Source organism: Oncorhynchus clarkii, chromosome 7 (genome assembly GCF_045791955.1).
Source record: "Oncorhynchus clarkii lewisi isolate Uvic-CL-2024 chromosome 7, UVic_Ocla_1.0, whole genome shotgun sequence".
Taxonomy (NCBI): Eukaryota; Metazoa; Chordata; class Actinopteri; order Salmoniformes; family Salmonidae; genus Oncorhynchus; species Oncorhynchus clarkii.
Window position 1 is genome coordinate 62,993,588 of NC_092153.1, and position 72,089 is coordinate 63,065,676.

The 72,089-nt window shown below is 43.1% G+C and overlaps 1 protein-coding gene and 1 long non-coding RNA gene across 2 annotated transcripts; one reads left to right on the plus strand and one right to left on the minus strand.

The window, feature by feature from the left end:
• Window positions 1-1,083: 1,083 nt before the first annotated feature.
• On the minus strand, window positions 1,084-10,047 carry LOC139413647 (tribbles homolog 2-like). Its single transcript, XM_071161277.1, has 4 exons — window positions 9,245-10,047; window positions 7,754-8,050; window positions 3,002-3,294; window positions 1,084-2,277 (listed from the first exon to the last, which is right to left on the minus strand). Exons 2-4 carry the CDS (start codon window positions 8,048-8,050, stop codon window positions 1,806-1,808), a joined length of 1,062 nt encoding a protein of 353 aa, XP_071017378.1. The 5' UTR covers window positions 9,245-10,047; the 3' UTR covers window positions 1,084-1,805.
• On the plus strand, window positions 9,168-46,406 carry LOC139413648 (uncharacterized). Its single transcript, XR_011634819.1, has 3 exons — window positions 9,168-9,291; window positions 44,794-44,896; window positions 46,325-46,406. It is a non-coding gene; the product is annotated as an uncharacterized lncRNA (long non-coding RNA).
• The last annotated feature ends 25,683 nt before the right edge of the window (window positions 46,407-72,089 follow it).

Below are 72,089 nucleotides of genomic sequence, written 5' to 3' on the forward strand. Positions count from 1 at the left end.
TCACTGAATCACAGCTCACTAAACCTGGATCATCACACGATATGTAATAAATGAGGGTAGCTTAATTCTTTGGTAAAGAAAAGCTTGGTGAACTTCTGATAGGGATATAAGAGAGGGGAGGGGGTCTACAACAAACTGTGGTTATGAAAACAAGGCACTTTAATGGTTGAAACGATCCAGATTTGTCACTCAAATATGTAAACAACAGTACACACAAACAAAGGCACAAAACGTGCTTCAAGTATTCTAGGATTTTGTCAAGTTCAGAGGCATCAGGTATCAATCCTGTCAGATATATACTGAACAAAAATAAAAACGCAACATGTAAAGAAGATCACATGTTTCATGTGCACAATTGGCCCAGCATCGTCCTGGTTTGGCCGGGGTCGGCTGTCATTGTAAATAACAATTTGTTCTTAATTGACTTTCCTAGTTAAATAAAGGTTACAGTTCATGAGCTGAAATAAAAGATCCCAGACATTTTCCATAAGACAAAATGCTTTTCTCAAATCTTGTGCACAAATTTGCTTACATTCCTGTTGGTGAGCATTTCTCCTGTGTGTCATATCAAGAAGCTGATTAAACAGCATGATGATAACACAGGTGCACCTGCTGCTGAGGACAATACAATGTAGTTTTGTCACACAACGCCACAGATGTACAATTTGCATGCTGACTGAAGAAATGTCCAACAGAGCTGTTGCCAGAGATAAAATGTTCATTTCTCTATCATAAGCCGCCTCCAAAGTAATTTTAGAACATTTGGCAGTACGTCTAACCGGCCTCAGAACCGCAGACCTCATGTAACCACGCCAGCCCAGGACCGCCACATCCGGCTTCTTCACCTGCGGAATCGTCTGAGGGGGGAGGGGGTGCTGAGGACTATTTCTGTCTGTAATTAAGCTCTTTTGTGGAGAAAACCTCATTCTGATTGGCTGGGCCTGGCTCCGCAGTGGGCTCCTCCTGCGCCCCTGCCCAGTCATGTGAAATCCATAGATTAGGGACAAATTAAATTATTTCAGTTGACTGATTTCCTTCTATGAACTGTAACTCAGTAAAATCTTTGAAATTGTTGTGTTTCCATTTTTGTTCAGTATACAGCTTCAATTTAGTGTCCCAACAGAGTTGCTCACAATCAAAAATGGGTCAAATTACTGCTTCCAGCAAAAAGGGAATACTGCTAGACAGTCTGCTTCTATATGGGGCAAGGGATCCCGAGGACTGTTTTCACCTGTTATTCCCATTGAGTCAACAAAACAATGTCCATTGGTTAAAGCACAATAGTTGGGTAGCTTTTGAAAAGCGCTTTTCTTGAGGTTACACTGCAGTGTGGAAATAACTGCATTGGACCCTTGACAAGCAGATATACATCTAACTCGAAGGAGGCGTCTGTTACACGTTGCCAGGAGATCCGGTAGTTAGTAGTTACTGCTTTGCGTAACCGCAATGTCACTACCTAAACAAATACATGCTTCATGACACCAAACTATATAATACATTTGGTAACCATTTGGATTAAGGGCCCTGCATAACACGTTCACAACTTCTTCAAAAGCACAACTTCAACATCTATACATGCTAATGTCTAACAACAGATTAACAAAGCTTTGACTGCTTTGATACCAAACTGCAGTTAGACATTAGCATAAGAGGTTTACTTTGGAAATATGTAATGCCATATGACTATGTTATGTTTCTTAAGTGTCAGGAAGGTAGGAAAAAACCCTGCATTACCAGTAGTCCCTCTATGGAGATGATACTGCTCTACTTGCATCACTGGGACAGAGGACATTTTTATTTTTATTCTAGAAACAGCCTGTGTCCTTAGTATCTTCTGTGTAGTTGGGGACCACTTGGTCAGTGCAGTTCCTGGGGTTGAGGTGCATGTTGGGAGGTGTTGTGTTATTTGAACAGTTCAGCCACGGGTGGAGCAGCAATTCTGAGGCCTCCAGTCTCTCCAAGGGTGCTTTACGCAGCATGCAGCACACCAGCGACTTAGCCCGCACCGAGAGCGACTCTGGCACTGTGAAGGTCCCCCGGCGGATCTTACTAAAGAGAGCGGCAGGTTCCACATCCTGGAACGGGTAGCGACCCACCAGCATGGTGTACAGCACCACGCCCAGGCTCCAGACATCAGCAGCCTTCCCTGAGTACGAGTGGTGCGAGTTGAGGATCTCTGGGCCCACGTAGGCCGGGCAGCCGTGCTTGTCCGTAAGAGAGTCGTCGTCCCCGTGGAGCAGACAGGAGTCTTCCAGGTTCTGAAGAACAAGTTTGGTCCTGAAAGGAAGGAAAACCAGAGAGAGAGATAGAGTCATCATCATACCCCCATGGTGCGACATGTTTTCTGCTTTGTGTTATTCATCGATGGTGCACTGGGTCATATGCATAATACACCTTTACATAACTCTGTCTGGAATGACACCTGTGTTTACGGGGTGGGAGAAATATAGCCCTAGTCATATGACATAGCTGTTATGATGGTGTGATAAAGGCATCATGAGGAACTTTAGTGCCATTTTGACAGTTTCTTAACTAAATGGCCTTCTTTAGCAGTGACATAATGCAACTGAACTTAGTCGACATATGTCTGGCTGATGTGCCTCAAGTAAACATTTAGATGACGAATTTGGGCCACGTCTCAGTCACTACTGTAAGTCAATCCAACCTGCAAACAGAACATCCAATGACCATGTTGCTCAGCTAAAATTAGGTTAAGTTAATTAAGTTAAGGGGCAACCAGATTCATTGGTTCCTGAAGAACATAACATCTCATCAGAACACAAAATAATAGCCTATTTTACTCCAATGATAGTAAACAAAGTCAATATAAACAAACACTGTATTTCCTCAAAATATGGTTAAAACTAGAATATTTATATAATATATGGTCAGTCGTTACATTTATTAATCCCTCAGCTTTTTACTGAAGCGGGTGGGGAGGAGTTTTGTTATCGTTTCAACTGCTGATTGCCACTTTAAAAGAAGCGCATAAACTACTAACCTCTGCTGGTCTACGAAGACAAACTTGCGCAGCTTGAGGTCGCGCAGGACCACCCCATGCTCGTGACAGTGTGCCACCGCCACCGCCATCTGGCGGAAGAGAAGCACCGCCTCCTCCTCCTGGAGCCGCTTGCATGTGCGCACGTACGAGTGCATGTCGCCGTAGTTGCGCTGAAAGAAGACAAAGACGCTGTGCTCGCCTGTTATCACCTCAGCGATGCGGCAAATGTTGTCGTGGGGCAGCAGGCGGACGTAGGGGGCGGTGAACTCCTGGTACCGCCTCATAGAGAACACCTGGTAGTGGAGATGGGGTAGAGTTAGGTTAGAGGTCATAGTTCATAAGGTCATGGTCAAATTACAAACTATATGAATGTCTTCTCCTGAGGGTAATGTACCCACTGAGGGTAATGTACCCACTCGAGTGAACTCGTTGTCAAACAAAGTCACACCAAAAATATATGTGCATAGGTCAACCTCACTGTGAGCCAAGGTTTCCCAAACTTTGTCCTGGGGCCCCACCTGGGTGCACGTTTTGGTTTTCGGCAAAAGCCAAAAATGTGCACCCAGGGAGACCCCAGGACCAAGTTTGGGAAACCCTGCTATAAGCCAGTAGTGACAATTAAATGACTTGACTAAGCCAACACAGCATGCTCATTGTGCACGCCACGCCATTACTGGAACCACACACCCCACAAGGAAGGTCTGTTTGTGAGTTTGTTTGTGAGTGCTTTTGGTGACAAGCCGAATTTCTTCAGCCTTCTGAAGTTGAAGAGGAGCTGCTGCGCCTTCTTCACGACCCTGTCTGTGTGGGTGGACCAATTCATTTTGTCTGTGATGTGTACACCGAGGAACTTAAAACTTACTACCCTCTCCACTACTGTCCCGTCGATGTGGATAGGGGGGGCTCCCTCTGCTGTTTCCTGAAGTCCACAATCATCTCCTTTGTTTTGTTGACGTTGAGTGTGAGGTTATTTTCCTGACACCACACTCCGAGGGCCCTCACCTCCTCCCTGTAGGCCGTCTCGTCGTTGTTGGTAATCAAGCCTTCCACTGTAGTGTTGTCCGCAAACTTGATGATTGAGTTGGAGGCGTGCGTGGCCACGCAGTCGTGGGTGAACAGGGAGTACAGGAGAGGGCTCGGAACGCACCCTTGTGGGTTGATGATCAGCGGGGTGGAGATGTTGTTACCTACCCTCACCACCTGGGGGCGGCCAGTACCCAGTTGCACAGGGCGGGGTCGAGACCCAGGGTCTCGAGCTTGATGACGAGTTTGGAGGGTACTATGGTGTTAAATGCTGAGCTGTAGTCGATGAACAGCATTCAGACCCTTTACTGGGTACTTTGTTGAAGCACCTTTGGCAGTGATTGCAGCCTCGAGTATTCTTGGGTATGGCGCTATAAGCTTGGCACACCTGTATTTGGGGAGTTTCTCCCATTCTTCTCTGCAGATACTCTCAAGCTGTCAGATTGGATGGGGAGAGTTTCTGCACAGTTATTTTCAAGTCTCTCCAGAGATCTTTGATAGGGTTCAAGTTCAGGCTCTGGCTGGCCCACTCAAGGACATTCAGAGTCTTGTCCCGAAGCCACTCCTGCCTTGTCTTGGCTGTTTGCTTAGGGTTATTGTATTGTTTGAAGATGAACCCTCGCCCCAGTCTGAGGTCCTGGAGCAGGTTTTCATCAAGGATCTCTCTGTACTTTGCGATGTTCATCTTTGCCTCGATCCTGACTAGTCTCCCAGTCCCTGCCGCTGAAAAACATCCCTACAGCATGATGCTGCCACCACCATGTTTCACTGTAGGGATGTTGCCAGGTTTCCTCCAGATGTGACACTTGGCATTCAGGCCAGAGTTCAATCTTGGTTTTATCAGGCCAGAGAATCGTGCCTCTTGGCAAACTCCAAGAGGGCTGTCATGTGCCTTTTACTGTGGAGTGGCTACCATAAAAGGCCTGATTGGTGGAGTGCTGCAGTGATGGTTGTCCTTCTGGAAGGTTCTCCCATCTCCCATTCCAAAATCATGGCCATTAATGTGGAGTTGGTCCCCCTTTTGCTGCTATAACAGCATCCATTCTTTCCACTAGATGTTGGAACATTGCTGCATGGACTTGCTTCCATTCAGCCACAAGAGCATTAGTGAGGTTGGGCAGTGATGCTGGGTGATTAGGCCTGGCTCGCAGTCAGCATTCCAATTCATCCCAGGGATTCAATAGGGTTGAGGTCAGGGCTCTGTGCAGGCCGGTTAAGTTCTTCCACAAACCATTTCTGTATGGACCTTGCTTTGTGCACTTGGGTGCTGAAACAGGAAAGGGCCTTCCCCAAACTGTTGCCACAAAGTTGGAAGCACAGAATTTAGATGGTCATTGTATGCTGTACTGTTAAGATTTCCCTTCACTGGAGCTAAGGGGCCTTTAACTATGAAAAACAGCCCCAGACCATTATTCCGCCTCCTCCAAACTTTACAGGCAGGTAGTGTTCTCCTGGTATCCATCAAACCCAGATTTCTCCGTCGGACTGCCAGATGGTGAAGCATGATTCATCACTCCAGAGAATGCATTTCCACTACTCCAGAGTCCAATAGCGGTGACCTTTACACCACTCCAGCCGACGCTTGGCATTGCACATGGTGATCTTAGGCCTGTGTGCCGCTGCTTGGCCATGGGAACCTATTTTATGACGCTCCTGACAAACAGTTCTTGTGTTGATGTAGCTTCCAGAGGCAGTTTGGAAAATCGGTATCGAGTGATACAACCAATGACAGACATTATTTATTTAAAAAAAATATTTGACATGCTACATGCTTCAGCACTCCCGTTCTGTGAGCTTGTGTGGTCTTCCACTTTGCGGCTGAGATGTTGTTGCTCCTAGACATGTCTACTTCACAATAACAGCACATACAGTTGACCGGGCAGCTCTAGCAGAGTAGAAATTTGACGAACTGACTTGTTGGAAAGGTGGCATGCTATGACCACGTTGAAAGTCACTGAGCTCTTCAGTAGGGGCCATTCTACTGCCAATGTTTGTCTATGGAGATCGCATGGCTGTGTGATTGATTTTATACACTTGTCAGCAACGGGTGTGGCTGAAATAGCCGAATCCTTTAATTTGAAGGCTTGTCGACAGTGTATACACTGAACAAAAATATATAAATGCAGCAATTTCAATTATTTTACTGAGTTACAGTTCATGTAAGGAAATAAATGAATTAGGTCCTAATCTATGGTTTTCACATGACTGGGCAGGGGCGCAACCATGGGTGGGCCTGGGAGGGCATAGGCTAACCCACTTGGGAGCCAGGCCCACCAACTAGGGAGCCAGGCCCAGTCAATCAGAATTAGTTTTTCCCCACAAAAGGGCTCTATTACAGACAGAAATACTCCTCGGTTTCATCAGCTGTCCGGGTGGCTGGTCTCAGACGATCCCGCAGGTGAAGAAGCCGGATGTGGAGGTCCTGGGCTGGCGTGGTTACACACGGTCTGCGGTTGTGAGGCCGGTTGAACCTACTGCCAAATTCTCCCAAAAGACATGGTGGCGGCTTATGGTAGAGAAATTAACATGAAATTCTCTGCCAACAGCTCTGGTGGACATTCCTGCAGTCAGCATACCTCAAAACTTGAGACATCTGTGGAATTGTATTGTGTGACAAAACTGCACATTTTAGAGTGGCCTTTTATAGTCCACAGTACAAGGTGAACCTGTAATGATCATGCTGTTTAACCAGCTTCTTGATATACCACACCTGTCAGGTGGATGGATTAATGCTCACTAACAGATGTAAACAAATTTGTGCACAACATTTTAGAGAAAGAAGCTTTTTGTGCATATGGAACATTTCTGGGATCTTCAATTCAGCTTATGAAACACTTTATATATTGTGTTTAACTTTTTTGTTCAGAGCACACACACACACACACACACACACACACACACACACACACACACACACACACACACACACACACACACAGTGCAAAACATTAGGAACACCTTCCTAATATATAGTTGCCCTCAAAACAGCATCAATTTGTTGGGGCATGGACTCTACAAGGGATCAAAAGCATTCCACAGGGATGCTGGCCTACAGTTGTGTCAATTGGCTGGATGTCATTTGGGTGGTGAGCCATTCTTTATACACATGGGAAACTGTTGAGCGTGAAAACCCCAGCAGCATTGCCATTCTTGCCTCACTCAAACCTTTGTGTCAGGCACCTACTACCATACCCCGTTCAAAGGCACCCTCTGAATGGCACACATTCACATTCCATATCTCTTTTGTCTCAAGGTTTAAAAATCTTTCTTTAACCTGTCTCCTCCCCTTCAACTACACTGATTGAAGTGGATTTAACAGGTGACATTAGTAAGATATCATATATTTTACCTGGTCAGGCTGTCATGGAAAGAGTTCCTCATGTTTTTTACACTCAGTGTATATTGGGTGTTGGGGGCCCTAGCACAGACCTTGCAGGGGCCCCGTGAAACTGCAGTACACCACTGCACTCCATTTTTGTTATATTTAACCTTTAACTAGGCAAGTCAGTTAACAAATTCTTATTTACAATGACGGCCTACCACAGCCAAACACGGACGATGCTGGACCAATTATGCGCTGCCCTAGGGGACTCCCAATCATGGCCGGATGTGATACAGCCTGGATTCAAACCAGGGACTATAGTGACACCTATGGCACTGAGATGCAGTGCCTTAGACTGTTGCACCACTCGGGAGCCATACTGTGATGGAGCAGGCTATAATACATACCTTGCAGGTGTACTCCTGCTCCGTAACCCTGTGGAAGGCCCTGTAGGTCTCTGTCCCCTCTGTGGGTTCTAGCAGGACGTAGGGCCCAATGCAGGACACACAGTGCTGGTCGGAGTCTGGGCTGTGGATCAGGGGCCTTAGGCAGGGGGCCAGGCCAGGGGACGAGGGTGGAAGGCTCAGCCGAGGACGCTTGCATTTCAGGGCTTCCGTGTCATCCTGAGGGTCGTCCAGCTCCAGCCGCTTCAGCCGCAGGGGACGAGTAGGCGCCGGGGCGGGAGAGGAGATGTTCACACTCATCTGAAAGTCACATAAGTTGTTTTAGTATGTTTCATTGAGCTATGCCTAGGATGTGACTAAACCACAGATTGGATACACTGAAAATGCATGTTACATAAAGACAACATTTCAAATGCATAGTGACAGAACTAGCTAGAAGAACTTGGTGTCTGCAAATCCCCTTTTTAGTGCACACACACACACACACACACACACACACACACACACACACACACACACACACACACACACACACACACACACACACACACACACACACACACACACACACACACACACACACACACACAATGCATCTGTGACAAGGGGAACTTGAATAGCAGACATGTGAATCATATCCACCATTAAACAGTGCCAAATAATAGGTTAAAAGGAGCTTGGATGATGCCATGGAGTCTCGACTGATGAGCAGTGTTGCCTGTAATAGGTTATGCATTACTCAAATTACTGTCTGTCTCTTTCGAAATGTGGCTGTGACTCAGTGAGTCATTCACAGCCACCCAAATAAGATCATGGGCGAACGTCATGAAAGTGACGTCAGGTTTCCATTAGATTGCTCTAATGCCGCGTTCAAAACAAATGGGAACGCGGAAATATCCGACTTACGGGCGTTCAAGACAACTGGGAACTCGAAAAAAATCGACCTCGCGACAGGGAAAATCTTTTGAATATTCACCCAACTCGGAATTCCAAGTCGGAATCTGGGACATCTTTATAGAGCACCGACTTTCTGAAGATCAGAGGTCTTGAGTTGACCTAGTTTTTTCCGAGTTCAGTAGTTTTGAAAGCACCGAATAACGCCAGAGGTTCAGGTAAAAGATGATGATAAATTGCCATTAAAAACACGAGAGGTCACATGGGGGGTCATGTTATTAGTCAAATTAAATATTTGTTGAACCGGGTGAAAAGGGTCAGGCAGTGCGCAATTCCGAGAAACAGTGTGCGCGATGGGGATACAATGTTGCGATAGACATACTCCGGCTGCGAGGAGTGGTAGGTCGTGACTTGTAGGAAGAGTTGCACCATCACTTTCTAAAGTTTAACCTTGTTGTTTCACAACATAGGCCTGCCTACACGTTAAAAATCAATGAATTATCAATGCGAGTCGGGACTACAAGCAACCCCTTCAATTGTAGCCTAATGATAAAAACATGGATACTTTGAGGTTGGGCGAAAAATATGAACAACTGTTACCTTGGCCGTGGAAGACAAAGGGGTCCGCTCTTCAAAACAGAACAATGGTATGGTAACTCCAGCTTCGTGCGTAGTGCTTTGCTTGTCAAGAAACACGATATGTGCAGTAAACTCAGCAAAAACACATGCGGTGTAGAGGAAACCAGAGGTTGGAGAGCTTCAGACAAAAGTTATTCTTCCTTTCTAAAATAAATAGTGTAGGGACTCAAGGGAGTCTTTAACTTAAACAGTTACAAATTAGCTATGTATGCATAATAGTTCAAATTCGTTTTCGTTGGTTCTTGCTCAGGATGTCTGTTCACTTAGCCAAAGCAGAATATGTATGAAAGTCATTGACACATTTAACAGGTTATTTCGCTTTGAAGTGTGGCGGCAACACCGCCTGTGTTGTTGGTACAGATGCTTTTGTCCTTATTCCCGCTGTGTGGCAGCGACTTGTGTATCGAACGTTTTTCCTTGCGATGACAGGTTTTCTAAAACGGAGGTTATTAGAAAACCTTAGAAACTTTTTATAAACAGAGAAAACACAAACCTTTAAAGTTGTTTAAAGGCTCTTGCACAATAATGGAAAAAAAAGAGCATACTCATCCAAAGTATGGAACCTCGTATAATAAATAATTATTGGTCAAAGTGTAGAGTAGGCTACACGTTCCCTTATTTGGTCACTTGCGTAGTAATCCTTTAATGTGTCAATTGAGTCCCTAAAAAGTAGATTTCTAATCAGACGTGCCCCCACCGACTGCCCGTCTGATTGAGAATAGACCAGAGAGCGCAGTGGCTTCAAATATCCTTTCTGTTACAGCAGTGAAGTTGATAATGCGCAACTGAGCATGATTGCAACATCGTAGCTCCACCCCCTGGTTTGACGACATCGGCGGGTGAACCTCGCAATCGTCACTCGGGCAGTTTACATATGGAACAAAATAATCGTACAACAAGGTGTATTGCATGTCATTGGCTATATAGTAATTCTTTGACAAAATCCAAATTTGCTCTGACCACACGTTTTCTAAACAATCGTGTCCACATGCCAGAGTTGGTACATGTCATTTAATTTGTCCAAAAGGACATTGGGAATGTTATTTAATAACAGAAAACATGTCACTATAAACCCAACTATATGTTGGACAGGGTTTGCCACACCCCTCCTATGACTCAATAGCAGTAATGGTATTGCACCATTTCTCACAATGCATGCTCTCTGGATGGCATGCACATGGAATGGGTTATTATATGGGTTATAAAATTTCTGTTTGATGTTGCAACCATGGAGAAGGAGAGAAATGGATTAGAAAATTAGAAGAGCATTATCGTTAGCCACACATTGCAAGTATCAGGAAAAGATTGCCTAACATTGATGACAAAGCTCCAAAAGGATAGAAATTAAGTGGGCAAGGCCTTTTGTTCAGCTATTGACATAACTTCCCCCGTATGCATCACTTACATACACACACAGAGGAGCATTTCACATTATTCATGTCAATGTTCATTAGTTCTGCACAGACAGCTTTTAATGGCCTGAGCTTGTGCTTGAGTTGCACATGTGAAAAATAATTGATCAATGTTCCCTTCAAAGTCATGTCTTTGTGTGACCAAAGAGAGGATGTACTGCTTCAGTATTGGTGTGGAGTCAGATGGTGTGTGTGTTTGTGTGTGTGCGTATGTGTGTAAGTGTGTGTAAGCATGTGGGTGAGGGCAGCTTCCTGTGCCTGTGCCATGGTGATTTCTAGACAGCCCTATGAGTGGGAGTCGGAGATCATTTTTGCCTTAAAATGGAAACATTTCAGCCGCACACACAGTGCTGCATTGCTGCTAGAGACATTGCCTGAGGCTACAGCTGTGAAATTGTCAGTCTTCGCAATGTAACTTGACAGCACTAAATATCCCTAAATATTCTCTGGGAGCATTTCTCCCCCTGCCTGCCTGCTGCCTCAATCTCCCTACACTAACTCTGCCCTCTGAGAGTCACAGTTTGATGTTGAATGAATCACCCTCTGTATCAACACTGACATGGAAGGATTATGAAACACCATCATTTGTGTTGGGAACATAGCAGTCTGTGAATAGTGCAATGATAAACCAACAACTGTCTTAGTCCAATAAATAGCAGTTTGTGAATAGTGCAGTGGCGTGGCCTGATGTTGGAGTCATGTAGACATGGCTGTCTTGGTAACCTATGATACAAAATGTCATGACAACTGGAGGCAATGGGGCTGCTTGTCAAGTGGGTATTCGCTCCAGCCATGTCTTTTCAAGAGATTGCTATCATAACTGATAGGGGGCCACCACTACTGGGTTTGGAGGTCACTTGCTGTCCATCCATGTCAGTCGCATAGGTGAGGGGGCTAGATAGGAATTAGCCTAGTTTACAAAGAGGCTATAGCTTATATGTCTGTGGGTAATTGGATTAGCAGTGCTTCTAGGGGTTTCAGTGGCTCCTTTGGAGTTTGGCCCTTCAACTATCAGACCACAGAGAGCAGTACAGTGAAGTTCCTGGCATTCACAACAGACAGACGCTTCCAGAAATCAGGTCTGTTCCCACTACTGTAATCGTGATTCAGTCAGTGGAAAGAAAAGGGCGAGTTTGGGGTATTTCATCATCACGCAGCTTTTGTGGTGGATGGTTCTCTGTTAGGGAAAACATTGGCAGGACTTCTTAACTGCGGCCAGGAAAATAAATAACAGCAGAGCCAACCATAGTTGGCCTGGCCTCGCTCTGGCACGGCCAGCGCATTGCAGGAGATTACGAAAGCAGAAATTCCATTGTAGCGACAGGTCCTTTTTGCATAAACAAGTTAGACAGTGGTGTTCTTCTTAGGCAGGCAGTACCTGCTGCTCTGACTGTGCTCCTGTTTTCAGGCTACCCAAGGACAGTTGACAAAGCTTCTACTTTAGTTATAGCCCATTTATCTTAAAGACAATTAAATAGATGGACAGACAGATAAAAAAAACAGAAAGAGCCAAAGAAAAAAGAAAAGCCTAATTTAAATGAACAGAACAGTTCAAATAAAGCTTCATACTTTGATTCACTTATTCACTTAACCTGAAGATGCCATCTGGTTTGCTCTTTTATTAATCACGTTAAAGATTTGTCCCTTGAAGTAGGAGCAACAAAGTACCTGTCACCTTCCTCTAGCCTTTCAATGAAGAGGAGATTCAATTAGCTGGGTTCTGTTAATGTGGTGGAACTCACCAGCATTATGAACAGGAATACGACTTTCCCGAATTGGATCCTTTGTTCGCAATTGAACTTATCACAGAGGCTGCTCCAAGACGCCACCACAAGCATTTCGCTACACCCACAATAACATCTGCTAAAATAATGCCACTTTAATAATGTTTACACATCTTACATTACTCATATCATATATGTGGTATTTTATACCATCTATTGCACCTTGCTGATCGGCCATCCATATATTTAAATGTACATATTTTCATTCACCCGTTTAGATTTGTGTATTAGGTAGTTGTTGGGAATTGTTAGATGACCTATTAGATATTACTGCACTGCCGGAACTATAAGCACAAGCATTTCGCTACACTCGCGTTAACATCTGCTAACCATGTGTATGTGACCAATGAAATTTGATTTGCTTTGAGATCTAATCTCAGAAGTCGTAGGTGTCGGGTTACATTATGACTGTCCTTTAAGACTTCTTACTGCTGACTGTGGTACAGTGGAGCAGCTCCACAAAACATAGCAGGGCCGTGGGTGTTTGTATATTGTGTAGGGAGGCACAGTTTGTATATTTCAGTTTGTTTCTAATGGGTCATTAATGTCTAATCAGGAAGGAGGGGCCCTGCCCTTTGAGGAAGCTGTAGATCCCCAAGGCCTTCCCTCATCACCGGTCCCTATTGATTTCTTTATTCTAGCTCAGTGACGAGAGAGTTGTGATTTCAGTCCTTTGTGCCTACTGTATTACCTGCACATTACATTTAATGGCAGTTCAAACCATTTCTAAAGAGTGACACATTCTTAAATGCTGTCGTGTAAACACAGTCTCAAGTCAGAGCCTATACCGTTTTAAATAGATTTCATGAACCTTACACAACCCATCTTTATATATTGTCCCCTAAACAAATCGTCAGAGACATTTGATCGTTTTAAACCTACGCCCTCATGTAGTTTTGGCTAACAGCTGTTCTGGGTATTGACAGAATTGAATGCTTCTGTCTGGTGGGAGCTTAGTGTCTGCTAACACTTGAAGGAAGGAGGAAGGCTTAAGGGCACTGCCACCTCTGGCTAATCCACAATCCATTATATATTGTAGTGTGCTGCTGCCTGTGGAGCTACTAGGTCAGTCACATCAATGTCAAACACCAGTCAGTGCTAGCAACCAGAGCCTCCGCTAACAGCCATCCATTGTATGGACTGTGTTTCACTAGGAATGGTCATGCTTCTCTTGACCAGTTATTTTTGAATAGGTTAACATCTATGCAATGCTAGTGCACACAACCAATACAATAGTAAACCCAATCTCAAGGCCACTTAGAGGTTACCATATTACACAGGATCCTGTCTCAGCTGTGGCCCCGGAAGCGTCCCAGACTTCTAAGACCGTTGCACAGTTGGTGTGCACTCTACTCTGTGGAGCAATCCTCTGAAAGGATCAGGTTGGTTGGCGGTTTGACATGTGGCGTAGTCGGATGCTGTGTGTGTGTGTGTGTGTGTGTGTGTGTGTGTGTGTGTGTGTGTGTGTGCGTGCGTGCGTGCGTGCGTGCGTGCGTGCGTGCGTATGTATGTATGTATGTATATGTATATGTATATAAAGGGAATTTGACCCCTTTATCGACCAGGGCTTCCCAGTGCCTACTGGCCCAGTTGCTTAGATTCTCTCTCCCTCCAGTGTCTTCTGGAATTTACTGCAAATCCTAGAAGCCTGCCTCAACACTCAACATTCTGCCTCTGTGTAGCCTGTGAATGTCAATATGGGGGAAACAGAAGATGGTCAAGGGGAGAAGTTTTCACAGTTTTAACGATTTTAGCTACAGGTGGTGTAGCATAGCTTAACTTAAAGGATTGCGAAAGCACTCCATAGAGTGTGTACTACATAATGAAATATTGAAGAAAAACCCAAGCGAGTTCAACTCAATCACTCACATTGGTAGCATAGCATGACACCCAATTACCTATTACAGGGACTTCCCTATTCCTTCCCCTTATTTGTTTATTTCAGAAGAAATGTGAGGGATTACTTAACTCACAAACAAAGTGGAAAATGCTGAGTTGAGTGGTTCTTGTGAAAGATTTCTCAATAAGAAGTCACATCCCTAACAATGCAATAAATATTCTGAAGTGATGACCATGAAGGAAACTGAAAGTCAGAAAGCTTTGCTTCAGTCTCTCCAAGCTATTGGCAAGTTTCTTGGCTTAGCTGGGTATTTTAGCCTGGTATTTTAGCTGGGTATTTCTTGGTTAATAATGACTAACTTGCTGAGAATGGCACTGGAGGGAATAACGCCTGTTTTACTGGCTTCAGACCAATTGTGGTATTTTGTGTTTTTTTTATTTTGCGCTGAACTTTTTTTGTACATAATATTTATTCCATCTGTGACCGAAAAGAGCTTCTGGACATCAGAACAGCTATCAATAACCTCGATTTGGACGAGGACTTCAACTTCAATGAGTTGGAATTGAATGACATATTGATTATCTCAGACCAGGCCCAAATCCCAACACTCAAAGAAAGAGGAGACGGCCCTATAGATGCCGGCGTGCGGGATGTCTGACGAGACTACGTCAGAGAGTGGATAATCCACCTCTACCCTCCATTCTATTGGCGTACGTGCAATCACTGGAGAATAAACTGGATGAGCTCCGGGATAAGCTCCATTCAAGACTATCCTATCAATGTGTTCTGAAGAACTGTAATGTCCTATGTTTCTCAGAGTCGTGGCTGAACAAGGACCTGGTAAATATAAATCTAGCTGGACAGAGCAGCAGTGTCGGGAAGCTCAGGGGAGGGTGTGTGTGTGTCTCTTTGTTAATCACAGTTGGTGTCTGATCTCTAATATTGAGGAAATCTCGAGGTTCTGCTCGCTTGAGTTAGAATACCTCATGATAAGCTGTAGACCGTTCTATTTATCAAGAGACTTTTCATCTATATTTTTCGTAGCTGTCTATTTTACCACCACAAACTGAGGCTGGTGCTAAGTTTGCAGTCAACGAGCTATATAGGGCCATAAGTAAACAAGAAAATACAGAGGCGACACTCCTGGTGGCCGGTGACTTTAATGCAGGAAAACTGAAATCCATTTAATCAAATTTGTATCAGCATGTCACCTGTGCAACTAGAGGTGAAAAAAACTCTAGATCATCTTTACTCCACACACCGGGATGCATAAAAAGCACTGCCTCGCCCTCCATTTGGCAAATCTGACCATAACTCTATCATCCTGATTCCTGCTTACAAATCTCAAACGAGAAGTACCAGTGACATGCTCAATACCAAAGTGGTCTGATGAAGCGACAACATCCGCTCTGCGCTAAAAGCTTGGACTGCCACTTTTAATGAGCGGAACACTAATCCGGACACTTAGAAATCCCACTACGGCCTCCAACGAACCATCCAACAGGCAAAGCGTCAATACAGGACCAAGATCGAATTCTACTACACCGGCTCTGACGCTCGTTGGATGTGGCAGGGCATGCGCAAACTATCACGGATAACAAAGGGCAACCCAGCCCCAAGCTGTCCAGAGACGCAAGCCTACCAGACAAGCTAAATACCTACTATGCTCATGTCGAGGCTAGCAACACTCAACCATGCATGAGAGCACCAGCTGTTCCAGATGACTGTGTGATCACGCACGCCATAGCCGATGTGAGTAAGACAGGTTAACATTCACAAGGCCGCAAAGCCAGACGGATTAACAGAGTGCATACTCAAAGCATGCTCTGGCAAGGGTTTTTACTATTTTCAACCTCTCCCTGACCCAGTATGTAATACCTACATGTTTCAAGCAGACCACCATAGTCCCTGTGCCCAAGAACACCAAGGTAACCTGTCTAAATGACTATCGCCCTGTAGCACTCACATCTGTAGCCATGAAATGCTTTGAAAGGCTGGTCATGGCTCACATCCCAGACACACTGGACCCACTCCAATTCGCATACCGCCCCAACAGACCCACAGATGACGCAATCTCATTTGCACTTCACACTGCCCTTAGCCACCTGGACAAAAGGAACACCTACGTAAGAATGTTGTTCATTGACTACAACTCAGCGTTCAAAACCATAGTGCCCTCCAAGCTCATCACTAAACTAAAGTCCCTGGGATTAAACCCCTCCCTCTGCAACTGGATCCTGGACATCCTGACGGGCCACCCCTCAGGTGGTGAGGGTAGGCAACAACACATCCGCTATGCTGACCCTCAACATGGGGGGCCCCCTCAGGGTTGGGTGCTTAGTCCCCTCCTGTATTCCCTGTTCACCCATGTCTGTTTGGCCGCACACGGCTCCAACACCATCATTAACGGGGAATTTCATCCTGGCTCTGCCACGGCATATAGTCATTACTATATTAACAACATTGCGTTTTTGTCATAAACATCACAATAATCCAAACCACAAGCTAGAACCAGCATACTTTCGTTTCAATGGTAGAATCTGGACATTTTGACCCTTGTATTGGTCTGCTCATAGTGAACCACAAAGTTCAGCATTCATATCGAATGCTGATACCTCCCGCCCTCTAGGTAGAGGGGGCGTGCCCACAAACTTGAATATTGGCTTTGTTTACTTCGAATGACCGACACACAGTAATCTCAGAACTTCTCAAGGCAATATTTAGTTTGAAAACGTTTGTTTTTCACTGTTTGTCATCATGCTAATTACAAATAAGTGTGAAAATGAGTTTACCATCTACCACTACCATCTTTTACCATCCTAACAGAGATTCATCCCGATTCTGCCAGTGGCTTGTGGCTATAAAGAATGATGCAGTGACCAAAGATTATAAGAGGGATTTTCAGGCTGAACTGATGGGGAATCCATTTCAATGAGAGCTGAGAAGTGATGCGATACCAGCAATTTGTTTCCCTTCACAACAAAATGGAAGATGTAAGTTGATTTTTGTATTATGAAAAAAAAAAAAAAAAGGAAGATATTCAATAAGAGGTAACCTAACATTAGCTAGCTTCCTAGCCTAGCTGGGTAAGTTAGCAAGCTAGCTAACATTACAGTCCTGTATTGAACTCTGAAAGCCATCAGCTAAATCATATAGCTATCTTTTGGTATACACACTGTCAGTTAATTTCGCCTTTGCCATGGTAGTCACTACTAGACTGGTAAACATGTTTGTTTGTTCTATCTTTGACTGACATTACCTAACGTAAACTAGCTAATGTTACCAAATAAAGAATATCTCAATTTGGTAGCCATCTATTCCACCCTTGTCTGGAAAATACTTATTTACGAAAAATATAATTTTCTATAAAGATAACTCACTGTGTGTTGGTAGCAATGATGCATGTGTATAAATCATCTATGGTTGGTTAGTTAGTTCTCATCCATTCTCTGCTGGCTAGCCATCTTTCTGACACTATTTAGCTAACAGCAAGCTGACAATATTGAAATGTCCACGTTAGGTATGCTTAGCTAGCCATTCTAATAGAGGTCAATACAATTAGTGGGGTGGTTAAATGGTGTATCGTTGTGTATTTTGTTGTAGGTGGCACAGAATCTGGTTCCACCAACATGTACTTCCAACCCCTAGCTCTGCACAAACATTTTACAAACTGACGGCTAAAAGCTCAATTTACAGTAAGCAGGGTATAAACATTAATTGGGTAGTGTTTGTGTTATGGGGTTACAGGTGATTGGAGGTAGCCTGAGGACCATAGAGTACCTTCCAGATTATTTAATCAATTTAGTCTACCCCTTTTCTTTTTAAAATCTTTTTGTTTTTGTTGTAAAACCAGGTTATTATGAGTCATTCCACAGTGCCCTGTTGAAAAATATCCCAAAGTTGGGTGATTTTGGGCACACGAGCATGAGGGAGTGGACACACCTTGTGCTTATGGAGCACAACAAGATTGTGGAACAGAAACCATCAAGGGACAATGAAATATATAAAATCAAGACTACAACAGTAATGACACAACCACCTCATTATTCTCTCTGCAGATTCTCAAAACACAATACAAAGACATCTACAATTCCACTGCAAAGGGCTAGTATTGACAAGAATGATTTCTCTAAGTCAGTGAGCTGGGGAGGTTTATGGACAGTACTTTGAGATGGGATTTTTTTTTTTGGTTGTGAAGGGTTGTGCTTAGACAGTAAATGTATTGTTGTGTATGAGAGTGATTGAGATGCCATTTCTCCTCAATCTCCCATTCCTAAAACTGTTCACACCTTCTTTAGCCCCCCAGCTCATTCACTTTGTTGACTGATCTTTCCCCTCATTGTCCCTAAACAATACACCAGCCGGTCCCATTCGGTTAATATCTTTAGCAACAACGGCTTATTGCCCTACGGAACACAAAACGTGTAGAATGCTAAGACCACAACCATGTCTTTTCCACAACATTCGACAGAGTCTAATCCCACTGGCCGTTCACCGCAGACAGGTCAAGCCCATCGCCATAATCACAAAGAGTCTCAGCTTCCCCAGCCCACCACTACCAATGTACCGAAGCCGGATATGGCTGCGTTTACACAAGCAGCCCAATTCTGCATTTTTTTCACAAATTGGTCTTTTGACCAATCAGATGAGTTCTGAAAAAGATCTGATGTGATTAAGCAATTAGTGCAAAAAATATCAGAATTGGGCTGCCTTTGTAAACGCAGATTATTATTAGAATCAAGTGTGCTAGATTAGAGTTCGAGTGAATCTACAGGATGGTAGCTCTCCAGGAACAGGTTTGAAATGTCCAAATTCACAGGAGATATTTATATAAGCTGTACAGAGCTCTGTAGCATCAAACAGTGTCTGAGTATGTTTCAGGTGTAGAGACACACAAGTGCAGAAAACTGTAGATTGTTACACCAGATAATGTGATTTACCCAAAGACTTTTGTCTATTTCAATTCTTCTCTCATTGCTGCATGTCACGATGACAGAGACCTGTCTCGATCAATTAATGAGAAGACTTGAAATAGACACTATGGCGGCGCACATATTGTTGGATTGCTTTATAGACCAAAACAAAATATGTATTTTAATAACGGAGCATTTTCTAAATTCAAACTGATCCCGTGCAACTGGACACAGACATTTAATGAGACTCCTGTTTCCCAGACGAAGACGGCATTGCTAAGGTTGGTTGAAAATTCTCTGTGCTACACTAAACAGTACCTATCCTGTAACTCCCAGTAATGGATACCAAAAATCTTTGGTTAAATCACATTATTTGGTATAACAATCTGTAGCTAAGAGAATTGGTGATCAGCAGATGATACTAGAGGTGTTCATGATGAAATTACCATTCCAAAGAAACATACAGTAAGTTCAGGGAATTCTTGTAAAGCTGTGGGAGGAGTGTTGTCATGATCAAACTGCCATTCAGCTCCTCATGAGTCATCTGCTTGAAATCTTGCAAAATGTCTAATCCCTCGAGAGGGATATAATTCATGGGATACAGCTCTGCTACAATGGCACACGCAGGTCAAAGGAATTCTGTTTCTGTATCCACTCCAGAAAGAAGCCCAGGCACTACACAGTATTCTCTGTAAGACAAAAAACTAAAATAATTATACACTGTTGTACAGTTTGAACAACTGTTGAACCGTGCCAGCATAACATAAACATTAGGGTTGACTAGTTGAACATGCATACATGTGCACAGGAACAGAGATTACATTTACAACAATATCTGGCCTAAAAGAAAGAAATATGGCATAATTCCCAACCTTTGCACAGAGACTAGGTAGTTAGGTAGACAGTATCTACCTACAGTCATGTCTATCAGGCATGCTTAGGCAAATATGTTTTATAGTAAAACCAGCTTCAGTTTTAGAGATTTACAACAGTAAATTGTTGTATTATTGTTTCTCCTCACTGTTTGGTAGTAAACTTAGCTAGCTAGCTTGCTGGATATGCAATACTTGTTATTTACATCTGTTTGGAATCCTATCTTGCGTCTTGCCTATAATTTTGTGAGATTGAAATACATCCAAGTTAGGGTGACCAGACATCCCCATTTTCCGGGGACAGTCCCCGTTTTTGGTGGCCTGTCTCCGGCTGGAACTGTCCCCCGGGAAATGTCCCCTTTTTTAACTGTGCGTTAAAAACAGACCGCAAAGTGAAATAATATTTTACGTGGCAAGAAAGACCGGGCTGCAGAGCCTAACAGTTGACGTCTCAATCGCGTTGTGCTTGTTTTGGCCAACAGAGGGGGCTGCTCGCTATAGCAGCTTCATTTACTCTTCTTCTTCTACTAACTACTTGCTCGCACTATTTTTAGAGAAAACTGCTGTGGAAAACTCAGCCAGAAGCTAGCAAGTGTCAAGTGAATCCACAACCTCACCACAAACATCTTTTCAAGCCAGGTAAGTTGCAATTGTTTGAGATCCTAGCTAGTGATGTTATAATGTCTCCATTTATTATATAGATGATTTGCTCTATAAGGATTTAAATAGGTTATGCTAGATAACGTTAGCTATGTAGACTAAGTTAGCTAGCTAGCTTAGCTAGCTACTGTCATGGTAGCTAGGTAAAAAAAATGCTAATGTTAACATGCAGTGGAACATGCACCTGTGGAACGGTCATTAAGACATTAACAGCTTACAGTTGTTAACAGTAGGCAAATAAGGTCACAGTTATGAAAACTTAGGACACTAAAGAGACCTTTCTACTGACTCTGAAAAACACCAAAAGAAAGATGTCCAGGTTCCCTACTCATCTGCGTGAACTTGCCTTAGGCATGCTGCAAAGAGACATGATGACTGCAGATGTGTTCGCCTTAGCAATCTCACTAGAATAAAGACCTCCTCCATTCTTGCCATTATTGAAAGAGATCGTGATACCTCACATATCAAAATAGGGATACTTAATGTTAGATCCCTCACTTCAAAGGCAGTTATAGTCAATTAACTAATCACTGATCATAATCTTGATGTGATTGGTCTGACTGAAACATGGCTTAAAGCCTGATGAATTTACTGTGTTAAATGAGGCCTCACTTCCTGGTTACACTAGTGACAATATCCCCCTTGCATCCCGTAAATGGCGGAGATGTTGCTAACATTTACGATAGCAAATTTCAATTTACAAAACCCCCCCGATGTTTTCGTCTTTTGAGCTTCAAGTCGTGAAATCTATGCAGCCTTTAATATTCACATGGAAAAGTCCACAGACCCACTCCAAAAGGCATTCGGAGCCATCATCGACTCAATGGGTTTTGTCCAACATATCTCTGGACCTACTCACTGCCACAGTCATACTCTGGACCTAGTTTTGTCCCATGGAATAAATGTTGTGGATCTTAATGTTTTTCCTCATAACCCTGGACTACCGGACCACCATTTTATTACGTTTGCAATCGCAACAAATAATCTGCTCAGACCCCAACCAAGGAGCATCAAACGTTGTGCTATAAATTCTCAGACAACCCAAAGATTCCTTGATGCCCTTCCAGACTCCCTCTGCCTACCCAAGGAAGTCAGAGGACAAAAATCAGTTAACCACCTAAATGAGGAACTCAATTTAACCTTGCGCAATACCCAGATGTAGTTGCACCCCTAAAAACTAAAAACATTTGTGATAAGAAACTAGCTCCCTGGTATACAGAAAATACCCAAGCTCTGAAGCAAGCTTCCAGAAAATTGGAAAGGAAATGACACCACACCAAACTGGAAGTCTTCCGACTAGCTTGGAAGGAAAGTATCGAAGAGCCCTCACTGCTGCTCGATCATCCTATTTTTCCAACTTAATTGAGGAAAATAAGAACAATCCGAAATGTACAGTGCCTTGCGAAAGTATTCGGCCCCCTTGAACTTTGCGACCTTTTGCCACATTTCAGGTTTCAAACATAAAGATATAAAACTGTATTTTTTTGTGAAGAATCAACAACAAGTGGGACACAATCATGAAGTGGAACGACATTTATTGGATATTTCAAACTTTTTTAACAAATCAAAAACGGAAAAATTGGGCGTGCAAAATTATTCAGCCCCCTTAAGTTAATACTTTGTAGCGCCGCCTTTTTCTGCGATTACAGCTGTAAGTCGCTTGGGGTATGTCTCTATCAGTTTTGCACATCGAGAGACTGAACATTTTTCCCATTCCTCCTTGCAAAACAGCTCGAGCTCAGTGAGGTTGGATGGAGAGCATTTGTGAACAGCAGTTTTCAGTTCTTTCCACAGATTCTCGATTGGATTCAGGTCTGGACTTTGACTTGGCCATTCTAACACCTGGATATGTTTATTTTTGAACCATTCCATTGTAGATTTTGCTTTATGTTTTGGATCATTGTCTTGTTGGAAGACAAATCTCCTTCCCAGTCTCAGGTCTTTTGCAGACTCCATCAGGTTTTCTTCCAGAATGGTCCTGTATTTGGCTCCATCCATCTTCCCATCAATTTTAACCATCTTCCCTGTCCCTGCTGAAGAAAAGCAGGCCCAAACCATGATGCTGCCACCACCATGTTTGACAGTGGGGATGGTGTGTTCAGCTGTGTTGCTTTTACGCCAAACATAACGTTTTGCATTGTTGCCAAAAAGTTCAATTTTGGTTTCATCTGCCCAGAGCACCTTCTTCCACATGTTTGGTGTGTCTCCCAGGTGGCTTGTGGCAAACTGTAAACGACACTTTTTATGGATATCTTTAAGAAATGGCTTTCTTCTTGCCACTCTTCCATAAAGGCCAGATTTGTGCAATATACGACTGATTGTTGTCCTATGGACAGAGTCTCCCACCTCAGCTGTAGATCTCTGCAGTTCATCCAGAGTGATCATGGGCCTCTTGGCTGCATCTCTGATCAGTCTTCTCCTTGTATGAGCTGAAAGTTTAGAGGGACGGCCAGGTCTTGGTAGATTTGCAGTGGTCTGATACTCCTTCCATTTCAATATTATCGCTTGCACAGTGCTCCTTGGGATGTTTAAAGCTTGGGAAATCTTTTTGTATCCAAATCCGGCTTTAAACTTCTTCACAACAGTATCTCGGACCTGCCTGGTGTGTTCCTTGTTCTTCATGATGCTCTCTGCGCTTTTGACGCACCTCTGAGACTATCACAGTGCAGGTGCATTTATACGGAGACTTGATTACACACAGGTGGATTGTATTTATCATCATTAGTCATTTAGGTCAACATTGGATCATTCAGAGATCCTCACTGAACTTCTGGAGAGAGTTTGCTGCACTGAAAGTAAAGGGGCTGAATAATTTTGCACGCCCAATTTTTCAGTTTTTGCTTTGTTAAAAAAGTTTGAAATATCCAATAAATGTGGTTCCACTTCATGATTGTGTCCCTTATTGTTGATTCTTCACAAAAAAATACAGTTTTATATCTTTAAGCCTGAAATGTGGCAAAAGGTCGCAAAGTTCAAGGGGGCCGAATACTTTTGCAAGGCACTGTATTTTTGATAAATAGCAAAGCTAACTAAAAAGCAGCATTCCCCAAGAGAGGATGGCTTTCACTTCAGTAGTAAAACATTCATGAACTTCTTTGAGGAAAAGATCATGATCATTAGAAAGCAAATTACGGACTCCTCTTTAAATCGGCGTATTCCTCCAAAGCTCAGTTGTCCTGAGTCTGCACAACTCTGCCAGGACCTAGGATCAAGGGAGACACTTAAGTGTTTTAGTACTATATCTCTTGACACAATGATCAAAATAATCATGGCCTCTAAACCTTCAAGCTGCATACTGGACCCTATTCCAACTAAACTACTGAAAGAGCTGCTCCCTGTGCTTGGCCCTCCTATGTTGAACATAATAAACGGCTCTCTATCCACCGGATGTGAACCAAACTCACTAAAAGTGGCAGTAATAAAGCCTCTCTTGAAAAAGCCAAACCTTGACCCAGAAAATATAAAAACTATCGGCCTATGTCGAATCTACCATTCCTCTCTAAAATTTTTGAAAAAGCTGTTGCACAGCAACTCACTGCCTTCCTGAATACAAACAATGTATACGAAATGCTTCAGTCTGGTTTTAGACCCCATCATAGCACTGAGACTGCACTTGTGAAGGTGGTAAATTACCTTTTAATGGCGTCAGACCGAGGCTCTGCATCTGTCCTCGTGCTCCTAGACCTTAGTGCTGCTTTTGATAGCATCGATTACCACATTCTTTTGGAGAGATTTTAAACCCAAATTGTTCTACACAGACAAGTTCTTGCCTGGTTTAGATCTTATCTGTCGGAAAGATATCAATTTGTCTCTGTGAATGGTTTGTCCTCTGACAAATCAACTGTAAATTTCGGTGTTCCTCAAGGTTCCGTTTTAAGACCACTATTGTGTACACTATATATTTTTACCTCTTGAGGATGTCATTCGAAACTTTCACTGCTATGCGGATGACACACAGCTGTACATTTCAATGAAACATGGTGAAGCCCCAAAATGGTCTTCACTAGAAGCCTGTGTTTCAGACATAAGGAAGTGGATGGCTGCAAACTTTCTACTTTTAAACTCGGACAAAACAGAGATGCTTGTTCTAGGTCCCAAGAAACAAAGAGATCTTCTGTTGAATCTGACAATTAATCTTGATGGTTGTACAGTCGTCTCAAATAAAACTGCAAAGGACCTCGGCGTTACTCTGGAACCCGATCTCTCTTTTGATGAACATATCAAGGACAGCTGTTTTCCGTCTACGTAACATTGCAAAAATCAGAAACTTTCAGTCCAAAATTGACGCAGAAAAATTAATCCATGCTTTTGTTACTTCTAGGTTAGTCTACTGCACTGCTCTACTTTGCGGCTACGCCGATAAAGCACTAAATAAACGTCAGTTAGTGCTAAATACGGCTGCTAGAATCCTGACTAGAACCCCAAAAATGTATCATATTACTCCAGTGCTAGCCTCCCTAAACTGGCTTCCTGTTAAGGCAAGGGCTGATTTCAAGGTTTTACTGCTAACATACAAAGTATTACATGGGCTTGCTCCTACCTATCTTTCCGATTTGGTCCTGCCGTACATACCTACACGTACGCTACGGTCACAAGACGCAGGCCTCCTAATTGTCCCTAGAATTTCTAAGCAAACAGCTGGAGGCAGGGCTTTCTCCTATAGAGCTCCATTTTTATGGAATGGTCTGCCTACCCATTTGAGAGACGCAGACTCGGTCTCAACCTTTAAGTCTTTACTGAAGACTCATCTCTTCAGTAGGTCATATGATCGAGTGTAGTCTGGCCCAGGAGTGTGAAGGTGAACGGAAAGGCTCTGGAGCAACGAACCGCCCTTGCTGTCTCTGCCTGGCCGGTTCCCCTCTCTCCACTGGGATTCTCTGCTTCTAACCCTATTACAGGGGCTGAGTCACTGGCTTACTGGTACTCTTCCATGCCATCCCTAGGAGGGGTGCGTCACTTTAGTGGGTTGAGTCGCTGACGTGGTCTTCCTGTCTGGGTTGGCACCCCCCCCTTGTGTTGTGCCATGGCGGAGATCTTTGTGGGCTATACTCGGCCGGTCTCAGGATAGTAAGTTGGTGGTTGAAGATATCTCTCTAGTGGTGTGGGGGCTGTGCTTTGGCAAAGTGGGTGGGGTTATATCCTGCCTGTTTGGCCCTGTCCGGGGGTATCATCGGATGGGGCCACAGTGTCTCCTGACCCCTCCAGTATTTATGCTGCAGTAGTTTATGTGTCGGGGGGCTAGGGTCGGTCTGTTATATCTGGTGCATTTCTCCTGTCTTGTGTGAATTTAAGTATGCTCGCTCTAATTCTCTCTTTCTTTCTTTCTCTCTCTTGGAGGACCTGAGCCCTAGGACCATGTCTCAGGACTACCTGGCATGATGACTCCTTGCTGTCCCCAGTCCACCTGGCCTTGCTGCTGCTCCAGTTTCAACTTTTCTGCCTGTGGCTATGGAACCCTGACCTGTTTACCGGATGTGCTACCTGTCCCGGACCTGCTGTTTTCAACTCTCTAGAGACAGCAGGAGTGGTAGAGATACTCTAAATGATTGGCTATGGAAAGCCAACTGACATTTACTCCTGAGGTGCTGACTTGTTGCACCCTCTGATTATTATTATTTGACCATGCTGGTAATTTATGAACATTTGAACATCTTGGCCATGTTCTGTTATAATCTCCACCAGGCACAGCTAGAAGAGGTCTGGCCACTCCTCATAGCCTGGTTCCTCTCTAGGTTTCTTTCTAGGTTTTGGGCTTTCTAGGGAGTTTTTCTTTGCTTCTACACCTGCATTGCTTGCTGTTTGGGGTTTTAGGCTGGGTTTCTGTACAGAACTTTGATATTTCAGCTGATGTAAGAAGGGCTATATAAATACATTTGATTTGAGGCCAGGGCAATAAATGGCAATGTGGCCAGGGCAATAAATGGCAATGTCTGTACTGTGAGATGCCTAAGACAGTGCTACAGGGATACAGGACGGACAGCTGATCATCCTCGCAGTGGCAGACCACGTGTGACAACACCTGCACAGGATTGGTACATCCGAACATCACACCTGCGGGACAGGTACAGGATGTCATCAACAACTGCCTGAGTTACACCAGGAACGCACAATCTCTACATCAGTGCTCAGACTGTCCGCAATAGGCTGAGAGAGGCTGGACTGAGGGCTTGTAGGCCTGTTGTAAGGCAGGTCCTCACCAGACATCATCGGCAACAACGTTGCCTATGGGCACAAACCGACCTTCGCTGGACCAGACAGGACTGGCAAAAAGTTATCTTCACTGACGAGTTGCGGTTTTGTCTCACCAGGGGTGATTGTCGGATTCGCGTTTATCGTCGAAGGAATGAGCATTACATCGAGGCCTTTACTCTGGAGCAGGATCGATTTGGAGGTGGAGGGTCCATCATGGTCTGGGGCGGTGTGTCACAGCATCATTGGACTGAGCTTGTTGTCATTGCCGGCAGTCTCAACGCTGTGCGTTACAGGGAAGACATCCTCCTCCCTCATGTGGTACCCTTCCTGCAGGCTCATCCTGACATGACCCTCCAGTATGACAATGCGACCAGCCATACCGCTCATTCTGTGCATTCACTACCGTACTTAATGCAGCTAGTGGCCACACATTATTTCATTTCTGTTAGTCACATATCTGTGGAACTTGTTCAGTTTATGTCTCAATTGTTGAATCTTTATATGTTCATACAAATATTTACACATGTTAAGTTTGCTGAAAATAAATGCAGTTGACAGTGGGAGGACGTTTCTTTTTTTGCTGAGTTCATTTTTTATTAAAGATTGGAGAGGAAGAAGAAGAGAGAGAAGGAAAAATTAAGGGAATAAAAGAGTGAACTGAGGAGAGTGTAGAAGAGAATGAGGTGGAAAGGTAAAGAAGGCAAGGAAGAAAGAGATGGAAGACGTGTGAAGAAAAGAGAAGGAGAAAGATTGGAAGAAAAAGAAAAGATAAAGAAAATGTTAAGAAAGTAAGAAGAGTGACAACGAGAGTGAAGAAGAGCAGACAGAGGAGGTACAATGGCTCTTTCCAAGAAACATAAATGACATTTTAATGACAACATGATGAGAGAATTTCCATTTGAATGCTCGGGTCAAGACGATAGAATGGTTCACTTCACCCTTTGTAATTCCACTTTTTCAAATGGCAGCAGGGGAAGAACGGCAGTGGTAGAACATCAACAGACGAATAGCATAATGCCTCTGATTGCCCATGTTGGTATGCCCTCTGTCACCACATTCTTCAAGAAGATAGAGCCTTCCCAAGAAGAATATGATTTAGCTGTGCAGGAGCGTGTCTTTGCATACCACACCATGCGACACAATCATAGTTACAGATCTATGGGCTGCACAGCACAACTGACACAGAAGCTTTATGAGACAAAGTTTATATGTGCTAGGACAAAATGTGACGCCAGAGTAACGTGTTAGCACCATGGGCAACTACATTGGTAACACAGGACCTAGACCAGGTTGAATTTGTGTTCCTGTCCATTGATGCATCCAATCATGGACATGTAAAGCTGCTGACCAGAGTAGTCAGATATTGTGAGATATATGATGGCAGCACATGTGTGGAAACAAAACTGCTTGATTGTTTTAATTGAAAGGGGAAACACCAGAGGAAATTGTAGCTGAGGTCCTGGGGGTCATCCCCAAATTTTACCTGGATAACAAAGTCGTGGCATTCTCTGCCGACAACACAAATACCAACTTTGGAGGACTGAATAGGCTGGGGAAGGTCAATGTCCATACCAAAGTTAAAAATGCTCTGCAGCGGGAGATGATTAGCATAGGTTGTCCTGCCCACATCATTCATAACACAGCCAGAACAGCTTTGGATATGATTCCCCTTGATGTTGAGTACCTGCTCACAAAGATATTTGGATTTTTTTATATTTTCACCATCAGAGTAGAAAGACTGAAGAGCTTTTGTGAGTTTGTTGGCCAGGAGTACCATAACATTTTATTACACAACAATGTTCGCTGGATGTCCATGCTCCCTGCTCTAGAAAGAGTGCTGAAAATGTATGTGCCATTGAAATCCTTTTTTCTTTCTGAAGTCAAATGCCCTGTTGTCCTGTGAACAATGTTTGAAGATCCACTAACTAAACTTTGGCTAACCTTCGTCCATGGCAACCTGACCGTATTCAGTGACATGATCAAGATGCTTGAAGGCCAGGACCGCTGTGCTGTGAAGTCAGCTGCAATTCTGAGAAACGTTGAGGCAAAATTGACTGCAAGACGTGATGACAACTTCGTTCCAGTTCCAGTTTTGGTCAGAGGACTTCTGAGAGAGCTAGAGGGAAATGGAGCCATGTCTAAAGAGAGCTTTCTCAAAACATCCCCAATCATTCTTCACTATGGCTATGAACTACTTGCAAGCATGGGGAAAGCACACCGATAATCTAAAAGATTTACATTGTCTCCTTTTAAAAAGGCAACGTCAGCGTGAAGAGATCCAGCAGCCACACTGCAGGAAAAATGCCCCAACCATCAATGAGGATGCATTGTTTGATGAGGTTACTGGCCTGCAAGAGTTCCTAAAGGTGGGATCGCTTGAAGAATGGAATATATTTGGGGCGGCAAGTAGCCTAGTGGTTAGAGCGTTGGGCCAGTAACTGAAAGGGTGCTAGATCGAATCCCTGAGCTGACAAGGTAAAGTTGTTCTGCCCCTGAACAAGGCAGGGCCACCTTTCCTTCCAGTTCTCTGCTGCCAGTGACTGGAACGAATAGCAAAACTTGCTGAAGTTGGAGACTTATCTGAGCAGCTAACCGATCGCTGTAGCTGTAAATAGCCCAATCTACCTACCTCATCCCCATATTGTTTTTATTTACTTTGCTGCTCTTTTACACACCAGTATCACTACTTACACACCATCATCAGCTCATAATCATCTGCTCATTTATCACTCCAGTGTTAATCTGCTAAATTGTAATTACTTTGCTACTATGGCCTATTTATTGCCTTACCCCCTCATGCCATTTGCACACACTGTATATAGACTTTCTTTTTTTCTATTGTGTTATTGACTGTATTTTTATTTATTCTATGTGTAACTCTGTGTTGTTGTTTCTGTCGCACTGCTTTGCTTTATCTTGGCCAGGTCACAGTTGTAAATGAGAACTTGTTCTCAACTAGCCTACCTGGTTAAATAAAGGTGAAAAAAAAGGTTCGTCATTGTAAATAAGAATTTGTTCTTAACTGACTTGCTTAGTTAAATAAAGGTTAAATCAAATAAAATAAATAAATATCGTCGAAGGAATGAGCGTTACACCGAGGCCTTTACTTTAAAATAAAAAATCACTTCAAAGAGAAAGACATCCCACACACTAATCTGGCTAGATTAGCATCTGTTGTCATGTGCTTACCTGGAAGTAATGTCAAGAGAGTGTTCTCCCAAATGAATTATTTAACTAGGTGGTTAGTCAATTAAGAACAAATTCTTATTTTCAATGATGGCCTAGGAACAGTGGGTTAACTGCCTTGTTCAGGGGCAGAAAGACAGATTTTTACCTTGTTAGCTCGGGGATTTGATCTCGCAACCTTACGGTTACAAGGCCATCGCTCTAACCACTAGGCTACCTGCCACCCCAATGATATTTGGACAGCAGCAAGAAATAGCTTCACTGTTCCTACCATCAAGGTCATGCTTATTGTGAAGACAAACTTCAACCTCCCCTGCCAGAAGTTCATGGAGAAGCTGGCCAAAGACAGAGGAATCCTGAAGAAAATACATTCTTCTGAGAAATATACAGATTAGGTTGGTATATGTATATTATGTAGTTACCAATTTCATCATCATCTTATTTCTTTATTATGTTAAGTATTTCACATTTACTCTTGTGTCTGTTTTTTCAATTTTGCTCATGTTCTCTTCTGCTCTTATTCTACCCAGACTATCAGGACCACTGAATGCCTGTTCAGATCAGTTCTACCCAGACTAGCAGGACCACTGAATGGCTGTTCAGATTGGACAGTTCTGTCTTGTCTGTAATGTTTCTGTAATATAGTTGTTTTCTCTATCACGGTGTGCCTGTTAGACTAAATACATGAAACCGGAATTGTCCCACTTTTTTATTTCATAGATAATAACATTGGATATTTTAATGATATACTGACCGCTGAACTGGAAATGGCCCCGGTTTTCATTTCAGAAGTCTGGTAACCTTAATCCAAGGTTGTCATCATAACCAATGTCAACCCTTGTCAATGATGTTACATAGCTAGCTAGTAACATTATTTACAGTTGCTGACGTTAACAGGCATCAGGCTAACTAGCTAGTCAACTCCAGTCATGTGCTAACGTTTGCTGGCAAACCAAGCATTAGGTGGCTGGTTGTAAAATTGTAGCTTTTTGTTTAATAGCTAGCCATATCTACAACTAAAAAGAGAAGAGGTTTTACAATCAAGATACAAAAGATCTCCGATTGTAAACCTCTTCTATTTTTAGTCATAGATATGGCTACCGGTAGTTGTTTAGCTAGCTTACTTAGCTGGTTAGCTAGCTACATAGCTAGCTACATAGCTAGCTAAGTTTGCAAACAGAAAAATAATTTGATTACCCCCCACTGTAACACAGTACTATGTTAGCCAGAAATACAAAATATGGGTTTCAGTAGATTAAATTAAGTTAGTTAGCCAGGTGGCTTGCAGGAAAAATAACTTACTTAACTAGGCACCGTATTTGTAATCTGCCCTCTTGGTGCTGGCATCGACTTTAGCTGAGCTTCTAACGTTAGCGAACTCCAACTCTTTGTTTTGAATCCTATTTGCTATATTCCGGTTGAAACATGTATGGTTGAATGTCTCCATGTAGCTAATAGATGCTCCATTGTCAAATTTGTGTTGATGCCTCAGACATGACGATAACATGCCCAGATTCCCCAAGGGTGAAATTCCCCTTAAAGTTTGCCTACGACATGACTGTGATGGCCTGATCACTGATGACGATGAGACCGCCTTCAGGGAGGAGGACTGAGACATGGCAGTGTGGTGCCAGGACAACAACCTCTCCCTCAACGTCAGCAAGACAAAGGAGCTGATCGTGGACTACAGGAAATGGAGGGCCGAGCACGCCACCATCCAAATCGACGGGGCTGTTCTGGAGAAGGTCGAGAGCTCCTTGTTTTTCACATCACATATGAATTATCATGGTTCACAAACACCATCACAGTTGCAAGAGGGCAAAACAATGCCTCTTCCCCCACTGGAGGCTGAAAAGATTCGACATGGGGCCTCAGATCCTCAAAAGGTTTTACAGCTGCACCATTAAGAGCATCTTGACTGGCTGCATCACCGCTTGGTATGGCAACTGCTTGGCATCTGACCGGGTAGTGTGTACGGCCCAATATATCACTGGGGCCGAGCTCCCTGACATCAAGGACCTCTATACCAGGCGGTGTCAGAGGAAGGCCCTAAAAATGGTCTCCAGCCACCCAAGACTGTTCTTTCTGGTACTGCATGGCAAACTGGACCAAAGTTTGGAACCAACAGGACCCTGAACAGCTTCTACCCCCAAGCCATAAGGCTGCTAAATAGTTAGCCAATAGCTACCCGGAGTATCTACATTGAACCTTTTTGCACTAACTCTTTTGACGCATCACATACGCTGCTGTTACTGTTCATTATCTATCCTGTTGCCTAGTCACTTTATCCCTACCTACATGTGCATATCTAACTTAATTACCTTGTAGCCCAACACATCGACTCGGTACTGGTACCACGTGTATATAGCCAAGTTGTCGTTACTCATTGTGTATTTATTATTATTCATGTTTTTATTATTTCTCTTTTTTTGTCACTGCATTGTTGGGAAGAGTCCGTAAGTACTGTAAGCATTTCACTGTTAGTCTACACATGTTGTTTACAAATACACATTTATTTTATATATTATTAGACTTTCTTTTTTCTCATGTAACTTTTTTTTGGTACCATCAAAAGAAAGAAGAAAAGTCTATGAACTTTGAACAACTGCTTGAACCTTTTAATTCTCCTGCTGCAGGCTATTGCTGAACTTTAGCCAATGGAAAGGTACAGACAATCTGTTTTTGATACCCTTAGTACTGTCTTTTGCCCTTTTCTATCAAAACAATAAACCCCTGTCTTCACAAAGAACTCCTGCCTACGTGGTTATGTGAGTCATGTCAAACACATGTCTTCGAGTCTTGTGTAAACATAGCATGAGGCCTCTGAAACTGAAATGACCTTTCGCAAGCGAGCAGAGCCGGTAGTCGAGGGCAACAGATACAATCTCAATGAGAGCCTTATGACTGTAATAAAATCATAACGTGGGCTAAATGAAATCATACTAAACTGGCATAGAAGCCAAGGAGCCTGGGTGTACTAGAAGAGAGCCAGTGGATGCCCAGGTCAATGGAGAATTAACTAAGGCCCAGTGAAATACTGAGAAAGGTATTTTGGTTCTGGCTGATAAGGCCACACATTTCCCTCTAGTCTGCTCTATTTGTGTTTCTACCATTACGGCAAACCACAAACAAGTACACAAGATTTACACATGACACATCAGCAATTCCCTATTTTCAACAGAACACAAAATGAATATGGAATTTTCACTGGCACTGTAGTACAAGGCAGGATTGGGGTCAACCAAATGAAATGTATTTGTTGCCGTGGCTCACTAACCTTCAGTCCAAGCTAGAGTTCACCCACTATGGCTGTGTCCCAAATGGCATTCTATTCCGTATATAGTGCAGTATTTTTGACCAGGGCCCATAGGGGTCTGATCAAAAGTAGTGCATAATATAGAGAATAGGGTGCCATTTGGGACTCAATAGATGTGCATTATAAACGGCCCCCAAGCTACTATTTCATAGCTGCTGGCTGGTGCATCGGCGCTATCGCTATATTGAGAGCGACATTTCAAACGCATTTCCACACCCAGGCACGAAGGTGGCCTTGAGTCGGCTGCGTTTTCTCTCTGAATCACATGCTTTTCATAACAAAATGTGATGAAATCAGGGGCCAAGTTTTCTGACTCAATGGTGGTCTGCCATTAATGCTGGGCTATACCAAGAGACAGAGCAACAGCTTGGTCTGGATACACTCTGATCATTAAAACAGAGGTATTTGGGGGATTTTACAGGCCTTTCTCTCTCACTCATTCTTTCTGACAGATTCCCTAGGCTTGTGATCAAATCAGTATAGTTCCCCAAATATCTAGCTATTGAATTCAATAGATTCTCAGATCCAATAGTCTTTAGCACTGGGTTTTCCTTTTCTTTGATTTGAAAGAGTTTACATTTACTGGCTAGTATTGAGCCACTCTGACTTAACAGATGTTGGTCAGTGGCTGTCGAAGACTACAGAAAGGTGTCAGTGTGTGGAATGATGTAACGATATACACTCAGTGGTCAGTTTATTGGGTACATGTTGACACCATGCAGGATGGGGCCTTGGACTCATGCTGCTTATGCCAAATCCTGACTCTGCCAACAGCATGATGCAACAGAAACTGGGATTCATCGGACCAGGCAATGTCTTTCCACTCCTCAATTGTCCAGTGTTGGTGATCGTGTGCCCAATGGAGCCACTTCTTCTTGTTTTTAGCTGATAGTAGTGAAACCCAGTGTGGTGGTCTGCTGCAATAGCCCATCCATGACAAGGATCAATGAGTTGTGCGTTCTGAGATGCCATTTCCGTGAACAGGTTGGTGTACCTAATAAACTGTAAATTACGAAGTCTTTCTGTAACTGCGGTACAGATTAAAAGGTCTCTAGTGTGGGTAGTAGGGTTTGGTGTTGACCCCATATTGACTATATATGTGTTTTAGATGAGCTCAACAGTAGGTGTGGGTCCTCTCGCTGGGTAGGCATGTCACGGTCTGTGTGATTCCCCAATGAGGATGTTGCTTTAAAGTATACAGTTCTGTGGGTTTTACATATACTTTTACACCTGGCACCTTTCCCTCTATCTGTCATACTCATATTGCTAATAGTTAATAAGAGTTAGTTGCTAATTGGGTGCATTCCAAGCTGTATTTAGGAGAAGATGACTATTTTGGCTTAATTGGTATCTGTGATTCAGATAAGCTGACATTAGTGGGTATCTAGATGTAGATTTAAAGTGGCTCGACATGATTGATTCCCCCCCACAGGTCGTCTGTGGCCAGGGGATGTCACTAAGGACCCTGGAGATAGGGCAGGGACAATAGTCAGGAATCAGGATGCAATTATCAGGGATACTTCCCATCTGAATCTCTGTCAGGATTTCCCTCCTCAGCCCCCCTCACAGTCTCACAGTCTCACTGGCAACCACAAGGCCCTGCCTGCAGGAAAGGGGGGCTACTGGAGTGGAGTGGTGGGGCTGAGTTCTGTGGTTTAGCCAGCATTTCTACTCTCTGCTCATATGATTGCCTGTGAGTAACCAGGCCACCGAGATCAAGCAGTGGCGGATAGAACAGGCCCCAGAACTGCATGTGGAGTACGAGTACTATGCAATGAGGGCTGTACAATCCATGGCGAAAACAAAAGCAAAAGTAAGAAAGACTATTCAGAGACACTTTACTTGACTAGCACTTTGACACATTTGACAGATTGATATGAGTCTAGCACTTTGAGATCAGTCAAAAGTCCATTTGATATCTCATGACAAGGTCATTCAAATGTTGTATAATAACTAACTTAGATGGTAACTTTACATGAAGTAACGTAGTGGGGCTTGCTTTTGGTCTTTAACATGAGTTTTGTGGTAGTGTAAAAAGTTTAAAACGTTTTATTTGACTATTTAAATCAAAGCAGTTACATATAGTCAAGTAAAATAACTGTTCTAATTACTTTGATATACTACTATATCAACCTTATTACTTTGGATTGTGGGGCAGTTAGATCACACATTTAATCAGAAATAGCTACACTCGGACCACTACACCTTTATACACTCTCCTACCAAAATACCACAATATATGATAACTGTCATAATAGAGCACAGAAGACAATGAGGCATTAAATAAAATACCAATTAGAACATATTTGGATGACAGCGGGATGTTCATGAAGTCCTCTCTGGGCTGGAGGGGGATCAGTGGGAAGAGGGACCCACTGGTCGGAAAGGCGTTACCCCTTCCCTCGGAGCACCTCTGTCCCTTGGGGAGGGGGGGACATAAATTAACTGAGCATAGCATATATACACACCTGATTCAATTTTCTCTGTTTAGTTTTCCAGGTTTCCGTTTGTTCAAGTAAAAAAAGAAATTGCTCTCAAAATCACACCTTTTAAATAAAACCACATTGGATGTTCTAAGTCTACAAGAATGCTTAAACCACATCAGGAGACCTTTTTTTTAAGTCTGGGAAAAAATAAAACAAATTTAGATTTTTGGGTGTAGTTACCCTTTAATGCAAGAGAGCAATGTTTCTGTTGTGCTCATATGATTGTTTGCAAACAAATGGCTTTGCAAACAAATGACCATTGGATTGATGCAAATAATCATGATATCATTATTTCAGCAGCATAGGCTTGAGAAGGTTTTGGGAAAGCCTTTCCATCTCTACCAGAGGAAGGTTATCATAAGTATCATTGCTAACTGCTACACAAAGTTTAGACACACACACACACACACACACACACACACACACACACACACACACACACACACAGGCATTCCTGTGTCATTTCAGAAAGTTGCAAGAAAATATTAATCACTGATGCTGACTGAACTGAGTAGGCTACACAACTCTTATTCAAATTAATATGTCTAAACTGCAGTTGTTGCATGTGAAAACTGAAATAAGTTATCACATGCAAAAAACAACAACCCTGAAAGAAGTTTTCCCCCTTTAGCCTATGTATCAGATTAATCTAAAGTGATGTTATTCGGGGTGTGACAACCTGGGACCCACTCATAATCGTATCTGTAAATTGACAGTTGATACTTATGTATTATTATGCCTAAGTAGATGTTGGCAAAGAACTCCCTGCAGGTTTATGGACCAAAAAAGCAGCAGATTAGGAGCAGCATGCAGAGGCGTGTGCGTGTTTGTGTGTGACTGTATCTGTATCTGACTGTATCCCTGTATCTGCAGGGACAAGTTTCTTATTTTTTCCCTCCTCTCGCTTCGCTTGTTAGATATTATGGACATTGATAGCTTGCTAGAAAACGTCCTCGCCTATTAATGTATCATTGTAGCAGGCTTCAGGAGGCAGCAGCAATCTAAATAATCAGACCGAAACATACAAGGAGAAGTGACCGGGTGAAGCGAGTGAAAGGAGACATCTATCCAATCAAAGCAGCAGGATCAACTATCCACCGCCCTTCTCTTTACAGACAGGCACATTTTTGTCACTCTAAACTCTGACAAACAGCTTAACTTTTTGATTGGTAGTAGATCATTCTGTTCTGATTCCAGATTTGAATAGCAGAGAAGTACCTTCTAAGTTTTTGTCTAAAGTGCTGCAAAGTTTTAGCTGTTTGGAAAAAGTTGGGGAAAACTGTTTTAATGTGGTTACTAAAACAGCTGTAGATTGGTACCTGATATATCTTTTTTTGATTCCAGATTTGTATAGCAGAGAGGTAGAGGAAGATTCCATACACTCTAACTTTTTTTCTAGCATTCTTGGGAAAGTCGTCAACATTTTAGTTGTTTATAAAAAGTTAGAGGAAATGAAGGTATTTTTCTTCCGATTTTAGATTTGAAAAGCAATTAAACACTGGAGTGGTAGATGTGCAGAAGATGAATGTGGAGGTAGAGATACTGGGGTGCAAAGGAGCAAAATAAATAAATAAATACAGTATGGGGATGAGTAGTTGGATGGGCTATTTACAGGTGCAATGATCTGTGAGCTGCTCTGACATCTGGTGCTTGAAGTTAATGAGGGAAATAAGAGTCTCCAGCTTCAGCGATTTTTGCAGTTCGTTACAGTCATTGGCAGCAGAGAACTGGAAGGATATGCAGCCAAAGGAAGAATTGACTTTGGGGGTGACCAGTAAAATATACCTGCTAGAGCGCGTGCTGCGGGAATGGTGCTGCTATGGTGACCAGTGAATTGAGATAAGGTGGGGCTTTACCTAGCAAAGACTTGTAGATGACCTGGAGCCAGTGGGTTTGGTGATGAGTATGAAGCGAGGGCCAGCCAACGAGAGCATACAGGTCGCAGTCGTGGGTAGTATATGGGGCTTTGGTGACAAAACGGATGGCACTGTGATAGACTGCATCCAATTTGTTGAGTAGAGTGTTGGAGGTTATTTTGTAAATGACATCGCCGGAGTCAAGGAACGGTAGGATAGTCAGTTTTACGAGGGTATGTTTGGCAGCATGAGTGAAGGAGACTTTGTTGCGAAATAGGAAGCCGATTCTAGATTTAATTTTGGATTGGAGATGCTTAGTGTGGGTCTGGAAGGAGAGTTTACAGTCTAACCAGACACCTAGGCATTTGTAGTTGTCCACATATTCTAGGTCAGAACCGTCCAGAGTAGTGATGCTGGACGGGCGGGCAGGTGCGGGCACGATCGGTTGTTGAGCATGCATTTAGTTTTACTTGCGTTTAAGAGCAGTTGGAGGCCACGGAAGGAGAGATGTATGGCATTGAAGCTCGTCTAGTTAGTTAGCACAGTGTCCAAAGAAGATCCAGAAGTATACAGAATGGTGTCGTCTGCGTAGAGGTGGATCAGAGAATCACCAGCAGCAAGAGCGACATCATTGATGAATACAGAGAAGAGAGTCGGCCCGAGAATTGAACCCTGTGGCACCCCCATAGAGACTGCCAGAGGTCCGGACAACAGGCCCTCCGATTTGACACACTGAACTCTATCAGAGAAGTAGTTGGTGAACCAGGCGAGGCAGTCATTTGAGAAACCAGGGCTGTTGAGTCTGCCGATAAGAATATGGTGATTGACAGAGTCGAAAGCCTTGGCCAGGTCGATGAATACGGCTGCACAGTATTGTCTCTTATCGATGGCTGTTAAGATATCATTTAGGACCTTTAGCGTGGCTGAGGTGCAGCCATGACCAGCTCGGGAGCCAGATTGCATAACGGAGAAGGTACGGAGGGGTTCGAAATGGTCAGTGATTTGTTTGTTAACTTGGCTTTCGAAGACCTTAGAAAGGCAGGGTAGGATAGATATAGATAGGTCTGTAGCAGTTTGGGTCTAGAGTGTCTCCCCCTTTGAAGAGGGGGATGACCACGGCAGCTTTCCAATCTTTGGGGATCTCAGACGACATGAAAGAGGGGTTGAACAGGCTAATAACAGGGGTTGCAAAAATTTTGACAGATCATTTTAGAAAGAGAGGGTCCAGATTGTCTAGCCCAGCTGATTTGTAGGGGTCCAGATTTTGCAGCTCTTTCAGAACATCTGTAAGAGGTGTGTAACTGGCTGCAGGGAAATCAGGCGCAGGAGAGCAGAAATGTGTAACAACCGGAGCTGTTTAATGCAGCAAAACAAACTTCACCCAGAAAGACAAAATACTTGTTGAAATAACCCGTCGCAAATCAGTCTGAAGTGCACATACACTTTACAACAAACACTTCCTCACACAGACATGGGGGGGAACAGAGGGTTATATGCACGTCAAGTAATGTAAACAAAACAAATGGAAAATGAAAGGTGGATCGGCGATGGCTAGAAGACCGGTGACGTCGACCGCCGAACACCACCCGAACAAGGAGAGGAACCAACTTCAGTGGAAGTCGTGACAACATCAGCTATCTGGATTTAGGTGAAGGAGAAATGGGGAGGCTTGGGCGAGTTGCTGTGGGGGGTGCAGGGCAGTTGACCGGGGTAGGGGTAGCCAGGTGGAAAGCATGGCCAGCCGTAGAAAAATGCTTATTGAAATTCTCAATTATTGTGTATTTATAGGTGGAGACAGTGTTGCCTATTTCCTGTTTCCTTATCAATAAAATGTCACAATACAGTGCAGAGTGCTCGACAAGGAGACCCCAGCTCCGCTAAAACCATTGACATCTACGTGCCATTTTCAATAAATTGTTAAATAAAAGTTATCACTATACTGAACAAAAACATAAACGCAACATGCAACAATTTCAAAGATTTTAAATAAATAAATTAAGCCCTAATCTGTAAATTTCACCTGTTAAAAAAAGGATCAGAAAACCAGACAGACAATATCTGGTCTGTCCACCATTTGCCTCATGCAGTGCGACACATCTCCTTCAGATAGAGTTGATCAGGCTGTTGATTGTGGCTTGTGGAATGTTTTCCCACACCTATTCAATGGCTGTGAGAAGTTGCTGGATATTGGCGGGAACCTGAACACGATCCAAAGCATCCCAAACATGTTCAATGTGTGACATGTCTGGTAAGTATGCAGGCCATGGAAGAACCGGGTCATTTTCAGCTTCCAGGAATTGTGTACAGATCCTTGCGACATGGGGCCATGCTTTATCATGCTGAAACATGAGATGATGGCGGCGGATGAATGGCACAACAATGGGCCTCAGAATCTTTTCAATATCTCTATGCATTCAAATTGCCATCGCTAAAATGCAATTGTGTTCGTTGTTCGTAGCTTATGCCCGCCCATACCATAACCCCACCACCACCATGGGGCATTCTGTTCACAATGTCGATTTCAACAAACCGCTCGCCCACACAGCGCCATACATGGGGTCTGCGGGTGTGAGGCCGGTTGGATGTACTGCCAAATTCTCTAAAATTACGTTGGAGGTAGCTTATGGTAGAGAAATTAACATTGCATTCTCTGGCAACAACTCTGGAGGACATTCCTGCAGTCAGCATGCCAATTGCATGTTCCCCCAAAACTTGAGACATCTGTGGCATTGTGTTGTGTGACAAAACTGCACATTTTAGAGTGCCACTTTATTGTCCCCAGCACTGTGTTATGATCATGCTGTTTAATCAGGCTCTTCTTGATATGCCACACCTGTCAGGTGGAAGGATTATCTTGGTGAAGGAGAAATGTTCACTAACAGGGATGTAAACAAATTTGTGCACACAATTTGAGTTAAATGTGTGTATGGAACATTTCAGGGATATTTTATTTCAGCTCATGAAACATGGGACCAACACTTAACATGTTGCCTTTTATATTTGTGTTCAATGTATTTGGTTTTAATGTCATCACCTCTTAAAACACATAGTCAGAACTACATATTTCCTATTTTTTCACATTTAGCTCTATCAGAGTTATACAGCAAATATCTGCATGCTTTTCATGATCAGTAAACATCAATTTATCATGTATTTTCATATAGGTGAGGGTAGCCTATCCATTTGGCATGTAGCCAGCTAGCTAAGCAAACAGTGTGTAATTTAGCTTGCTTCATCAGAGATTAGGCTTTTGGAAAGAGCTTGACATTGGCAAAGTTGTCAGTCGGACTACTGTCATCACCACTGTAGATGGCGAACAAATATTGCCATCTAGTTCATCCCCTGAAAGATAGCTTGTTAACTAGACATATTGACGTGATCTGTTATTAGCTAGCTAGCGAATTTGAAGTGATACATTAATCAATGTAGCTGTGATTAAACACTCTTAAAAGCAATGTTGAAAAAGGAATAATGTTAGCTAACTTTGCTAGGTAGGCCTAGTTTGGTTGGAGAAAAAAGTACATTAGGTCTATTTACCACTGTGTTCAGCCAACTGTACAAAGTTTCTACCAGTGAGGGAAAGGGAAAGGGGGATTTCAGTCTTCAACTGAAATGTGCCTTCTACATTTAACTAAACCCCTCTGAAGCTTGCAAAGTAAACATCGTCAGCTAATAGTATATCGGCAAATGCACCCTTCTGCTGCTTGACAGGCAAAGCCCACAAAGGATGGGAAATGAAACATTCACTGTCTTCTCGGTAAGCAACTCCAGTGTAGATTTGGCCTTGTGTTTTATGTTACTGGAACTAGATTTGATTTTGGATTGGAGATGTTTGATATGAGTCTGGAAGGAGAGTTTACAGTCTAACCAGACACCTAGGCATTTGTAGTTGTCCACATATTCTAGGTCGGAACCATCCAGGGTGGTGATGCTAGTTGGGCGTGCGGGTGCAGGCAGCGAACGTTTGAAAAGCATGCATTTTGTTTTACTAGCGTTTAAGAGCAGTTGCAGGCCACGGAAGGAGTGTTGTATGGCATTGAAGCTCGTTTGGAGGTTAGGTAGCACAGTGTCCAAGGAAGGTCCAGAAGTATACAGAATGGGTCCAGGTCGACTAGAAAGGCCTGCTCGCAGAAGTGTTTTAGGGAGCGTTTGACAGTGATGACCGGACCCGTAGCGGATACAGGCAATGAGGCAGTGATCGCTGAGATCCTGGTTGAAGACAGCGGAGGTGTATTTGGAGGGCCAGTTGGTCAGGATAACGTCTATGAGGGTGCCCTTGTTTACAGATTTTGGGTTGTACCTGGTGGGTTCCTTGATTATTTGTGTGAGATTGAGGGCATCTAGCTTAGATTGTAGGACTGCTGGGGTGTTAAGCATATCCCAGTTTAGGTCACCTAACAGAACAAACTCTGAAGCTAGATGGGGGGCCATCAATTCACAAATGGTGCCCAGGGCACGGCTGGGAGCTGAGGGGGGTCCATTCGCAGGCGGCAACAGTGAGAGACTTATTTCTGGAGAGAGTAATTTTTAAAATTAGTAGTTCGAACTGTTTGGGTATGGACCTGGAAAGTATGACATTACTTTGCTGGCTATCTCTGCAGTAGACTGCAACTCCTCCCCCTTTGGCAGTTCTATCTTGACGGAAAATGTTATAGTTGGGTATGGAAATCTCAGAATTTTTGGTGGCCTTCCTAAGCCAGGATTCAGACACGGCAAGGACATCAGGGTTGGCAGAGTGTGCTAAAGCAGTGAGTAAAACAAACTTAGGGAGGAGGCTTCTGATGTTGACATGTATGAAACCAAGGCTTTTTCGATCACAGAAGTCAACAAATGAGGGTGCCTGGGGACATGCAGGGCCTGGGTTTACCTCTACATCACCCGCGGAATAGAGGAGGAGTAGTATGAGGGTGCGGCTAAAGGCTATCAAAACTGGTTGCCTAGAGCGTTGGGGACAAAGAATAAAAGGAGCAGATTTCTGGGCATGGTAGAATATATTCAGGGCACAATGTGCAGACGGGTATGGTGGGGTGCGGGTACAGCGGAGGTAAGCCCAGGCACTGGCTGATGATAAGAGAGGTTGTATCTCTGGACATGCTGGTTGTAATGGGTGAGGTCACCGCATGTGTGGGAGGTGGGACAAAGGAGGTATGAAGAGTGGAACTAGGGGCTCCATTGTAAACTAAAACAATGATAACTAACCTGAACAACAGTATACAAGGCATATTGACATTTGAGAGAGACATACAGCGAGGTATAAAGTAATCGCAGGTGTTGATTGGGAGAGCTAGCTAAAACAACAGGTGAGACAACAACGGCTAATCAGCTAACACAACAACAGCAGGTAAAATGGCGATGACTAGGCAGAGAGGGTCTGATTAACTACACACAGAGCCTGAGTTCACGGCTGGGGCCGACAGATAAAAAAAATAATAAACAGAATGGAGTACCGTGATTAATGGACAGTCCAGCAGGCAACAGCTATGTAGCCAAGTGATCATAGTGTCCAGAGGGCAGCAGTAGATGGAACAGGGAACCCGCCACTACGTTAGCAAGGTGTTTAAAGTTAGTAGCCCTCCGACGGAGGCCGGTTGAAGGCACAGCGGATGGAGTATTCGTCGGCAGACCAGTCGTGGTGGTGCGGCGGGGCGCCGTGTCGACAGAGAATCCAAGCCAGATGGCGAAAGAGGTATTGTAGAATTTAGTTTGCTGGCCGGGAGATGCGCCTGGCTCACGGCTAACTGGTGCTAGCTTCGTGGCAGTGGCGTTAGCCACTGTAGCCAATCGGTAGCAGTTGTGATCCGGTGCCAAGGTCCAAAGTTTACAGCAAGGATCCGGTGGAGTATCGGGCTCTAGCCGTGTATGAGTGGGGTTCGGGTGAACAGCTGAGTAGGCCCGGGAGGTGGGCCTCAGGGATAGCTTTGGTACTGGGTGCCACGGTGAGCTAGCTAGCTGCAAGCTGTGAGCTAGCTAGCTGCAAGCTAGCTGTGAAGATCAGAAGTAGTGGTCCAGGGATTACTGCAGGAATCCGGCGTTGTTGTGGAGAGACAGTCCGATACTAGTAGACTGGCGAGTATTATCCAGGCTAAGAACAGGGCTGGTATCTGTGCAGAAGGTAAAAGCCGCTTGCAGAGGCTAACAATGACTGAATAGCTAATTAGCTGGTTAGCTTCTGGAGGTTCTTGAATGTGTTCTAAAATTAAAAATAATAGTGATACCATATCACATTGGGTGAGGCAGGTTACCGGAAGTTATAATCAAATTAAAAATTGAAAAGTGATTGAAAATAAAATGTAAATATATATACAAAAAATACGAAAAATACAAAAGTACACGAGACACGAACAAAACACGTCTTCACTGCTACGCCATCTTGGGCGGAAAGTTATTATATTTAATAACTTTGCAAAAATGTAACTTGTTTTTGTTTTGTCATTATGGGGTATTGTGTGTAGATATTGATACAACATCCAACATGTAACTAATAACTTCATCATGCACAAAGGTATATTCAATGTCTGCTTTTTTTTCTTATTTTCGTCTATGTATAGGTGCCCTTCTTTGTTTAAAATTCACTGCTCGAGGGACTGTACAGATAATAGCTAGAAATCTACAATTCTACACATTTTGTTATGGGCTATAGGGCTATTATGGGCTATATGGGCTATAGGGCTATAGGGCTATTGGCTATAGGGGCTGAGAGAAAAAATTGCAGGTTTAAAGCAAATTTTCTGGGATTCTACACATTTTGCCATGGCTTATGCCATGTTCTTATGCTAACTGGGTCAAACATTGTACCAAAATCAATGGGGGCTGAATAACGAGAAGTCGGAAGTATTTGCAAGCCCCACTATTAATGCCGTTCATTAGAAAATAACTATCAGTCATCTCATCTCAGTGCTGGGAGCTTCATCCTGCTAGGAGCAGGAAATCCATATAACTATATGTGCTTTATCTGAGCTTTGATTCATTTCCTCGTCTCTTCCTTCCTCCTAGCTCCTTCCCCTCAGTTGCCACAGCATCGGACTCCCTGTTGCCCATGAAGCTGGGTCGCAAACCAGGAAGGAAAAGGAAGCAAACACTTTGTCCGCATAGCTGGGTCGGTATGGACAGATACATGAGAAATGTCCTGGAACTGAAGGAGTTCATCCAGTGTACAACTTTAATAATGACTGGTCAGCTTGGTTGTACAGCATTAATTCCCAGTTGAGAATTAAAGATTGATTGATGGAAGGGATTTGATATCCACTAGATACTAATAAATGCACTGATATGAATAGGTTATGATATACTTCAGAGATTACAGTTGATAAAATAGAGCTGTACTGTTACTGTAGTTCCCACATACAATAATTAACTTATAAATGTCCACTTTTTGCACACCACCTCCTCTCCTCCCCCAACCCCATTCTCCATATTATTTCAGGCTTATATCACCCTCATTCCTTATACAATAATTAACTCCCCTTGCCCAGATGACTGCTATGGTAGTGGCGGCCATTTCAGTACACGCAGGCTTGGGAATGGAACTCTGATGAAACACTCTGTAATGCAGTATGTCAATTCAATAGAGGGTCATACACCAGGGTCAAAAATAATCTTCCTCTACCATCGGCACTCTGTTTGATTCAAATTGCAGGCCTTGTTCGCTTTAGTCTCTTTATTGTCTTGTTGGGAACTCCCACTGGGGAGAGTTAGTAAAGCACCGCATGATGTAACTCCAACATAATCACATACACTTAATGAAAATGACACTAGTGTTTAGCGAACTGTGGAGAAGTAGGATTCTGAAAGGTGATGGTTCTGTCATTAGTTGAAGCCTGTGATAATTTCAGACTTTATTTTTCCTGATGAATTAAATAGAAGTTTTAGCAATCAGAGGTAGAAGTCAATTCTGTGGAACATCCCTATTACGAGGAAACATCCTGTTATGAGGAAAAATTCAGCAACTTGCTATTACCTCACAACATAGTTTCACTGAACTTCTGGATTTAAACAAATAAGCAAGGTGTAATTGTGTTAATGTCACTGACATGGTATTCACTTTACCTCCTGGATGGTCTTCTTCTTGTTTGTTCAAGCCTCCTTGCGTAGAACACTTCCAGACGAGTAACAACAGAGTAGGATCAGATGGGTTTGGGTGTCCTCAAGGGGCCTACACAGACCACTGTCGTGATGCGTTCTTGTAACTCAGTGTGCCTTTCCTGAAATGTCTGTGAGGACATGGTTGGATGGTTGTAAGAGGCTAGAGGATGATGGTGATGATGAGTATTTATCACACCAGACACACTCGGATTGTCCATACAGATGCACCACAAGCCAGCACAGACAGTGAAACCTGTATTTTTAACTACAGTAACATGCCTCGGGCTAGTCTGCTAGTGCAGCAACCTCTCAATGATTCGTTTTGGGAAGAGAGGGAGGAGGGACCCATTTAAATATTGAATTGCTGGTTTCATGTGTTGATAGTTACTATAGTGACTTATTTGCTCTGGCTTTTGTTTTCTCTCCCGGTGTGTCGACACAGTTCCTGTTGGCGTTGAGGGAGAGGTTGAGCAATCCCCCAGGCCATTGCGTAAGCTGCCCCCCTTCACTTTCAGGTGCAAGCGAGTGAGTCTGTCTGTGTGGCTGAAAGTCAACTCTCTTCTAGGAATGTGATACGTGTCAGAGGAGTGGGACTGAGGTAATGCCATGCAAATACTGCTCCAGCCCCACTGGCTACACAGACACACAGACAGGCAGTCAAATTAATGTGGAAAAAAACAAATTAAAGGCAATAAGGATAAAGAAAAACGATCTACAGCAATCCTTTAAGTGAACCACTTGAAATACTTAGGATGCTTAATAAGTGAAAACAAACACCAAATATATAAGGATGACTTTATTCTATTACTGAAAAATATGAAAGCAGATCTAATTAAATGGAATAATCTTCACATAAATCTTACAGGTAGAATAAACTTATTTGGTTTGCCATGGCTGCCAAAGTTTTTGTATTTATTTTCGGTAATACCAATTACCTCACCGAAGACATTCTTTATAAAAGTATATTCTGTTTTAACAGACTTTAAATGGGCAAATACAATTCATATAGTAAAAATTAAAGTTTTACATCTTAAGTCTGAGGGTGATTTTAACCTTCCAGACTTGGAATTGTATCAACTCACTATCCAAGGCTTTTACTTGCAACAAATACAGTTGAAGTCAGAAGTTTACATACACCTTAGCCAAATACATTTAAACTCAAGTTTTTTATTTTTTATTTTTTTATTTTTACAATTCCTGACATTTAATCCTAGTAAAAATTCCCTGTTTTAGGTCAGTTAGGATCACCACTTTACTTGAAGAATGTGAAATGTCAGAATAATAGTAGAGAGAATGATTTATTTCAGCTTTTATTTCTTTCATCTCACATTCCCAGTGGGTCAGAAGTTTACATACACTCAATTAGTATTTGGTAGCATTGCCTTTAAATTGTTTAACTTGGGTCAAATGTCTCGGGTAGCCTTGCACAAGCTTCCCATAATCAATTGGGGGAATTTTGACCCATTCCTCCTGACAGAGCTGGTGTAACTGAGTCAGGTTTTTAGGCCTCCTTGCTCACACATTCTTTTTCAGTTCTGCCCACACATTTTCTATAGGACCGAGGTCAGGACTTTGTGATGGCCACTCCAATACCTTGACATTGTTGTCCTTAAGCCATTTTGCAACAACTTTGGAAGTATGCTTGGGGTCATTGTCCATTTAGAAGACCCATTTGCGACCAAGCTTTAACTTAACAAGACTGGTGTCTTGAGATGTTGCTTCAATATATCCACACAATTTTCCATTCTCATGATGCCATCTATTTTGTGAAGTGCACCAGTACTTCCTGCAGCAAAGCACACCCACAACATGATGCTGCGACCCGTGTGCTTCATGGTTGTAATGGTGTTCTTCGGATTGCAAGCTTACCCCTTTTTCCTCCAAACATAACGATGGTCATTATGGCCAAACAGTTCTATTTTTGTTTCATCAGACCAGAGGCCATTTCTCCAAAAAGTGCGATCTTTGTCCCCATGTGCAGTTGCAAACTGTAGTCTGGCTTTTTTATGATGGTTTTGGAGCATATACTCAGCAAGGAAGAAGTGGCTTCTTCCTTGCTGAGCGGCCTTTCAGATTATGCCGATATAGGACTCGTTTTTATTGTGGATATAAATCAAATCAAATTTATTTGTCACATACACATGGTTAGCAGATGTTAATGCGAGTGTAGCGAAATGCTTGTGCTTCTAGTTCCGACAATGCAGTAATAACCAACGAGTAATCTAACCTAACAATTCCAAAACTACTACCTTATACACACAAGTGTAAAGGGATAAAGAATATGTACATAAAGATATATGAATGAGTGATGGTACAGAACGGCATAGGCAAGATGCAGTAGATGGTATCGAGTACAGTATATACATATGAGATGAGTAATGTAGGGTATGTAAACAAAGTGGCATAGTTTAAAGTGAATAGTGATACATGTATTACATAAAGATGCAGTAGATGATATAGAGTACAGTATATACATATCCATATGAGATGAATAATGTAGGGTGGGTAAACATTATATTAAGGAGCATTGTTTAAAGTGTCTAGTGATATATTTAACATCAATTTCCATCAATTCCCATTATTAAAGTGGCTGGAGTTGAGTCAGTGTGTTGGCAGCAGCCACTCAATGTTAGTGGTGGCTGTTTAACAGTCTGATGGCCTTGAGATAGAAGCTGTTTTTCAGTCTCTCGGTCCCTGCTTTGATGCACCTGTACTGACCTCGCCTTCTGGATGATAGCAGGGTGAACAGGCAGTGGCTCGGGTGGTTGTTGTCCTTGATGATCTTTATGGCCTTCCTGTGACATCGGGTGGTGTAGGTGTCCTGGAGGGCAGGTAGTTTGCCCCCAGTGATGCGTTGTGCAGACCTCACTACCCTCTGGAGAGCCTTACGGTTCTTACGGTTGTGGGCGGAGCAGTTGCCGTACCAGGCGGTGATACAGCCCGACAAGATGCTCTCGATTGTGCATCTGTAGAAGTTTGTGAGTGCTTTTGGTGACAAGCCAAATTTCTTCAGCCTCCTGAGGTTGAAGAGGCGCTGCTGCGCCTTCTTCACGATGCTGTCTGTGTGGGTGGACCAATTCAGTTTGTCTGTGATGTGTACGCCGAGGAACTTAAAACTTGCTACCCTCTCCACTACTGTCCCACGAATGTGGATAGGGGGGTGCTCCCTCTGCTGTTTCCTGAAGTCCACAATCATCTCCTTAGTTTTGTTGACGTTGAGTGTGAGGTTATTTTTTTTTTTTTAAACTCTGTTTATTAAGTTTTACTCACACACACACACAGACAAGACAAAGCAATATAAATAATATACTCAACTAGAAAAAAAATACAAATAAAAATACAAATAAAAAAATAGCTTTAAAGATACCATACTTTAGACAAGTTAAACACACCAGGCAGAAGGCTACAGAGGTTAAAGGGCAATCTATAGTACAGGGACAGAGCAAACACCTGTTCCTGTAAACAGTCAATGGATAAGGGTGGAGAAATGCAACCACTCACAGAGAGTCATGGCCACAGACCGACCATCCACTGGACCAAAAAAAAAGTTTACAATGCTTTAAAATAAAAAAATAAAATGATTATTCATGTAGGCGTGAACAAAATGTAAAAATAACTGGGAAAAACAAGCTCACACTTCAGTCTCTGCCTGGGCAAGATGAACAAGGCATGCTGAGAAAAAGAGGCAAATGTATCATCAAAGAATAATTGGGCTAGCGAGGAGAGGCCTAGTGCGTGCCAAATGCCAAAAGCCCCATCATTCAAAGATGGAGGAAATAAAATGTTCTGATTGATTGGGCCTGATAGAGAAAAGCCTCGGAGGCTAAAGGCTAAACGGAACTGATTCCAAATTTTAAGAGACTGCTTTACAATTGGGTTGACACACCTTTTGCCTAGGGACACTTGGAGAGATGAGCACAGCACAGAGGAAAGTGCTGCAGGTTTACACGATTCAGACTCCATCTGGACCCAGAGTGGTCTAGGGCCAGTAGGATCAGTCTGCAGCCAGTACAGAACGGCTCTGAAATTTGCAGCCCAGTAGTATGTCTGAAAATTTGGTAGAGCTAAACCCCCCAATGACCTAGGCTTCTGTAAATGTTTTCTACCAAGCCGTGGTACCTTGCCATCCCAAATAAAATGCATGAATGTTTGATCCAGTGAAATAAAAACAGATTTTGGAATAAAAATGGGTAAACATTGAAATAAATATAAAAATTTGGGCAACACATTCATTTTAATGACATTAATCCTTCCGATAAGAGAAAGGGGTAGCGAATTCCAAAAAGTAAAAGATTGTTTCAATCTGTCTGCTAGAGCAACAAAGTTTTCCTGAAACAAATTTGAATATGTCCTTGTCACTTTTACTCCCAAGTAAGTGAATTGATCCCGGACAATCCTAAACTGAGAACTTGTAAAAGAGCACTTTAAAGCAGCCTTGTTTACCGGAAAAAGCTCACTCTTGCCTAGATTCAGCTTGTACCCTGAGATTGATCCAAACTTTTTAAGAACAGATAGGGCACGTGGCAATGAGGTATCGGGGTTGGAGATAAACAAAAGGAGATCGTCAGCATATAGCGAGACTTTCTGCTCCCAGCCCGCCCTGATTATGCCTTGAATGGCATCATTAGAGCGTAGTGCAAAGGCGAGAGGCTCGATTGCCAAAGCAAACAACAAGGGGGAGAGTGGGCAACCCTGTCTGGATCTGCGGTGCAAGGGAAAATAGTCAGAGGACAAGTTATTAGTCCGTACCGAAGCCATGGGGGAAAAAGAAAGAATCTTTATCCACGCAATGAATTTGGGGCCAAAGCCAAATCTATAAAGGGCAGCTGTTAGGTAATCCCACTCAACGCGGTCAAACGCTTTTTCGGCATCAAGTGAGACCACCACCTCCAGGTCCTCCGACGCTGGGGAGTACAGTATATTCATAAGGCGCCTAATATTGAAAAATAAATGCTTATTTCTCACAAAGCCAGTCTGGTCAGAGTGTATTACTTGGTGCAGCAAGCCTTCCATACGGATGGCTAAAAGCTTAGCTAGGATTTTGTAATCACAGTTTAAAAGCGAGATTGGGCGATAGGATCCACATTCCAGGAGGTCTTTGTTTTTCTTTAGTAGTAATGAAATTGAAGCCTGATAAAGACTAGGCAGTAGCTTTGAAGTATTGAGGCACTCTGCAAATAGTCGAGACAAGAATGGGCAATGCAGACCAGAAAACGTCCTCTAAAATTCGGTTGGAAAACCGTCCGGACCTGGTGATTTACCACTTTTCATTGCGGACACTGCTGTTGCAATCTCCTCAAGCGTAAATTTTTCTTCTAGACAGTCATGGGAGTCTGTATCAATTGAAGGCATATTCAAGCCATTAAAGAAGGAGTCAATCAGCAAGGGGTCTTGAGGGGATTCAGAGGTGTATAGCGCAGAGTAAAATTGTTTAAATTGATCATTGATCTCTTTATGTATAACTGTGGTGGCACCAGACGGGGGTCCTTATTTGTGGGATTAAACGTGAGGCCTCAGATTCACGGATCTGATGCGCAAGGAGTTTACTGGCCTCGTCGCCTTGTTCATAGACTTTGTATCGAGCTCGCAAGAGTAACTGTTCAGCTTGCCTGGTAGAGAGCTCATCAAATTCAGATTGGAGTAGTTGGCGCTCTTTATGCAGATCAGAGGAAGGATCCGTAGCATACTTCTCATCCAATGTGGCTATGGACTCGCTCAGGTCCCGAAGTTGCTGGGAGCGAACTCTGTTTTGGTTGGCTGTATAAGAAATTATTTGGCCACGTAGGTATGCTTTGAGAGACTCCCATATGGTAGAGCAGGACATACCTGGTGTTGAATTAGTTTCTAGGAATAAGGTGATTTCAGAATAAATGAAATTGACAAACTCCTTATCTGAGAGTAAAATGGGGTTGAGACGCCATTGATAACACATAGGAGGTCGCTGGGGAAACTCTAGTTCAAGCACTAATGGTGAATGGTCAGAGATAACAATACTCTCGTAAGTACACTGCCAAAGGTTAGGCAGAAGTTTTTTGTCCAAAAAGAAGTAATCAATCCGGGAGTATGTTTGATGAACATGAGAATAAAAGGAATACTGTCTATCTGTAGGATGTAGGAAACGCCAGGCCTCAAACATAGCATATTTCTGAAGAAAGGATTGAATAGGTAGGGCACATTTAGATGGGCCTGTATTTGTTTGTGAGGACTTGTCAAGAACTGGGGACATTTTACAGTTAAAATCCCCCCCTAAAATCAACAAATGAGAATCTAAATTGGGAATAGCAGACAGAAAGGAAGAAATGAAACTTGTGTCATCCCAATTGGGAGCATAAACACTAGCCAAAACAAGAGGGGTAGAAAACAGTTCACCGGTTACTATGACGTATCGTCCCTTAGGATCAGCAATAACCTCAGAAGCTACAAAGGGAGTAGCTTTATCAACCAGAATAGCAGCACCTCTTGATTTACTATGAAAGTTCGAGTGGAACACTTGACCAACCCAGTCCTTACGCATCCTAAAATGCTCACCAGTCCTCAAGTGAGTCTCTTGTAGAAATGCAATATTTGCATTCAAACCCTTTAAGTGTGTCAACACCCTCTTACGCTTCACCGGGTTGTTAACCCCTTTGGTGTTCCAAGAAATGTACTTGATCGCATTATTTTGGTCCCTCTGGGCATTCCCGTTATTCAACCCTGTCATCAGAGCATAGAATGGAAAAGCAATGAGCGCCCAAAACCCCCAGAATAACTTGTCTCAGAGTAATAATGTACGGTGGTAAATGTTTGGAAAAAGTACAGAAAAAAAACAGAAAAAAAACTAAAAAGACAGAATGACAACATTAGTACTGAACAATTCAACCTGCCCCCCCACCCCCTCCCCCATCCCAGACAATACCTCCCCAAACGAGGTACAAGCCTAAATAGAACATGTTCTCTTCGCACAGTATGTCTGTGAGAGTGCGGTCTTAAACCTAAACCCACAGTCCCGCTCTTTAAAGTCGCGTTTTGTTAGTGGATCAAGCAGCAAAAATAAAGATTTGTATGTATTTTTTCTAATAAAAAAAAGGCGAATCCCTTGTGCAAACGGAATGACAAAAGCACCACTTGTAGATGTATATAATTGTATTCCCAGTCTTATAACAGGCATTGAGAGAGAAAATAAATAAAATGTATAAAGGCTCTCAGCCAAAAATCTAATTTGAAGTAAGGAAATCGTAGTAAGACAATCAAAAATAATAGTAATTATAATAGTAGTCTAGTTGACGCTGAGACAGCTTACAACCAATACCAAAAAACTACGTGTGCGCAACGTTGAACGTTTGCTGGGCATAAATGACGCTCAAAACTTTTAAAATTAAAGTGAGGCCCCAAAAACCGTGTAGCCTCGAGAGACATTTACTGTTTACTGGGTCAATGCAAACGGATGCAGTAAACAAATAACCAAAAATATTTTGAGTCACTGAGACAATGTGTAAACAAACTAAATAGGTGAGCGAGATAAGGCACGCACACTAGATGATCAAAACATTAGATCACATCAAATAAGCCTGAATAGTTTCGCCAACTATACAAGACTAGCCTGTTATATCTAAACATAATTGTACCACAAGTGCGTTACTTACTATCCACAGTTCGCAAGCAACAGTTGCTGAACTGTGAGCATATTCAAGACTTCTTGATGTGACGTTGAATGTGAGCCATAGCCTCATCCGGAGATTCAAATGTGTAGTCTTTACCCTCATGAGATATCCATAAACGGGCCTGGAATACTTCACACTTGGATGGTCCCGAAGTACTCGTTTGGCCTGTCCGAAAGCTGCGCGCTGCCTGGAAACAGTGGGGGAGTAGTCCTGGTAGACGGAGAAGCTCTGTCCTTGAAAGCTCAGAGTGGTATTGCGGGCTCGTCGGAGGATCTCCATCTTCTCATGAAAAAAGTGCACTCGAAGAATTATGTCACGGGGCCTCTCCCCATCCCGGGGCTTTGGGCGCAGCGACCGGTGGGCTCGATCAATCAGGGGCTTTTCATCTAAGGCAAGAACATCCTTCAGCAGCCCTGAAACAAAATCTGTGGCGCGATGCATTTCCGCGGACTCTGGGACCGATACAAGTCTCAGATTATTGCGGCGAGAGAATCCCTCTAAACTCACACAGCTCTCCTTCACCTTTTTCAAATCCGCAGCTAGGCGTTTAACTTCAGCCTCCAGGGATGTAGTTAAATCGGAGACATTAGTAGCGGAGGTCTCCAGTGCTGCAATCGTTGTAGTGTGTGACGCAGTTGTTGTTTTGAGTAATGTGATTGCTGGCACAGACTCGTTCCGCAGGATGGTTAAATCTGCTTTTAAAGTATCAGAAACCTCCTGTATTCTGGCCTCAATCGTAGCAACCACCTGTGTTTTCATTTCAACTATCTCAGAGCGTAGTAGTTTGATGGCCTCGAGAATGTTCATTTCAGCGCCGCCAGGCCAAGCCGCGCCCCCGGGTAAAGTGTGCGTCCCCGGGCCCTCAGACTCAGGAGAGGGCGGTGATGAGAGCGGGTCTTGTAGGCCGGGTTTTCTCAAAGTCATGCTTTTGGCCTTATGTTTGGTCGACATGCTGACATTCGGAAGCAAAGTAGTCTTGGTTTTTACGGAAAGGGATCACCAAATTAATATTTGAAAATAAACACGGTTCTGCTGCAGAATTCACATAAACTTTAAGAATACCACGGGAGCAAACGGAAAACACGTCAGTCGCACATGCCGTCCCCTACCATCCCCCTGTGTGAGGTTATTTTCCTGACACCACACTCCGAGGGCCCTCACCTCCTCCCTGTAGGCCATCTCGTCATTGTTGTTAATCAAGCATACCACTGTAGTGTCGTCCGCAAACTTGATGATTGAGTTGGAGGCGTGCATGGCCACGCAGTCGTGGGTGAACAGGGAGTACAGGAGAGGGCTCAGAACGCACCCTTGAGGGGCCCCAGTGTTGAGGATCAGCGGGGTGGAGATGTTGTTACCTACCCTCACCACCTGGGGACGGCCCGTCAGGAAGTCCAGTACCCAGTTGCACAGGGCGGGGTCGAGACCCAGGGTCTCGAGCTTGATGACGAGTTTGGAGGGTACTATGGTGTTAAATGCTGAGCTGTAGTCGATGAACAGCATTCTCACATAGGTATTCCTCTTGTCCAGATGGGTTAGGGCAGTGTGCAGTGTGGTTGAGATTGCATTGTCTGTGGACCTATTTGGGCGGTAGGCAAATTAGAGTGGGTCTAGGGTGTCAGGTAGGGTGGAGGTGATATGGTCCTTGACTAGTCTCTCAAAGCACTTCATGATGACGGAAGTGAGTGCTATGGGGCGGTAGTCGTTTAGCTCAGTTACCTTTCTTGGGAACAGGAACAGTGGTGGCCCTCTAGAAGCATGTGGGAACAGCAGACTGGGATAAGGATTGATTGAATATGTCCGTAAACACACCAGCCAGCTGGTCTGCTCATGCTCTGAGGGCGCGGTTGGGGATGCCGTCTGGGCCTGCAGCCTTGCGAGGGTTAACACGTTTAAATGTTTTACTCACGTCAGCTGCAGTGAAGGAGAGTCCGCATGTTTTGGTTGCGGGCCGCGTCAGTGGCACTGTATTGTCCTCAAAGCGGGCAAAAAAGTTATTTAGTCTGCTTGGGAGCAAGACATCCTGGTCTGTGACGGGGTTGGTTTTCTTTTTGTAATCCGTGATTGACTGTAGACCCTGCCAGAAACCTCTTGTGTCTGAGCCGTTGAATTGCGAATCTACTTTGTCTCTATACTGACGCTTAGCTTGTTTGATTGCCTTGCGGAGGGAATAGCTACACTGTTTATATTCGGTCATGTTTCCGGTCACCTTGCCCTGGTTAAAAGCAGTGGTTCGCGCTTTCAGTTTCACGCGAATGCTGCCATCAATCCACGGTTTCTGGGTTGGGAATGTTTTAATCGTTGCTATGGGAACGACATCTTCAATGCACTTTCTAATGAACTCGCTCACCGAATCAGCGTATTCGCCAATGTTGTGGTTGGACGCAGTGCGGAACATATCCCAGTCCACGTGATGGAAGCAGTCTTGGAGCGTGGAATCAGATTGGTCGGACCAGCGTTGAACAGACCTGAGCGTGGGAGCTTCTTGTTTTAGCTTCTGTCTGTAGGCAGGGAGCAACAAAATGGAGTCGTGATCAGCTTTTCCGAAAGGAGGGCGGGGGAGGGCCTTATATGCGTTGCGGAAGTTAGAATAGCAATGATCCAAGGTTTTACCAGCCCTGGTTGCGCAATCGATATGCTGATACAATTTAGGGAGTCTTGTTTTCAGATTACCCTTGTTAAAATCCCCAGCTACAATGAATGCAGCCTCAGGATATGTGGTTTCCAGTTTACATAGAGTCTAATAAAGTTTGTTCAGAGCCATCGATGTGTCTGCTTGGGGGGGAATATATAAGGCTGTGATTATAATCGAAGAGAATTCCCTTGGTAGATAATGCGGTCGACATTTGATTGTGAGGAATTCTAAATCAGGTGAACAGAAGGAGTTGAGTTCCTGTATGTTATTGTGACCACACCACGTCTCGTTAACCATAAGGCATATGCCCCCGCCCCTCTTCTTACCAGAAAGATGTTTGTTTCTGTCAGCGCGATGCGTGAAGAAACCAGCTGGCTGCACCGATTCCGTTAGCGTCTCTCGAGTGAGCCATGTTTCCCTGAAGCAAAGAACGTTACAGTCTCTGATGTCCCTCTGGAATGCTACCCTTGCTCGGATTTCATCAACCTTGTTGTCAAGAGACTGGACTTTGGCGAGAAGTATGCTAGGGAGTGGTGTGCGATGTGCCCGTCTCCAGAGCCTGACCAGAAGACCGCTTCGTTTCCCTCTTTTACGACGTCTTTGTTTTGGGTCGCAGGCTGGGATCCATTCCGTTGTCCTGGGTGAAAGGCAGAACACAGGATCCGCTTCGGGAAAGTCATATTCCTGGTCGTACTGATGGTGAGTTGACGTTGCTCTTATATTCAGTAGTTCTTCCCGACTGCATGTAATGAAACCTAAGATTACCTGGGGTACCAATGTAAGAAATAACACTTAAAAAACAAAAAACTGCATAGTTTCCTAGGAACGCGAAGCGAGGCGGCCATCTCTGTTGGCGCCAGAAGTCGAGATACTTTTCTACCTGTTTCCTCCAGCATCTTCACAAGGTCCTTTGCTGCTGTTCTGGGATTGATTTGCACTTTTCGCACCAAAGTACATTCATCTCTAGGAGACAGAACGTGTCTCCTTCCTGAGCGGTGTGACGGCTGTGTGGTCCCATGGTGTTTATACTTGTGTACTATTGTTTGTACAGATGAACGTGGTACCTTCAGGCGTTTGGAAATTGCTCCCAAGGATGAACCAGACTTGTGGAGGTCTACATTTTTTTTCAGAGGTCTTGGCTGATTTCTTTTGTTTTTCCCATGATGTCAAGCAAAGAGGTACTGAGTTTGAAGGTAGGCCTTGAAATACATCCACAGGTACACCTCCAATTGACTCAAATTATGTCAATTAGCCTATCACAAGCTTCTAAATCCATGACATCATTTTCGGGAATTTTCCAAGCTGTTGAAAGGCACAGTCAATTTAGTGTATGTAAACTTCTGACCCACTGGAATTGTGATACAGTGAATTATGAGTGAAATAATCTGTCTATAAACAATTGTTGGAAAAATTACTTCTGTCATGCACAAAGTAGATGTCCTAACTGACTTGCCAAAACTATAGTTCGTTAACAAGAAATTGTGGAGTGGTTGAAAAACAAGTTTTAATGACTCCAACCTAAGTGTATGTAAACTTCCGACTTCAACTGTATGTCAATTCTGAAGTTGGACAGGTTTGATTGGGTGCCAACCATACAGTAAAACTCACAGGAAGAAAAATAAACTAAACAACAACCCCCCCAAAAATGTCACCCCAAGCGAAAGGGAAGTGCCTTGTTGGTGACTTTGTGGTTTCCACGAAAAGGAAATGCTGAGAGGCAAATCTGGGTTTCTCTGCTCTTTCTGTAAAGAGAGTGTCTGATAACATCGGTATTCCCCTACACACACACACACACAAATGTACACAATGCACAAACACACACTCTGACAGAGCTAATTGTGGAAGGGAAATGGCTTTGCAAGTTCCTCTTGCTGGAAAAAGTGACAGGCTGGGAAAGGGGGCGTACGAACGGCTGAGAGCGGATCAGAAAGCATTAGCCACTCTTTCCCAGAAACACAATGTCATATTGGGTGAACAGATTACCCAGCTTTTGTCCCTCTTCAGGACATTTCCATGTATTTTGCTGACCTTTAAAACAAAAAACAGTTTCATTTATACGTAGACAGAATACATGATATTGGTGTACTTTAAGAGATATTTCAATCTTCTCTTTGCATAAAGTCATCATATACTATAATTGCTATCTGCATCCAGAGGTATTTCAATGTCAACAACATCAAGTAACTTTTGTTGCTCTTGTTTTGACTCCAAGCCTTTGTTCGAGTGGTTGTGCTCTTCTGTGGTTGATTCTTAAGATGGTTGTGCATGTGTGGGTGTGTGTGTGTGTGCATGCATGCATGTGTGGGTGTGTGTGCATGCATGCATGTGTGGGTGTGTGTGTGTGCATGCATGCATGCATGTGTGGGTGTGTGTGTGTGCATGCATGCATGCATGTGTGGGTGTGTGTGTGTGCATGCATGCATGCATGTGTGGGTGCGTTTGCACGTATGTGTGTGTGTGTTTGCGTGCGTGTGTGTGTGTGCATGCATGCATGCATGTGTGGGTGTGTGTGTGTGCATGCATGCATGCATGTGTGGGTGCGTTTGCACGTATGTGTGTGTGTGTTTGCGTGCGTGTGTGTGTGTGCATACTTTACAGGATACGCGTGAGTCATACAGAAAGCCCGTGGGGGGACCTGGCTGTAGTCACTACGGTGTAAAGCTGGCAGTAGAGGCCCATGGTTGTGTTGAATTGTACACAGCCACACCCTCAACGTTAAATTCCAGTCACAACTCCAGTCACAAGTTTACTAGATAATATTCTTCACCCACAATAGGGTTGCTTCTATCAATGTTGCATAGGAATTATCTCTAATGTTGCAGAGAAATCGTGTGTGTGTGTTGTGTGTGTGTGTGTATATTCTATCTGCTCTCTTTCTTTCTCTTCCTATTGGAGAAGCTGTGGATGCACTTGAGACACATTAAACTGAGCTTTTTGGTTGTTTTCTATTTCTAGAACTCTCCATGCATGTAGCAAATACTCAGATTCATTTTGACCGAAGTGGTGCCATCCTTTTCTTCACAGAGTGAAACCGTTTATATACAATCAAAGGTAAGAGACTATATTTTTATTGAAGAAAAAACCTCTAGTTGATTTATTCATATGTATTACTGTACATGAATATAAAGCTACCTATTTATAAAACATGTGTTACTACAGTAGAGATGTGATTCTGAATACAATTAATCTCTCAGACCATTCATGGGAACGGATTTCTGAGGCCTGCAGTCATGTGATATATCCAGATACCCTTTCAGCTCTTCCTGAATGCTCAGTTGAGAGTGGTCTCACTGATTTTCATTCAGAGCGGGAGAGGGAGAGAGACATTGTTGAATGTGATACCCCATAGCCATGCAGCGTGAATTGGCATGACACCCTATAGGCCTACTCATGTAGAATGAGAGTGGTGCTCAGTTTGACGGCCTGTGTGTTCATATAGATCCAGAGACTGTGTTACTAAGACCATTATAAGTGTGATACTCAGTGTAAAGCCTTATAGACTGTGTTCCAAATGGCACCCTTCCACTACCTTTGACCCTATGGACCCTGGTCAAATGTAATGCACTGTATAGGAAATAGGGTGCCATTTGGGATGCTCAGCCTTACATATTGACAGACAGTGTTTGATACCTCTAATTTCATAGCCATCTGTGGGACTTCTCACTGAACCCTACAGTGTGACATGTGGATTGACGTACATTTTTACTCCCGTTTGTACTGAGGAAGCCAGTGTTTACACATTCTTGGCCCGGGACTTTGTGTTTCCCATGGAGGAGAAAGCTGTAGCTCAGCAGTGTTTGTGTGTTATTGTGTGTGTGTGCATGTTTTTACGCACATTCTAGTGAGAGTGTGTGTGTGTCACTTTAGGGCGTGTTGACCTCTCACCTCCTGACACATCTGACTTCCAAGTGAAGCCATTCCCAGAGCAGAGCATGTCAAAGACTTCCCGGATGAGCTGGGGTCAACATGTTATTCTAGCTAGGTCTGTGATCCCGTAACTATCGATCCCTGAGCTCACATAACAACAAACAACAACAGAGATGTTCTGAGAGGCCTGCTATTCTATGTGGGCTTGAGGTAATGTTCTGGTGTTATTGACATTGGTTGTTTAATTTCCCCCTTCATTCAGAAAATGGAGAATAGTCCATGATGAGAGGGTGGGGATGGGGTTTGAGTGGGGGGGGGTTCTATCCTTCTGCTTTGTAACATGAGGACAATCCCATTCCCTGTAGGCCACACCACAGAGCCTCCAACATCCTCCCAATGAAACACAATGCGGCTTCTTCATTGTCACAAAAGCATCTTTGTCACATGCTATTGGTTAGCTCTCGCCTAAGATATATTCCTTCCATTTGGGTCTTATCCCCAACAGTTAGGGCCATACAAAGAGAGAGCCTGAAAAAGCGAGAAAAAAAAGAACCTGTCTGAAAAACATAGTGTCACATTTCCCTGTTCCAGCCCTGTGGTAGTGTAGTGTACTCGGACAAGACACTTCCCACTGGACACAGACATCAATTCAACATCTATTTGATGTTGGTTCAACGTAATTTCATTGAAATTACATGGAATTATTTTTTATTCAACCACTGTGTGCCCAGTGGGATAACATAGCCTCTAGCAAGTTTGAACAAGTTTGGGTTTCTGTCCTTATTCTGGTACTAGCATAGAACCCAGCCGTTGATGTCAGCTAGGTTCTGATGTTGAAAGACAACTGGTACATTTTGTTCTCTTCCATACAAATTAACTAGTGTACACTCAGCTTCTCATTAATGATAAATTCCAAGGCTTGGGACTGTTTCCAGTGTAAACCGAAGCATGCGTATCCAGAGTAATGAACAAACATGCACTTATCCAGTGTTGACTGTACATAGAAATTACACATGATCAACAGCTAAACGATAAGGAACCACAGTAGAGTAGTTTCAGGCATCAGAATGTTAAAGCAATACACACTCTCTAAACGCTGGCTATGTTTCCAGACACACTAGACTGTGTTTCATATCCCCCAGGCGAAGTAGACCTGCTGCTTTTTATTTGAAGGACTATATATTAATATCTCCACATCTAAGCACAACAGAAGCCTGGGTTACGTTAGTTAGACTGGGAGTAGAGAGAGATTTTCAAAGGATGATGTCATTCTTTGTAATTGACACCTCAGTGTGGGCATTGTGCTTCTCCGGCTGCATGCACACTCACAGAAAAACACACGCACGCACGCACGCACACACGCACGCACAGACACACACACACACACACACACACACACACACACACACACACACACACACACACACACACACACACACACACACACACACACACACACACACACACACACACACACACACACACACAAACAGAAACACAGTAACGGCATCATGTTATGGCATCATGCCAGACCTGGTAGGCAGGGAATTCAAACCATATTCCCTGTCAGAGAGAATGGACTGTTTGGAGCCTATTTTTTATTTGTCGTATTATCCAATCCCTCCCACCTTTTTATAGTAAAAACAAGTGATTACACTAAACACCACTATGCACTTTATGGCTCGGCTGCATTTCCTGCATCCTCTGAGGCCTCATTCTGCTGCTGTATGATACTACAGTAGTTGGTCAGTGTTGTGCAGAGCAGTGTTTGATTCCTCTCATTAAAGAGGCTTTAGGGTTGTTCCAGGTCTTCCTCCTATTGCCCAGAGAGAGAAAGGCTGGATGGGATGACCGGGGCCTGGAGGAGGGCCAGGTCTGCTGTTAATGGACCATTGTCTCTCAGAGGCCAGAATGCCTGGATAACCTGCACAGTCACAGACTGACACATTAGCAGACCTTGAGCTAGATGGAGAAGGATCAGAGTGATGTCATAGGCCTCCAGATTCTTCTGAAGGTAGAACTGCACTAGAAGCCAGATGGAACTCTCAGTGAATGGAAATGGAAGATTGGAATGGTTGGCTTACCAAGTGTACTTCCTGGTTTTATTTTCATTTCTGTCGTACTTGCCAGAATTATATTCTTAGGCTGTATACTTGTACCGTCTTTAAATTAACGCGAGGAAGTGTGGAAGTGCACACTTCAGGAAAAAGATGGAGAATCGAGATGCAGCCTGACTCCTATCTGTCTGACCGGCCGCTTAGGCCTGTGCCCGTTGATCAACATCCTCCCTCCCGGGTCATGTGAAAAGAGTGAGAGGCAGCAACACACAGGATGTGCAGTCTTGGAGCCTGCAGACAGTGCAAATGACTCCCTGCTTCCTTCCCGCTCTTCTTCCCCTCTGGCCCACTCATTCCCTCCTTTCCTGCCTTCCTCAAAGTCCTCTGAGCCGGCTTGAAATAATAGGGATGAGAGTGTATGGGTTAGTGTGTGTGAAAGACCACATATTCTGTGTTGCAGAGTATGCATTCTGGTAAATGTGTGTGTATGGATTTGAGTGATGTAGTGCATCCATACTGTAATGTTTATTCACATGTGGGGGTGTGAGTTTTGTATATCCTTTTATTAATTGAATTGTTTATTTGAGTAGGGACAGAAGTAATTAAAACTTTGACGCGTTTGTATTTGTATTTTAGTATGAATCCCCATATGCTGCTACCAAGGCAGCAGCTATTCTTTCTGGGGTCCATATAAGATTAAAGCAATTATATACAAATAGAACTACATCACATAACGCATTATTGCACACTGTACCACAACACATACAATAGAGAATCCATTATTCAACAATATAACAATATTACAATGAACATGTGTGTAGAGTGTGTGTGTTAGCATGTGTGTGCTTGTGTGTGCCTGTGTGTGTGTGTGTGTCTCTTCATAGTCCATGCTGTTCCATAAGGTGTAGTTTTACTGAGTTTTTAAATCTGATTTTACTGCTTTCATGAGTTAATTGATGTGGAATAGAGTTCCATTTAGTCATGGCTCTATATAGTACTGTGTGATTCCCATAGTCTGTTCTGAACTTGGGGACTGTGAACAATCCTCTGGTGGCATGTCTTGTGGGGTATGTCTGAACTCTGTGATAGTCGTTTAAGCTTGGTGTTTTCAGCATGTCAATGCAGTAGTGATGCAGTCAATCTCTCCTCTACTTTGAGCCAGGAGAGATTGACATGCATGTTGTTGATGTTAATCTCTCCGTTTACATTTAAGGGCCAGCCGTGCTGCTCTGTTCTGGGCCAACCGTAATTTGCCTATGTCCATCTTTGCGGCACTTGACCATATGGCTGGGCAGTAGTCCAGGTGCGATAAATCTAGGGCCTGTAGGACTTGTTTTGTTGATAGCGATGTGAAGAAAGCAGAGCAGCGTTTTATTACGGCAGGCCTCTCCCCATCTTACCTACAGTTTTATCAATATGTTTTGACCATGACAGTCTCCTCAACTTGCTCAATTTCCACATGATTGATTACAAGATTTAGTTGAGTTTTAGGGCTTAGTGAATGATTTGTCCCAAATACAATGATTTTAGTTCTAGAAATATTATATGACTAGCATATTTTTTGCAATCCTTTCTAAAACAGACTGCAGCTAAATGTTGCAGTGATTTCACTTGCTGTGGTAGCTGACTTGTATAGTGTTTAGTCATCAGCACACATAGACACACAGGTTTTACTCAGTCCCAGTGGCAGGTCATTAGTAAAGATTGAAAAAAATAAGGGGCCTAGAAAGCTGCCCTGGGGAATGCCTGACTCGACCTGGATTATGTTGGATAGACTTACATAAAAACCTGTTACCTGTTAGACAGGTAACGCTTGATTCACAATATAGCAGGGGATGTGAAGTCATAACACATATGTTTTTCCAGCAGCAGATTATGATCGTTAATGTCAAAAGCTGCACTGAAGTCTAATAAAACAGCTCCCATAATCTTCTTATTATCAATTTATCTTAGCCAATCATCAGTAATTTGTGTAAGTGTTGTTGATTGCCCTTCCATATACAGTAAGTGTGCTGAAAGTCTGTTGTTCATTTGTTTACTGTGAAATAACATCGTATCTGGTCAAACAATTTTTTTTCAAAAGTTCACTAAGGGTTGGTAACAGGCTGATTGGTTGGCTGTTTGATCCAGTATAGGGTGCTTTGCTATTCTTGGGTAGTGGAATGACTTCTGCTTCCCTCCAGGCCTGAGGGGATACACTTTCCTGTAGGCTTAGATTGAAGAGATGGCAAATAAGAGTGTCCTCAGTCATTTTCCATCCAAGTTGTAAGACACAGGTGGCTTGTCATTGTTGATAGACATTAGACTACAATCATTTTGTCACCTCTTCCACACTGACTTTACAGAATTCAAAATTACAATGCTTGTCTTTCATAATTTGGTCAGTTATGCATGGATATAAAGGATGTGTAGGTTTAGAATTTGTTGTTGGCATGTCGTGCATAAATTTGCTAATCTTGCCAATGAAAATATAATTTAAAAAGCTGGCAATGTCAGTGAGTTTTTTGATGAATGAGCCATCTGATTCAATGAATGATGGAGCTGAGTTCGCCTTTTTGTCCTAAATTTCATTTAAGGTGCTCCGAAGCCTTTTAATATAATCCTTTATATAGTTGATCTTTGTTTCATAGTACAGTTTCTTCTTCTTTTTGCTTAGTTTAGTCACATAATTTCTCAATTTACAGTATGCATGACAATTGGCTGTTCAGCCAGACTTATTTGCCATTCCCTTTGCTTCATCCCGCTCAATCATACAATTTTTAAATTCCTCATCAATCCACGGGGATTTAACCAGTCATTTTCTTAATGGGTGCGTGCTTATTAGTAACTAGAATAAGCAATTTCAAAAATGCGTGAAGTGCAGCGTCTGGGTGCTCCTCATTACACACCACAGACCAGCAAATATTATTTACATCTTCAACATAGGAATCATTACAAAACCTCTTGTATGATCTCTTATACACTATATTAGACCGAGCCTTTGGAACTATATTATGATCACTACAGTACATACGATGGATGTGGATACTTATTTAGAGCAGATTTCTGCACACATTGAATTAACATTAAACAGATTCATTGCACCGTCGTCACACTTTATCTTGCGCTAATTTCCAGTGTTTGTCCCCAAGTGTGCTCATTTAAATGCATAGTGCCTACGCCCAAGGCATATCTCACATGACCGGTGTGCTCATGACCACTCCTAGGCAATAAGGTACTCTTTATGTCTGTGAAAATATTTGTACATCATTGCAAATACATTACCAAGATTGTTTTTGGCTTCCACCCACTCAACCCATGACCATCTGCTATAGTGCAAACATTTGGTGTATCATCGCTAGTCGCTCCGTGACTTTCCCTCGATGAAAGTACTGAATTCATACAATTCACACCAGATGACTGACTGGCAGCAATTGAATCAGTCAATGGCATCATGCACCCACTTTTTTTGAGTGGGCACTGATGGCCTAATTCAATATCTTTGAATTAATTCTGTGTATACATTGTGGGCTGTATTATTATCTTAAAAACATGTACTTTTTTTGTTGGGCACTGATGGCCTTATTCAATATCTTTGCATAACTTCGGGGTATACGTTGAAGGCTATCTATATTTTTTTATATATCAAATTGTGCCGGCATCTGCCACCTCAGTTTCAATAAGCATGACATGATGAAACCACACAAATCAAATGCATTGCTTCCTAAAAGGTATCCACTTCCTGAAAATCAAGACTGGCAACTCAACTTAAATTCAACCCCCATTCAAATTCCCCTGATCATGACAGAGGCTCATCTTAGATATCCATCTTTATCCAGTGAATTTCCTCGAATCACTAGCATGATTTATTTTCGTGAGAGGGGCTCTTCAGACCAGGAAGTGCGGATGTGAGAGGGTAAGAGGAGGAAAGGGGGAAGGAGGTGGGAGGAGATGAGGGGATATGGGCCACATGGGAAGTCTGTCCGGGGAATTGGTTTTCACAGTTCAGCTCAATAGTGACCTGACAATTAATCACTTTATTTCCCTTTTCCTGCTAACCATGCTAATGCAACCGCCCGCTTGCTCGGCCTCTTCTAGTCTACACTCATCTCATCTGTCACCGACTCATTACAGAATTGCATTTCAACACATTTTGCCATGGTACAGAGAGAGAAAAGTGTGCAGTTTTATAATGCTAGAGCCTGGTATCGTCTCTAGGTTTCTTCCTAGGTTCCTGCCTTTCTAGGGAGTTTTTCCGAGCCACTGTGCTTCTACATCTGCATTGCTTGCCTTTTGGGGTTTTAGGCTGGGTTTCTGTACAGCACTTTGTGACATTGGCTGATCTAAAAAGGGCTTTATAAATACATTTGATTTATTGATTTTTCTACACATTTTGCCATGAGGCTAAGATAAAATGTTGTAGTTTTAAATCTAATTTCCTGCAATTCTACACTTTTTGCCATGGGGCAGAAAAAAATCTGTATTGTTTTATTGTTCTCATGCCTTTGTTCACATTTTGCCATGAGGCTGAGAGAAAAGATTGCAGTTTTAAAGCAAATTTCCTGCAATTCTGTGTTATACAGTAATGTGTTATTTTTAGGATAGAAAAGGATAATAACAAGAATTTGCCTTTTTCATTTACCGGGATTGGGCATGGGGAGAGCTCAGCAGTAGATTAAGGCAGCATATATTAGGAGAGTGGTTGAGATTCTGCCAGTTGATTTATCTGTGGAAATTAGAAAAGGTCTGGCAACAGTAGCACTGGTGGTGATCCATAAACTGACCTATGCTGCCATGCCATGGTGAAATAATGCAACTACAGCAAGTTAATTATTATGCTCACTGAGGCCCCCTAGGGGTCACAACCCCATGGTTGAGTATCACTATCCTGTACCTTTTCCACAGACCATTTCTAACAATTATGTATACAAACAGTAGATGCATTTTAGGGAGCTCCGCTTCATCATAATCATTCCTCAATATAACACACCAGAAATAACTTGGCACATATAGTAGACGGTAGCTATTTAAGACCAATCATCATAATTTTAAGTTTGGTTGTATGGCACATTTGCGATGCAAGATTTTTTTCCATGATCTTATAGTAAAACGTGTGCCTGTGAATTTCTCTTCACATTCAGATATTTTCCCACTAAACACTTTTTTATGTCTGATGAGAAAACATGTCTGTCTATGTGCACGCATACTGTACTAGGTGGGGTTTCTCACCTTACTTCTTGTGGTGTTCAAAAGGCTTGTATTGACACATAAACCAAGGCTTTCTCTCTCTCATGGAGTGGGATAATGATTCTTGTCAATAGAAGCTGCTAGCTTCCTGCTGCAGTGTCAGATTTCCTTCCAGCATGTCTGTCAGGAAGGCCTTCTCACTATTCCCCATAGTGATGTCATCCCCACTCACACTTACAGGAGATCTCATTGAGCAACTGCAATACTGAGTTGAGTCAACATCTGCCTGCCAAATGGCACCCTATTCCAGAGGATCCTGGTCACAACTAGTGCACTTTAAAGGGAATAGGCTGCCATTTGAGATGCATCTAAGGTCTGAGATCACTCAGTGGTGTTGTTCAACATATGTTTGCATAATCACTTCATTCAGTGGTGTTATAGATGGTTTAAAAAAATCTATTTATTTCAGATTTATTTGACCTGATAACCTATTTCCTTTGCAATACCAACCTGAATTTCTAAAGCTCTTACATGATAAAGTTAAATCAGTACCACACTCTCTCCGTGGTCTAATAAGGTGATTTTAGGACGGGGTCGGATAAGCTCTCTTCAAACACCCTTAGAGATACAATCCAGATTAGACTGATCTCTTCTTATTCACATCATGTATTGTTATTGTGGTGTGTTACACATTTTGACTGTTTATGATGCCTACTTATGTTCTGTATAATAATGTGTGTACGCAAATGTTCTAGTATAATGTCAGTACCACGACAATGTTCTTAGTACAATTAACGTCTGTCCTGTGTTAGTGTTGCAAGCACACACACACACACACACACACACACACACACACACACACACACACACACACACACACACACACACACACACACACACACACACACACACACACACACACACACACACACACACACACACACACACACACACACACACACATACACACACACACACACTCACACAGTTTTTAATAGCATATTTTGTTCAGTCCCAGGCTCTCACCAGCACCCCAAGCAGTACTCATTTAGGAGAGTGCTTCAGACGTGAAGTAATACCTTTAAATAATGTATCATGTTTTTCACATGGAGATCCAAAGAAAGCTTTTCAGCTCCCTGGCTCATTAAAGCTTCAACCAAATGGGGATATCCACCAGGGTATCAAAAATGTGTCAGAGGAATCAAACAGACTCTTCCACATCTCATCTCTCGTAGGCTCTCTGGGAGCAAATGCCTTGAAATGAGCCCCCACGCCACAAAAAGGTTCACCATATTCCAGAATCATACAAATTAGAGTTATTTTTATTGATCTTGGTCTCAATAATGTTTCTTTGTAGGCTACAACCCCATTAGAAATTATTTAATAACAGAGTTACTTACAACTAACAACACTGATGTTTTGACATGGTTCTGTGATTTCTGATGAAGGCTAAAGACAACATTGTAGTTTGAGGTTGGTGGAGGAGCAACTCACACAGATACAAATGTACCTCTATAATTTATAGCTAGAAGGCCTATTTCCTTTATTACACTAGCTTACAAACCAAACTGAACATGGAATATAGAACTGCAACAATTCTATTTCTATGTCTGTCATCACCTCTGATATTATGACCCCACCGTTCCTTAGGCATTGCACGCCAAGTGACTGGAGCTAAATGACGAGCTGCCAACTGACCAGGGGCCACATAACAGCACACACACACACACACACACACACACACACACACACACACACACACACACACACACACACACACACACACACACACACACACACACGCGCACGTTTTAGAACACCTAATCATCTGAGTTTTTCTTTATTTTTACTATTTTCTACATTGTAGAATAATAGTGACGACATCAGAACTATGAACAAACACATATGGAATCATGTAGTAACCAAAAAAGTTTTAAACAAATCAAAATGTATTTTATATTTGAGATTCTTCAAATAGCCACCATTTGCCTTTCAAATAGCCACCCTTTGCATTTCAAATAACATGTGTGCCTTCTTAAAAGTTAATTAGTGGAATTTCTTTCCTTAATGCGTTTGAGCCAATCAGTTGTGCTGTCACAAGTTTGGGTGGGGGGGGTATACAGAAGATAGCCCTATTTGGTAAAAGACCAAGTCCATATTATGGCAAGAACAGCTCAAATAAGCAAAGAGAAATTACAGTCAATATGGAACATTTCAAGATCTTGAAAGTTTCTTCAGGTGCAGTCGCAAAAACCATTAAGCGCTATGATGAAACTGGCTCTCATTACCTCTGTGGCAGAGGATAAGTTCATTAGAGTTACCAGCCTCAGAAATTGCAGCCCAAGAAAAATGCTTCACAGAGTTCAAGTAACAGACACATCTCAACATCATCTGTTCAGAGGAGACTGTGTGAATTGCTGCAAAGAAACCCCCATTAAAGGACACCAATAAGAAAAAGAGACACAAGCAATTTGCATTAGACTGGTGGAAATTTGTCCTTTGGCCTGGAGTCCAAATTGGAGATTTTTGGTTCCAAACGCTGTGTTTTTGTGAGATGTGGTGTGGGTGAACGGATGACCTCTGCATGTGTATTTCCCACTGTAAAGCATGGAGGAGGAGGTGTTATGGTGTGGGGGTGCTTTGCTTGTGACACTCTGATTTATTTAGAATTCAAGGCACACTTAACCAGCATGGCTACCACAGCATTCTGCAGCTATATGTCATCTCATCTGGTTTGCACTTAGTGGGATTATCATTTATTTTTCAACAGGACAATAACCCAACACACCTCCAGGTTGTGTAAGGGCTATTTGACCAAGAAGGAGAGTGATGGAGTGCTGCATCAGAAGACCTGGCCTCCACAATCCCCAGACCTCAACCAAATTGCGATGGTTTGGGATGAGTCGGACTGCATATTGAAGGAAAAGCAGCCCACAAGTTCTCAGCATGTGTGGGAACTCCTTCAAGACTGTTGGATAAGCATTCTAGGTGAAGCTGGTTGAGAGAATGCCAAGAGTGTGCAACGCATCATCAAGGCAACGGGTGGCTTTTTTAAGAATCTCAAATATTAAATATATTTGTATTTGTTTAACCCTTTTTTTCTTACTACATGATTCCATATGTGTTATTTCATAGTTTTGATGTCTTCACTATTGTTATACAATGTAGAAAATAGTAAAAATAAAGAAAAATCATTTTGACCGGTAGTGTACACGTGCACACACCCTCAAGAAGCTCAAGCAGTCCTTCATAACAAGACTGAGCTTAGTGAGTTATAGAGAGAAGGAGTAGAAGTTTTACAGGAGCTATGCCATTATAAGTCGTCCTTTTTTTGCTGTTAAAAGTCTAGACAATAATAATAATAATTTGTATAGCGTTTTTCAATACAAGTAACAAATTCACATCATAAAATAATACAAAAAAAGTACCAACAAAGACAGGAGGAAGGAGAATGAACAAAGATAGCTAACATGTAACATTGTGGTGACTCGCAGTTGACATGGTTTCTCTGGGATCCTCTTGTTCAGCTTGTTAGTAGAGCTCTGGTCAAATGTAGAGCACTATATAGGGAATAGGGCGCCATTTGGGACACATACTGTGTAGTAACAACAGCGAGAGCAGCGAGTAGTAGTATCTGTTGTTAGATAGTTGTTATGTACAGTGGAGAGGCTTCAATGAGACATAGGGTTGTCCTGATGGGGGGGAAAATATGGAGCACCACAGGCAGATGGGCACCAGAATGGAAACACTATGGGAAAGGGAAAGGGGGATACCTAGTCAGTTATGGAAGGCAAGTCTAAGTCAAGGACATGATCTTGTACTGTAGGAAGCCAAGGCCTACAGTATCTGGATCAGGGGCGGCTATAGCAGGCAGAAACAGGAGAATGGTCCTCCTCGAATGTAAACTTGGATGTATAATAATTCAAAGACAAATCATTATTATGTCACTGAAATCACAAATACCACAAACCATATAGATTTACCCTTTAAAGTACTCTTATATCGTATCATTTTCTGTTTAAAGAGAAATTACTGTAATAGGCTATTCCTTGTACAAACATTTCCAATTTTCCTCACCAACCATCTCCATAAATGTAACATGTCCCCATCCCTGCCTCCACATCTTCCCAGACTACCTCCTCCTCCTCCTTGCCCCCCACCCACCCATCCTCAGCCAGTCATGCACACAGATTGCAGCCTAAGCCTGGTGAAGCCATGCAGGCAGGAACATGAAGCCTTGCCTGGAAGCCTCGCTGCTCACTTGTCTGGTTGTTATGGCAACCCCTAGTGACCTTGACCAATTACTTCTGTCAGACTACACATTCGGGGGGGATGAGGTCAATGCCTAATCAAAGAGAATCAGGCTGTGATCGTAGCCCTGAGACACAGAGAGAGAGAGAGAGAGAGAGAGAGAGGGATGAGAGAGAGTTGGGGGGCCAGTAGAGAGAGAGAGGGATGAGAGAGAGGGGGGTGAAAACGAGAGCGAAACGGTAGAGTGCGTCTGATCACTGGTGACATAAGATAAGACCCAGAGGAGAGCAGACGTCTCGCTGCTGTCAGCTTCAGGTCAGGACCGACCATAGGAAGAAAGCGACACTGCGCACAGGATTAGTCCTATCATAACCACGACTGCATTCATTAGTTAGGAATCCATACATATATTAATTCTGAGACATTTGTTTTGTAGTGGTTGCTGGTGCAAGCAATTAATTAGAATTAGAGGTAAGCCTAATTGTAACCGTCATTTTTAGCATTTTTAGCCCATAGGCAACTGTGAAGCAACATTGTACTGTATGCTGGCCATCAAATGAACCTTAAACCAACGTCGAACCTTGGTTCAAATGA

Excerpts from the sequence above, each read along its gene's own strand:
- LOC139413647 (XM_071161277.1), bottom strand. The coding sequence starts at position 8,050 with ATGAGTGTGAACATCTCCTCTCCCGCCCCGGCGCCTACTCGTCCCCTG. Across the intron at positions 3,295-7,753 it reads AGCAGGAGTACACCTGCAAG|GTGTTCTCTATGAGGCGGTA; the intron begins GTATGTATTATA and ends CTCCACTACCAG. Across the intron at positions 2,278-3,001 it reads GTCTTCGTAGACCAGCAGAG|GACCAAACTTGTTCTTCAGA; the intron begins GTTAGTAGTTTA and ends CCTTCCTTTCAG.